The 72,089-nt window shown below is 38.5% G+C and overlaps 1 long non-coding RNA gene and 1 pseudogene across 1 annotated transcript; one reads left to right on the forward strand and one right to left on the reverse strand.

Moving 5' to 3' along the window:
• Nucleotides 1-25,818: 25,818 nt before the first annotated feature.
• On the forward strand, nucleotides 25,819-36,847 carry LOC142521480 (uncharacterized). Its single transcript, XR_012814205.1, has 3 exons — nucleotides 25,819-25,931; nucleotides 26,463-26,732; nucleotides 36,474-36,847. It is a non-coding gene; the product is annotated as an uncharacterized LOC142521480 (long non-coding RNA).
• Nucleotides 36,848-39,618: 2,771 nt separating this feature from the next.
• LOC142520278 (transcription initiation factor TFIID subunit 11-like) lies at nucleotides 39,619-40,156 on the reverse strand (annotated as a pseudogene).
• Between the last annotated feature and the right edge of the window lie 31,933 nt (nucleotides 40,157-72,089).

Here is a 72,089-nt window from a genome sequence, read left to right on the forward strand (position 1 = left end):
CTCGGTTTGAGCTTTGTGTTGTCCTAGGTGTTTGGGTGGATTGTGGTTGGCCTATTGCCCTTAGCCACGGTTTAAGACACTCTTTAGGATGTTGGTAAGAGGCTCTGGTCAGTGGTTCAAGCCCCAATGACAGATAGCCTTGTTAATGAAGCGATGCAAGCACAAGTGCTGCTGCTGCATTTTTTTGACAGCAACTTGAGCTTCGGTTTAGGAGGCTTGTTTGAGTTCTTGGTTGGCTTCTAGCCCTTAGCCATGGTTCAAGCCACACTTTAGGATGTTGGTAAGAGGTTTTGGTCGGTGGTTCAAGCCCCAATGACCATTAGCCTTGTAATCAAAGCGAAGCAAGCACAGCTGCTGCCGCTGGAATTTTACAGCAGCTTTGCTGCTGTTCAGAGGTCACGTACGAGTTCTTGGTTGGCTTTTAGCCAATGGAATTGGATTAGACAGTACCTTATGGAGTTAGGAAAGTCAGGTTTTTGGCCGTTTGTTATTTGGTAAAGTTTAGAGGTCGTACGAGAATTTACGGTGCAATGTGCCAAAGTGACTCTCGAAAGAGCGTTTCATGATTTTGGCCTCCATGCACAATTTTCGTGTATTACAGCCCTTGGTATATATTTTTCAGTATTTTAGGTGTATTTTAATCATGACTAAACGATGGTTTGATGTTGGTTCGGGTTGGTACGGAGTCATGGTTAGATACTAAGTTTGTTGGGCGTAATTGTCTCGTTTTTTTTTCGATTATGAGATGTTGGTCAAGTTGAGATTATTTGCATGTGTCTCATGTTAGAATTAGGTTGCAGCGAGCCTGAGAATGATCCAACTCAATTGGTAAATTAAAACAGGATAATAATTATATTACGTGCATAAAAATATAAATTGTTTATTTTTGAGATATATGCGATATGTCTTATGGCCACCTTACGCTTATGAGATTGCTTAACCCGGTGACTTATGACCGGTTTACGTTTATGTATGGGTACGGATATCCAGTCCAAGGGCTGTGATGATCACTACCGCCCAGTATATTGTGGTTTAGTCTGATCAGACGTGCATGTTATGTTATGGGCCACTTGCGTAGATCTCTACCAAAAATTACGATATGATATGTTATGACAGAGCTTTATCGAGCAAAGCTTTTACGTATGATTTTCAGATATGCACGTATTTATAATTACTCACGATACGATTTTCACGTTACGCTTTACGATACGATATTTTTACGTTGCATGCGATTTTATGATATATTTACTTGTTATTCACGATATATGCATGCTGGGTCTTTAGACTCACTAGGCTTGATTTATGTGGGTACTGACGATGCAGAGGCTGAGGGCGGGGACCAGTGAGTTAGCTCGGATTAGCGGTAGTACGAACCCGAGGACCTCACGTTTAATTATTCAGTTTTATGTTCAAACTCTTGTTATAACTTTAATATATTTTAAGTTATTGTCTAAAATATTATTCAGTTTCCGCTGCTATGTTTATGTTAAACCATTGGGTTATTTTACGAAAGTTTTTATATGTTGCAAGTTTATTTATTTAAAGGGAAAATTTTTAATAAATCCGAAAAATTATGAATACGAAATACGGGCACTCACAGTTGGTATCAGAGCGATGTTTCTTGTAAAGGGTTGTACTTACTACTGATCTAGAGAAGCTCATGAAGTCACGTCTTCAGTCTGTAAGTCCTACTTTCACGTATTACATTTTTTTGAGCATGAAATAGTTTACCAGCATGTTCTCATGAAATATTTTATCAGCATGTTCTCATGAAAAATATTTTATGTTAAGATTATGTTTTAGCAATTATATATTTAAATTTCAAGAAAAATAGTAGAAATATTGCATGTTGGTTACGTAAGGACTTTCCATGGTACAGTATGCCTTCTACACGAGCTATTGACCGCCCGAGGGGTGCTGAAAACGAGGCTGATGAGACTCAGAACTGTTATGAGGATAGAGGTCCACCACCACCTCCTCCACCACCTGATATGCATACCCAGATGATGATGGGTATGACTCAGTTCATCGCACAATTCGCGGGGAACAATGCTGCAGCGGTAGCTAGGCTGCCTAGACCCGAGGTTATATGTGAGCGGTTCATGAGGATGAACCCAAAGGAGTTCACTGGGACGTCTGATCCCATGGTTGCTGAAGGATGGATTAAGTCCCTAGAGGTTACTTTCAGATTTATGGAGCTGGAGGACGTGGACAGGGTCCGCTGTGCGACCTATCTTTTTGGAGGAGACGCCCGTCTATGGTGGGAGGGCGCATCTATAGCTCTGGATCTAGCTACTCTCAGTTGGACGCACTTTAGAGAGGTATTCTTCTCTAAGTATTTTACTGACGACGTGCGTTCGAGATTGACCAGGGAGTTTATGACCCTGAGACAGGGTGACATGACTGTTACGGAGTTTATCCGTAACCTCGAGAGGGGTTGTCACTTTGTACCCCTGATCGCGAACGACGAGGGTGCCAGACTTAGGCACTTCATGGATGGATTGCGGTCGATCTTGCGCCGTGATGTTAGGGTTGCTGGCCCTACGACATATGAGGTCGCTGTCTCTAGAGCTCTTACTGCAGAATAGGATCAGAGAGATATCGAGAATGACCGCCAGGGTAAGCGGCCATTTCAGGTGCCCCACCGCCCTCCTCAGCAGCAGCAGCAGCATAAGAGGCCTTTCCATGACCCATCGAGGAGCAGAGAGCAGCAGCAGTAGGGACGTGTGGTCCCGAGGAGGCAGGAGTACCCGGTCTCTTCCAAGTGCACACGCCGCCATACCGGAGTTTGCATGTATGGCTCTGGGAAGTGTTTCAAGTGTGGCGGTACTGGCCATTTGCTGAAGGATTGTCCTCAAGGGACATTGCCTACTCAGGACAGAGTGTTTGCACTCCATGCAGCGGAGGCGAACCCAGGGACTATGCTCTTGACAGGTATATTAAATCTTTAAGTTTATATTTGAGAAAATTTTAGCATATTTAATTCAGCGTTTTGGGATTAATTGCTTTGAATTATTGGGTTATAAGATTTGAACTTAGAAATTGTGATAAGATTGCATGTTCTATTCGGGTCGTTTTGGGAATCTAAGTTAGAAGAACTTTGACCTTTTGCATGTCTATAAGATTAATTCTGGTAAATTATTGGGTTTAGATAGTTGTTCCAACCTTTCAGGAAGAATATTTATAGGTAGAGCTTCTACGAACGCCTTGATTGATTCAGGAGCCACTCATTCATTCATATCTGAGACCTTTGCGAATTCCATCGAGGTCAAGACGATTGGATTGGATGTGGCGTATTCTGTGGTTATTCCATCTGGCGAGGAGATGGCAGCGACTAGCGTAGTACGAGACATAGACCTCGAGCTTCATGGAAATCTTGTCTATGCGGATTTGATCGTGCTGCCAATGCCAGAGTTTGATATTATCCTTGGGATGGATTGGCTGCACAAGAACAGAGTACTTATTGATTTTCAGCGGAGATCTGTTCTAGTCCGACCGCTTGGAAGGGAGCAGTTCCTATTTGAGCCTGACAGATACTTTAATGTGCCTATCATGATATCTTGTATTCAGTCTAGGAAGCTCATGCATAGGGGTTGTCGAGCATTCATTGCGACCATTATATCTGTTCCCGAGGTCCCCAGCCAGTCAGTTGCAGATGTCCCAGTTGTCAGGGACTTTCAGACGTTTTTCCCGATGATGTCTCTGGTAGACCACCGGTACGAGAGGTTGAGTTTTCGATCGATCTTATGCCAGGTACCGCGCCTATCTCTAAGGCGCCATACAGATTAGCACCGTCAGAAATGGTTGAGCTCAAGAAACAGATTCAGGAGCTTCTTGACAAGGAGTTTATTCGCCCGAGTTTCTCTCCATGGGGCACGCCTGTCTTATTCGTGAAGAAGAAAGACGGATCTATGAGGCTTTGCATTGACTACAGGGAGTTGAACAGGGTTACAGTGAAGAATAAATACCCACTTCCGAGGATCGAGGATTTGTTTGATGAGTTGCAGGGACCCTCAGTATTCTCAAGATAGATCTGCGTTCCGGATATCACCAGTTGAGGGTGAAAGGCGTCGATACTTTTAAGATTGATTTTAGGACTCGTTATGGGCACTTCGAATTCCTAGTGATGCCGTTCGGGCTGACGAATGCGCCGAAGATCTTCATGGATCTCATGAATCGTGTATTTCAGCCGTATCTTGATCAGTTCGTTATTGTATTCATAGAAGACATTCTCATCTACTCAAAGAGTCAAGAGGATCATAACAGGCATCTGACCGCAGTATTGCAGACGTTGCAGAGGCACAAGCTGTTCGCTAAGTTCAGCAAGTGCGAGTTCTGGTTGGAGAAAGTGGCGTTCCTAGGCCACATCATATCTAGTAGTGGCATTGAGGTAGACCCAGCAAAGGTTGCGACAGTCAGAGATTGGGAGGTGCCGCAGAGTGCATCAGAGATCCGTAGTTTCCTTGGTCTAGCAGGATACTATCGGAAGTTTATTCAGGGTTTCTCCTCTATCGCAGTTCCACTCACGTCATTGACTAAGAAGAATGCTAGGTATGTTTGGAGCAATGAGTGCCAGAAGAGCTTCGATTCTTTGAAGCAAGCTCTTATTTCAGCGCCGATCTTGTCCATGCCTTCTGGGCCCGGAGATTTTGTATTGTATACCGATGCTTCGAAGCTCGGTCTAGGCACAGTGTTGATGCAGCATGGGAAAGTAATAACGTATGCTTCTCGTTAGTTGAAGAACCACGAGAAGAACTACCCTACTCATGATCTTGAGTTAGCTGCTGTAGTATTTGCCTTGAAGATTTGAAGGCATTATCTATACGGAGAGAAGTGTCAGAACTTTACCGACCACAAGAGCCTCAAGTACTTATTTACGCAGAAAGAGTTGAATATGCGTCAGAGGCGTTGGTTGGAGTTAGTCAAGGATTATGACCGTGACATTAGCTACCATCATGGTAAAGCTAATGTAGTAGCGGATGCTTTGAGCCGAAAAGTCGCAGTGATGGCTCATTTGACAGTTCAAAGGCCTCTTCAGAGTGAGATTCAGATGTTTGATCTAGAGATTTATACTCGAGATAGAGTTCCCCGTCTATCTACCTTGACGATTAAGTCTTCTTTATTAGACCGTATTCGCAGCGGTCAGTCATCTGATGAGCAGTTGGCGAAGTGGAGGCAGAGAGATGAGGCGAAGGGCAGTATTTTGTACACAGTGAGTGATGGCATTGTTCGTTATCGAGATAGGATATGGGTTCCTAGCAGCGATTCTATTCGAACAGACATATTAATAGAGGCCCATATGTCCCCGTACTCTATTCATCCTGGGAGTACGAAGATGTACAAGGATCTGCAGATGTTATATTGGTGGCCTGGTATGAAGAGAGAGATCCGGAGATTTGTATCCGAGTGTTTGACTCGTCAGCTTGTGAAAGCTGAACATCAGAGACCAGCCGGCTTACTCAAGCCACTTCCCATTCCCAAGTGGGAGTGGGAGAACATTAACATGGATTTCGTGGTTGGTTTACCGAAGTCGGCTAGAGGTTCGAATGCTATATGGGTGATTGTTGATCGTCTTACCAAGTCAGCGCATTTCTTGCCTATTAAGATGACTTTCTCCATGATTCAGTATGCCGAGTTATATATCCGTGAGATAGTCCAATTGCACGGTATCCCAGTCTCTATTGTTTCTGACAGAGATCCGAGATTCACTTCCTCATTTTGGAAGAGTCTGCATTCAGCTATGGGTACGAAGTTGTTGTTTAGCACAGCTTTTCACCCTCAGACAGATGGTCAATCAAAGAGAGTTATTCAGATCTTGGAGGATCTTCTCCGTGCTTGTGTCATTGATTTCTCAGGAAGCTGGGAATCGAAGTTGCCATTTGTAGAACCCGTAACCAGACTACGTATAAGCCATGCATAATTCCAGTATTTTAAATTAAAATGATTTTATTGCATGAGTATTTAAATGCTTTTCTTTAAAGTTAATTATTTTATGCAGTAGTTAAATTTTTATCTTTTCAGTTAATTCGGTGAGGCCGGACTGGAGTTGGAGTTTTGAGATAGAATTTAAGAATTAAGAAATCATTCCCAGAGTTTATTTTAGCTAGCTAATAAGTTGATTTAAGTTAAAAGGAGGTTTAAGGAATTATTTAAGTAACTTGAGGTAAGTAGGAAATAAGTTCAATTAGGTTCCATAATTAAGGTGTTAATTTCTTAAATTATTTAAAAGATAGGTAAGGCTCTTAAGGTTTAAAAATTTACTAACTAAACAATATTTCCCCTCCATTTAATTGTTCAATTTTCGGCCACCCCTTAGTTGAGTAAACAATTCTTTGACAACTCACCTTTGACCCTTTCTTTATTATTTCTTGGCATGATAATCCTTTCATTTATTAACCACCATTTATTTAATATAAGATCATTATCTTAGACTTGTGAGGACATGTAGAATCGGTCACACCCTATCCATTTTCCTCTCCAACAAAGCATTTTGATATCAAAAAAATTCAAATTTCAAAAAGAGGTAAACTTGGTCTTGCCATCCCTCTTATATTGCAACCCCTTCCCCTCACTCTCCTAACCACCATTTCCCCTCCCCCATCACCGAAATTGAGAGCATTTCAGAGTTTTAAATCGTGAGCCTCATAGCTAATAACAAGAGGAAAAATCGAGTAGCAAGCAAGAAAGAAAACGCCCCGTCTCCTCCGCGCCGTGTCGTTGCGTTTCGTTCGTTTTCATTTCAAAACGAAACCAGGCATGTATATGTTCTTCTTTGCTCTTCAATCAAGTCGTATTATGATTTTTAAACACTACATGATCATGATCTTTCAACCAAAACCGAAATACATGACAAAACATTTCGAAATCCAAGATGCAGATTTTCGGCCCTTCCTTGTGCTACTCACGGTTCACTTGTTTTTGGTGTTTCAGGTGGATGGCTCATGTCCAGGCTCCCTAAGCTGCATTTATACATGTACTAGGATATGTTAGGAACACATTTGTCCATTGGTTCTAGCCCCATACCCACTGGAATCCAGAAATGACAGCAACTTCCCCATGAGTGTCATATTGTGTTGATTTTCTGTCATGTTGCTGTCAAGGGGAAATGTCTGATCTTGGCTGCCATAGGGGCCTATAGCCATGGTTAGAACACCTCCCTAGCATGTCTAAGACGTGAACAAGTCGCCCTTTTGAGGCTTGGTCCATGGTTGCATCGGTTTTTAAATCAAAACACAAGAACAGCCCCTTCCCCTTACGGCCCTTCTCATTTTACAGCAAGTGTGTTTCGGGTTTTGTGGAATGGTGTGGATCTTGGTTGGCCTATGGACCTTAGCCACGGTTCACACCCTACCTCTGGATGTCTAGATCATGCCATGGTCAACCAAATGGCCACTGGAATGGTCCATGACAGCAAGAACCACGACAACATCCCACGCGCAGAATTAGTGCTCGGTTGGGACGTATGATTTGATTTCTGGTGTGATTCGAATTGTGGCTGGCCTAGGGCCCTTAGCCATGGTTCAAATCATTCCGTAGAATGTTGGTAAGAGGTTCTGGTCGGTGGTTCAAGCCCCAATGGCCATTAGCCTCGCAAACGACGCAAGGAAACCAAAGCACAACTGCTGTATTTTTGTGACAGCAACTTGCTGCTTCGTTGGGTGTAATTGTCTCGTTTTTGGATTCAATTACAAAGTTTGGTCAAGAAAATCATTTGCATATTTTTTCATGATAAATTTAGGTCGCAGCGAGCCTGGGAATGATTCAATCCATGTGGTAAAATAATACAGGATATTTCATTATGCCATTTAATTATATTACGTGCATAAAAATATAAAATATTCATTTTTGAGATTTATGCGATATTGCTTGTGGCCATTTCACTATCATGGGAGCATTGTATCCGGTCGCCAGTTATCGGTCAGTTCAGTTCAGTTCCACCCAGTATACTGTGGGATTAGTCTGATCAGACGTTCATTATTTCACCCGGTCGCTAGTTACCGGTCAGTTCAGTTCAGTTCAGTGCAGGGACCACTTGCGTAGACCATAATCTCAACAGAAAATTTATGCTATTTTATTACAGGGCTCCAAGGAGCAAACATTTTCACTGTGAGTTTCAGTTCACTTATGCACGTATTATAATTGTTCATGATAAGTTATTTTCACATTATGCCTCATGACATGATATTTTTACTACCATGCAATTTTATTATATTATTTACTCGTTATTTACGATATGTGCATGCTGAGTCTTTAGGCTCACTAGACTTGATTGTTGTAGGTACTGATGATGTCGGGGCCGAGGGCGGGGATCAGTGAGCTAGCTTGGGTCGGCAGTAGTGGAACCCGAGGACCTCATTTACAGCACTTGCCATTTTTATGCTCAAACATTTTTATCAGTTGTTGGATTACTTTACTTGTTATTTTGTGAGCAATAACTTTTTTCGCTGCTATTTTTAAACATTAAACTTGATTTATAAGTTTATTTTGTGAATGAGGCATCTTAATTATTTTAAAAAGAAAATTTTAAATTTTTTTCCGCAAATTTTCAAACATGAATTTTCGGGCCATTATAGCTGGTATCAGAGCAATGGTTCTGTAAAGGGTTGTACTACTACTGACCACGAGAAGCTCATGATGTCACGTCTTCGGTCTGTAAGTGCAGATCTTAGACCGTAAGGAGAAGAAGCTTCGGAACAAGGTGATCAAATCAGTGAAGGTCAAGTGTCTTAATCATTCCGATGAGGAAGCTACTTGGGAGTCTGAGTCAGAGATGCGGAGTCGCTTTCCAGATTTGTTCGGTGAGTTCTAATTTCGAGGACAAAATTTTATTTAAGGGGGGAGTTTTGTAAAAACCGAAAAACCAATATGCGTAGATATGTGCATGATATTATTTAATTTTAAATGGTTATTATTTTAAGAAATTGTTGATTTAATTGCATTTAAATCATTTACGTTATTTTTAAGGATTTTAAATCGCGTATTTCAAATTTTAGCTTTTTAGATATATACGCGAGACCAGACCGGAGATAGGAAATCGGAGATGAATTTTATGATCCAAAAATATTCCTAAATTATTCCGAGCTAAGAAATAATTTATTTTAATGAAATCAAGTGGATTTAAGTCTAATTTAATTAATTAATCACCAATTTAATTGTAGGCTTCTTAATTCATCAAGATTATGCTTAATTAACTTTTAATCAAGCTTATCTAGCCTAGGATTCTACTTAGCAAAACTTAAACAAATCCTACACTAATTGGCAGCTTACTCTCGGTCATATTCTATTCCACACAATCCCAACTTGACACCATTTAACTCCCCCAACAGCAAGAAAACAAATGACAACCATTCAACATGCATGTCCCCTCAACTTGACATCAATAACTCACCCATGCACCACCTTATTTGACCACAAGCCTTCACCAGCTTCTTCATTCTCCCTAGCACGAAATATTAGAGATTTAGAAGCTCCCATTCTCACCCAAGACAACAACAATAGCAAGGTGTCTTCATTTCCATTGCCGTGTCTCCCGATCCGACGTATTGTGTTGTTTATTGTAAAAACAACTTAAGGAATGATTATATGGTTTCTTTGCTCTTCAATCAAGTCATATAATGATTTTTTAACATCACATGTACATGATTTAAAGGTAAAAACCGAAATTATGACAGCAACATTTCACAAAATTCTGCACATATTTTCTCGGCTACCTTCATGCTTCACGTTTGGTATTGTTTTGTGATTTCAGGGGGTTGGTTCGATTCCAGGCACCCAAGGCTGCATCTAGGAATGTACTAGGGTGAGTTAGGATCATGTTGGTCCATTATTTTAAGCCCCCAACACGCTGGATTCAAGATTTGACAGCAACTCCTCCATAGTTGCAAGTTGAGTCTCGAAATTCTGGTTTTTGGTTGTTCAAGGAGGTTCGAATCTTGGTTGGCTTTTGGGTTTGTAACCACGGTTAGGACCCTTACTTAGCCTGTCTAGGACATGACCAAGATGACCTTTAATGGCTTGGTTTATGGCCCCATTGGTTTTTAAAGCAAAACAACACAAGTGTCCCTCGGTTTCTATTTCTAATTTTTTGTGAATGAGTTTCGGCTCTTGAAGTTTTGGATGGATCTTGGTTGGCTTTTAGCCCTTAACCTTGGTTCATACAACACTTCATCATGTCTAGATCGAGCCATGGTCAATCATATGACCACTGGAATGACACATGACAGCAAGCGATCCAAACAATCGCATGGTACAGAATTTTTCTTTGTGTTCTCGGTTTGAGCTTTGTGTTGTCCTAGGTGTTTGGGTGGATTGTGGTTGGCCTATTGCCCTTAGCCACGGTTTAAGACACTCTTTAGGATGTTGGTAAGAGGCTCTGGTCAGTGGTTCAAGCCCCAATGACAGATAGCCTTGTTAATGAAGCGATGCAAGCACAAGTGCTGCTGCTGCATTTTTTTGACAACAACTTGAGCTTCGGTTTAGGAGGCTTGTTTGAGTTCTTGGTTGGCTTCTAGCCCTTAGCCATGGTTCAAGCCACACTTTAGGATGTTGGTAAGAGGTTTTGGTCGGTGGTTCAAGCCCCAATGACCATTAGCCTTGTAATCAAAGCGAAGCAAGCACAGCTGCTGCCGCTGGAATTTTACAGCAGCTTTGCTGCAGTTCAGAGGTCACGTACGAGTTCTCGGTTGGCTTTTAGCCAATGGAATTGGATTAGACAGTACCTTATGGAGTTAGGAAAGTCAGGTTTTTGGCCGTTTGTTATTTGGTAAAGTTTAGAGGTCGTACGAGAATTTACGGTGCAATGTGCCAAAGTGACTCTCGAAAGAGCGTTTCATGATTTTGGCCTCCATGCACAATTTTCGTGTATTACAGCCCTTGGTATATATTTTTCAGTATTTTAGGTGTATTTTAATCATGACTAAACGATGGTTTGATGTTGGTTCGGGTTGGTACGGAGTCATGGTTAGATACTAAGTTTGTTGGGCGTAATTGTCTCGTTTTTTTTTTCGATTATGAGATGTTGGTCAAGTTGAGATTATTTGCATGTGTCTCATGTTAGAATTAGGTTGCAGCGAGCCTGAGAATGATCCAACTCAATTGGTAAATTAAAACAGGATAATAATTATATTACGTGCATAAAAATATAAATTGTTTATTTTTGAGATATATGCGATATGTCTTATGGCCACCTTACGCTTATGAGATTGCTTAACCCGGTGACTTATGACCGGTTTACGTTTATGTATGGGTACGGATATCCAGTCCAAGGGCTGTGATGATCACTACCGCCCAGTATACTGTGGTTTAGTCTGATCAGACGTGCATGTTATGTTATGGACCACTTGCGTAGAAACATTATCTCTACCAAAAATTACGATATGATATGTTATGACAGAGCTTTATCGAGCAAAGCTTTTACGTATGATTTTCAGATATGCACGTATTTATAATTACTCACGATACGATTTTCACGTTACGCTTTACGATACAATATTTTTACGTTGCATGCGATTTTATGATATATTTACTTGTTATTCACGATATATGCATGCTGGGTCTTTAGACTCACTAGACTTGATTTATGTAGGTACTAACGATGTAGAGGCTGAGGGCGGGGACCAGTGAGTTAGCTCGGATCAGCGGTAGTACGAACCCGAGGACCTCACGTTTAATTACTCAGTTTTATGTTCAAACTCTTGTTATAACTTTTATATATTTTAAGTTATTGTTTAAAACATTATTCAGTTTCCGCTGCTATGTTTATGTTAAACCGTTGGGTTATTTTACGAAAGTTTTTATACGTTGCAAGTTAATTTATTTAAAGGGAAAATTTTTAATAAATCCGAAAAATTATGAATACGAAATACGGGCCCTCACAGAAATACTTGGAGTAGAATACCTCCTTAAAGCCATCCCAAGAAAGGGTCTGCAGATTCGCTGCTACGGACATAGTCTGGCGTCCTCGGTCAGTAGAAATGTGGCACACCTGACCCTATCTGCATCTTGCAACTTTATAAAGGCGAAAATCACCTCGATGGATTTAATCCATCCCTCGGCTATCATCGGGACAGTAGTCCCCGAAAAATCCTTTAGATTCATTCTCCTGAACCTCTCATATACCGCCTCTGGTCTGGGCCTAGCCCCCGCATCGACTGCAGCCTGGTTCCCTGCAAACTGTGCGAAGAACTGAGTCATTCCTGCAAGCATCTGTGCCTGCAAATCTGGTGGTGGAGGAGGAGGAGCGTCTCTCCCCTCCTCTCGAGCCTCTCTATCCTCATCCCTTGCTTCCCGATAAATTATGCATCTAGGAGGCATACTGTTCCAACAATTATCCAACACGTAAACAACCATATGCAAGAACATGATATAAATAATATAGGATGCACGTAAATTGAACTTAAAACATGGGCATGCTGAAATCATGACTTAATGCTTAGTGCATAACATAACTCAAAACTTTAAAACTTACAGACTTGAGGTGTGGTTTCGTGAGCTTCTCGCAACTGGCAGTAGGCATAACCCTTTACAAGAACACCTCTCTGATACCAACTGTAACGTACCGTAATTTTTACTACTTAAAATTTACGAAAAAATAAAAATTTTCTTGATTATAAGATAACTTTCAATTTTGATTTAAAATAAACTGTACATCTCCAAAAGTGGTTGCAACAAAAGATCTAAAAATAAAGTTCACCAAAAGCATCTGATTAAAATCTCATAACCAGTAACATAAATCAGATTATTTTGATCAATTCAAAAAGCTTAAAACAAGGCGGTCCTCGGATTTAGCCTCCTGCTCGGTCCAAGCCAGCTCCTTGGTCCCCATCCCTAGTCTCCTCCAAGTCATCCTCACCTGCATCTATCAAGTCTAGTGAGTCTAAAGACTCAACACATATAAACTGGAAGTAACGAGTAATACGTAATAAAACCACATGCAACTTTTAATATAGAACGTACTTACTGGAACTTGAACTTGCATAAATAAACTGGAACATACGTACATACATACATAGACGTGCCATAACATGAAACTTTTCTTAAACGTGCTTGCATACTTGTACATACATAAACTTCATCATTTTGCGTAGAAGCATGTTTCAAAGCAAATGACCCATAACATAAATCGCCTGATCAGACTAAACCATAGTACTGTGCTGACAGGGAAAAATCCACTGCCACATACATGAGATCCCCGTTCATGCTTTAACACTTTCCAATCCTGATCTAAACCCGTTCATGATTTAACGGGGTGGATTGGTCCCTGGTCATACTTCACCGCTTTCCAATCCCATACATAAATTGGTCACAAGACATTTAGCATACCTCAAAAAATTTGAAATATTTTCTTTGCACGTCAAACATACTTACTTGGCGTTGAGGGATTCGTTGGATCTCGTATGGGGCCGCTGCTTCAACATACTAACAAGAGTTCAAGCACTTAATTTCCATACTTAGACGTAATGATCGTGCTCACCAACCAAAATGGCAATTTTCTTACGACGTTCTAAATTGCTCAGTACTTGACCTCCTTTAATCATTGTACTAAGCCATGACATCAACTCCTTAAAAAAATCCTAACATGATGTGTGAACATTTTCCAAACATAGAAGACATGAGCCTAAAATAGTGTTTTAAAAAGTCATGGACGAGCGCCTAGGCACTGGACAGTACTGTGTTGCGGCACTGCCTAGCGCCGCGGTGCTAGCATTGCCGTAGGCCAAGAGCTGTGGCGCCACAAGGGCAGCGCCGCGGCGCTTGGCTTGCGCAGAACGGGCGCTGCGGCGCTCCCTGGCGAGCGCTACGACGCTAATCCTGCGCACAACCAACACAAAAATGACACATTTTGATGCAATTTTAAACGTCACACTTAAACGACTCGAACCGATGCAACGAGACTCATCTTAGGACGCTATGACAAGGATTCAATTCAAAAAAATGTCCCCAAAACAACGACGCACAACAACTATGCAACATAATCCGTAAACATGAATTTTGACACCAAAATACTTTCTATGACTTCTAATTTAACCAAGTGCCTATCGACCCAAGACGAAACACCAAACATCAACCCCACATCATACTCACCATGCTTAAACGCAGCACCAGTCACCCAACGTCCCCAACGAAGTCTGCAATAATTAAACTTCAAGAATACATCAATAACAAAATTTTTCTAGAAAACGCAGTTTGAGCAGTCCCACGAAAAACACCATAACTCACTCACGTTTTATCCAAATATTTCGAGTTTACTGTCAAATCGAAGGTATTAAAAAGTTCTACGTTTTATATGTTGAAAGTTTTTCCAAAAAGTCGTAATATTTAATTTGACATCAAAATTCGAGTTTTAGATCTAAAAATTATTTCAAAATCAATCCAACCATGTTTGCTCAAACTTCTTCATAACATCCACATATTTTTCATACAATAAACATAAAAATCATTACTATGACAAGATCGATGAAGAAAGGAAAGAATATACGTGCCTTTGATGTGAAAAACTCACGATACGGCAATACCGAAGCGGAGACGGAGCTAAGGTTGATCCAGGACGATGGTGGCTCGATTTTCTTGCAACAGAAACGACGAAATCTCGCTGGAAATTATAGAGGGAAGGGGCGGCTGCTCTCTAGGCTAAGAACCCTAATATTTTCTCCTCTCAAAATATTAAGAATCTGAAAATAGAGTGTGTGTGTGTGTAATAAAACCTGTGTGTGTACTCGGTGTGTGTGTGTGTTTAGCTAAATTAGGGGATTAGAATATTGCTTAATTAGTGTTTAGTAACTAATTAAAGTATTAACTCTCCCCTAATTAATATAAAAATCTCTAAATTTAAAATAAAGTGCACACTTGCTAAACTTTAAAAGTTTTTAAAATTCTAAAATCACCCAATTAATAATTTAGCTTTAAAATGCTAAACTAAATAAATTATCTAAAATGCCCCATCCTCAACTAAAAAAAAAAAAAATACCAGATTTAAAATTGTAAAAATCGTCACCGGTCTCCTTTCCTCAATCCCACATCAAGTAATCGCCTAAAATACAACATTTTAACGTGCATCACATAAACATGAATAATTTAAAATAATGCATCATTAAAATAACTTTTAAATTTTAAATAATGATTTAACCATTAAATAAATGCATGGAATTTACGTGTACTGATTTTGGGCACTACAATTACAGTTTCTATAATCAATCAAAGTCTTTTAGTAAAAACATATCCTTGTGATGAAAGGGGTGACGTAGAAGCGATAAAAGTCTCCGAACATCCATAAAACTTTTTGTGCTCAGCATCTCATTTATTCCTCAAGTATTCAATCTATCAATTAGTTTATTTCCGCATTTCAACTAGCTAACTGACTGATATTGACATCAAGATTCTTGAATTTAGTTTATCACTAAACTGATTCATCATTTCAAAAAGAGCTAAAAACCTTAAAGTGTTTATTCAACCCCTTTCTAAACACTTTAACCCTTCAAACCCATCCTAAAAAGTGGTATCAGAGCCAGGTTTCAATCTTGTTTCTGAATATTTTCTGTCTATACGCTTGATCACCATGTCTTCATTCAATAAAATCCATATGTTCTCAAGAGATGAATTTGATGATTGGAAAATCAGAATGCAGGCTCATTTAGCAGCACAAGACGATGATATGTGGTACATTATAACTGATGGACCTATGAAAATCATGAAAGCTAACACAACTATTGCTATAACTGATGGAGCACCTCATCGTATTGAAAAATCACGTGAGGAATGGACAGCTGAAGACAAGAGAAAAGTAAATTTGGACAATGTAGCCAAAGATATTCTGTACAAAAAATTGGAAAAATTACATTAAGCAAAATATAGATGTGCAAAACACCCAAATAAATTTAGGAAAAACTGATTCAGTTGTATGAGGGCAACGAGCAAACAAAGGAAAACAAACTCTCAGTCGCAGTACAAAAGTTTGATAATATCAAGATGAAGACTGGAGAATCAATGAATGAGTTTGACGAACGAGTTAACAGTATCATTAATGAAATGAATGCACTAGGGAAGGTATATTCAAATAAAGAAATTGCATTGAGGGTTGTTCGTGGTCTTACCAAAGAATGGGATGTGAAATGTAAACTCCAAAATACGATGACGTAATCCAAATGCACGTAAATTTAGGAAAAATGAAAAATGACTAATTAAATGATTTTAATATCATGAATTAATTGTGATGTGCATGATTACATGTTTAAAATAGGGTTTCCAGTTAGAATGCATAAAATTGGGTTTTAAAGATTATTCGAGACGCGATCGAGGAACGGAGACCGGAGATCATATGAGAGAAAATATTTTATAAAATAATTATTTTTAATTGTTTAATATGTGGTATATTTTAAATGGAATTTTTGAAAATGAGGTGTTTTGAAATATTTTTATACGCCGAGTTGTATTTTAAACCGACAATCTACTTTCAATAAACATAGAGACATTTTGAGAACTCGGCTAATATTTTCACAAACTTTCCTAAACAAAATATTTTAAATAATAACTAATGGGCTTAATGAGCCTATTATACTAGGTTAATGGACCAAAGCTTGCACCATGTGTTTTAATTAAAATAAAAATCCATCAAACCCTCCCCAAAACCCTCACAACCCATGCCCCCTCACCCTAAATCACACTAGGACTCTATCATCAGCCAAGTTTCACACACCACACGTAAATATTGAGAGAGAAGCCACGGTTTTTGAAGGAAATTCAGCATAGGGTTTTCTCTACGTTGACGTCCTCGCATCGCAAACCGTTTCCGTGCGTAATGAACGCAAAGGCACACTTTAATCTCTTTTTTCTCATTTATCACATCATATTATATGTTTGATGTATGTTAACGTGAAAAATATGTTGCCCTTGTAATTATTTTCGTTTTTATGCCATGCTATGCCAAGAAATCATGTTTCTATGATTCAAAACTCATGTTAAGGATACTTAGAGGGGCTGCCATGGTAGGGACACCAAAAGGGATGAATTTCAGAGATTTTAGAAGGCTTAAGTGAGGATGAATAATGGCTGGACGTGAGGGGTAAGGGGTTTCACGAAAATATAATCATTGTGGGCTAGGGCTCTTCGGCTAGGGCATCCTTGAGGGCCACGGTTTTTATCTGTTGTTAGGGCACGACCAGGAGACCTAAAGGGAGGATAGGATGGTCCTATGGTGGTTGCATGAGGCTTGGCTCGAGTGCTGGTGTGATCGCGTGAGGGAAGGGAACCGCGGATGGCATAAGCGATCGGATTTGGGGGATGAGGCTTCTAGGTCTTTTAGGCTCAGTCCAATAGGGTCCCTAGGGTTCGCTCATAATCCTAGTATGGTCAGCTAGGGTCTGGTTGGGCTGGTTAGTGGCTAGGGCCGAAGGGATGCATGGTTAGGAAGGCTAGGGTTTGTTTAAGTTTCGAGTTAATACGAGTCAAAATCGGGATGTACATCTAAGTTTTAAAAAAACGAATTGAGAAATTAGTCAAGAAGCTTAAGTTTACGTCTAACAAATATTTATGGGTGTATTTTAAGGTTTTAGGTTAAGTTTGGAATGATTTAGGTCATCGTTTTATGGTCTAAGGATAATTTGGGAAAGTTAGGGTTTCAGGGACAAAACGATCATTTTACACCTCAAAAACATTAGACGTCGTGACAGTGTCCTGAATGCTGAAATATATGTTAAAATGTTTATTTCAAATTTTTATGAGATTTTATGAATAAACGTTAATGCTAAAAGACGTTGCATGTTTGTTTTAAAAGATAAATGATTTATGTGTACATGAATTTTTATAAGTGATGGAAATATAAAAATTTGAAGGAAGTGAATTGATTGTGCCTAATACGATGATACGATAATATGTAAGGCCATTGCTCAGTTGACAGGTGAGAGTGTCGCCGATATCTCTGCCGTCCTGTACCGTGGTAATACGTAGATGAATCCATCGACCTACGGCTAATACGAAAGTCACAATTGAGGATCTGAATTCAATAAAAATGAAAACATATATGTATATTATGAAAAGGAAAAAATATATGATGAAAAGAAAAAAATATATGATGAAAGGAAAATGTTTGAGTTTACGCATATTCATGAAAAAATTATTTTCACTGTTATTTGTGAATGTATATGTATTACTTGATATCATGATTAAAGTTTGAAGAAAAACGAGTAGTGGACGTTTAATGAAAACAATGGCAATGAGAGAATCCAAAGATCTCAATAAAGTAGCACTACACGATCTATTTGCATATATCAAGGCATACGAGTTTGAACTGAGAACCATCAACTCCACCAGTTACAATTGCTCTCAGAGACTTAAAACTTGAACCAACTGGTTCAATTGAAAAATCTGTAGAGCAGCTGAGCAAAGATGCCACGTCATTATTCATCAAGAAGTTTGGAAGATTTATGAGAAATAACCAGGTATCCTTCCAAAGACACTCTCATAAGAATATCTCCAATGAGGAACCAAATGTTTCTACAATTGTTGCAAGACCGGACATTTCATTGCTGACTGTCCTAAGCCAAAGAAGGATAGTCGACGTTCAACAGAAAAAAAAGAAGTCATTTGAGCAGAGGAGGAGAGCTAAGGATGATATGAGATCATTCAGAAAGAAGCATGAAGCTCTATTAACTAAAGAAAGCAAGTCCAAGTGGGCAGAAACTGATAGTGATGAATCACAATCTGAGAGCTCGAGCAGCTCCAGCGATGAAGAAGAAGTAAAATGCCTAATGGCTAATGATACAGAACTGGAATCAAGCAGTGAGCAAGTATTTGATTTCATTTCAACTGATTTTACATGGGAAGAAATTATTTCCGCACTACACGACATGGTCAATGAATATCACAAACTTGCTCTCTCATTTGAGAAGGCCAAAGCAAAGCAAACAAATCCCCAAGACCATAAAACTGAAACTGATGAATCAGTTGAACTGCTGAGACTAAAAAGGGAGATTGCTGAGCTAAAAGCAGATATGAGTGAGAACCAATCTATGATTCAGTAGCTGAAACTTGAGAATTCAAGACAAACTGATCTGATTAAAACTTGGATTAAGTCATCAGTCACATTGAATGAAATGCAAGATTCACAAAAAACATTCACTGACAAAACTAGTTTAGGCTTTAATAGCCAAGATGAATATTCAACTAGTTGTACCAAGCCAGAACTGAATATGTGCAAAGAGAAATATATTCACTTTGTAAAATCAGATACGGTACCTGAACAATTAGAGCCAAGTAAACTAGTAGAACAAACGATTGACAATAAGAACAAGGCTAAGAGGTATGGAATTGGATATAGTCATTCGAGTTCAAATGATCCACGAAGCTGGTCAACTGAACGAGCTATGAAAATCAGAACTCTAGGAATGCTTATTACAATCGTAAGTCTGTTCAGAAAAGATATCGGATGAACAACCAGGTGAACAAAGAAAAAAAACATATTGTCTCATTTGAACACAACACATCAAGCACACACATATCGAGAAAAACTATCTGGAACACATCAACTGGAAAGTCAGTTAGACTAGTCCAAGTCTGGGTTCCTAAAGGACTAATCACTTTAGGATCCAAATAGATGTGGGTACCAAAATTATTCATTGTGTGTGACTGCACGTGACAGGTACATCAAATAAAGATTCAATCCGGTACCTGGACAGTGTATGCTCAAGACACATGACAGGGGATGGTGATTTGTTATCCCAACTAGTCAAATATTCTTGTCCAAAAATCAGTATTAGAGATGGCTGAAAAGGTAGAACCATGGGTAAGGGTAGGCTTATCCATGACAAAATTATTATTGATGATGTTCTACACATTCATAATTTGAAATATAATCTCATTAGCATCAGTCAGTTGTTTGATAATAATTTTTCAGTTCAAATCAACAAGCACACCTGCACAGTCAAGAACTCAATTGATAATATCGTAATTATAGGAAATCGATGTGGTAATAATTACAAAGTAAGTTGGACTAATCAACCTAATGAACCAGTTCATTTTGTAGCTTCTAATTCATCCAAGAACTGGCTATGACATAAAAGGTTGAATCACTTGAATTTCAAATCCATCGCTCATCTGAGTAGTCATGATATTGTAACTGGTCTGCCTAAGATTGTATTTTCAAAAGATAAAATATGTTCAACATGTCAGTTTCCTAAACAAGTAAGATATTCATTTAAAAACAGAATGAGCAAATCTTCCTCCAGATGCTTAGAACTGATGCATATGGATCTGTTTGGAACTATAACAGTCATGAGTTTAGGGGGAATGAAATACACCCTGGTAATTTTGAATGATTTTTCAAGATTTACTTGAGTTATTTTTCTCAAATCAAAAGATCAAATTGCTACACAAATGATTGAACTTTTCAAAAGACTTTTAAATGAAAAATCAGTGGGGATTGACATAATAAGCTCTAATTTAAGGACTGAATTTGTCAATCAAAATCTTTCTCTATTTTTAGAAAATTCTGGAATGAAGCATGCGTTCTTAGCTGCAAGAACACCTCAGCAAAATGATGTAGCTGAAAGAAGAAATCGAACTCAAAAATAGCATATAGAACAATGCTTGTTGATTCTGGTATTTCTCAAAGATTTTGGGCAGAAGCAGTAAACATTGCATATTATATTCAGAACAGATCAATTATTAATAAAAATCATTTAAAAACGCCATATGAGATTTGAAATGGAAAGAAAGTGTCGTGTCCTACTTCAAAATATTCGGTTGCAAATGCTTTATTCATAACAATGGTAAAAATCATTTAACAACATTTGACGCTAAATCAGATGAATGAATTTGTCTTGGATATTAATCAGTTAGCAAGGCTTACAGAGTCTTCAATAAGCATACTTTAAATATAAAAGAATAAATACGTGTTGTATTTGATGAATCTGCTCTAACTGATAAGCCAACTGATCCATTGGAGCTGACTGATCGCTTAACAAAAATCAGCTTGGAGGATGATAGTGAAGAAGAAGCACATCAATTTAAACATCCTTCAAACACCTGAACCTGAAGTTGTGGATCAAATAGTTGAACATGAAACTGTTCCGAACAATAAAGATGTGGAACAACGCGATGATATTCAAATACTAACTGAACCTGTTGCAACTGATGCTGAAGGAAATGTTCAGTTACAAATTGAAACAGTTAAGCAAACTGATCCAATCAGTTCCAACTACAGATGGAGTAAATCACATCTTCAAAACTTGGTGATAGGTAAACCATTTTATCCGATAAGAACTAGAAATCAAATGTTTAATTTATTTGTATACTATGCATTTGTTTCTCAATTTTAACCTAAGAAAACTGATGAAGCTCTAGCTGATCCAAACAGGATAAATGCCATCCAAGAGGAGCTAAATCAGTTTACCCATAACAATGTCTGGACTTTAGTTCCAAGTCCACTTTCAAATCAATTATTGGTACAAAATGGGTGTAAGGACCTCGTATTTTTTTTATCGTAAATCATATGTTGATTATCGATAATTCATGAAATCCTTATGTTATTCAGTGCATGAAGTATATAAGTTACACATGTTACGGCTTTCGGCATAATTATATGAGTATTAGCTCAAATGAAATGAAACCAGTTTAATTAGAAAGCTAATACATAGTACCAAAACTTTCATGTTTTGAGTTTTGTCCAGATACATTTGGAAATAGGGACAAAATCATTCCGAATTGTATCGTGTGCATTGAAGTTCCTACACTGACATATTTTGGGATTACGAGCATAATTTTTGAGTCTGATATCCAAATTGAGTGAGGTTAGTGGCAAATAAAAGCAAAGACATAGATCTACAACTTTCATGTTAACACTTTTGCTAAGTCGAAACCCAGCGTTCCGAACAGAAAATGGCGCGCTAGGGCGCTACTTCATGTGCGCCCCAGCGTGACATTATCAAGGCTTGTGGACAGAACTCGGCGCTCTAGGGCGCTACTTTATTTCTGCCCTAGCACAGGATTGGAGCACAATTTGGACAGATCCTGGTGCGCTAGTGTGCCACTTCATGACCGGCCCAGCGCGGCGTGATAAAAATCTCCTGGACAGAACTCGGCGCACTAGGGCGCAAGTTCTTGATCGCCCCAGCGCGGATGCCTCAGATTTAAGTTGATAAGAATGAGTTTTCTCTCACTTTTTTATTTTCTTTGAAAGCTTCGAGCGTCGAGAGAAAAGCGATGAATTTGAGTTCGATTGTACGAATCTACCTCGAAACATTGTTGAAACTCGAAACAAAATATATATTCGGATTTCTCGCGTCGAGAGCGTCTTTTTGAGGTAAGTTTCTTTTGGTTTCAGCACCTTTATTTATTGAATTGCTGGAATCACATGTATTTGAAGTCAAGATCACTATATGTGGTAGAATAACCGACAAGAAACTCTTATTTAGGGTCGGAATTGAATCATGTTATGATTTCAATTTGATTTGAATTTTCAAAGTTTCAAAAAAATTTGGAACTTGAATTGTTGATTTTAAATGAGTTGAGGTTATCAGGAGACCGGATAGTGTACTTCTGGAGGGAGTCACATCTAGGTTGAGGTTGAGTGGTCTATCCCAGTGTATATATGTATCTATATACCGGGACATGTCCAGAGGATATGAGTTGTTGTATGTAGTTGATTTTGATTATGTGTGGGCATATTTTATGATGCCATATGTTTATCTGAGACTTTATTATATACTTTTTTTTAGAATCATAATTAAAGTTGTCACATTTTGAGTGCTTCGACCTGATGAGGTTTAGCTTGATCCTTCACTTTCCTATATTGAACAACCGGTTCGCATTATGGATCGGAAGAAGAAAATAATGCGTAACAAATCAATTCCACTAGTTCGAGTACAATGGACACGACATGGTGTGGAAGAGTCAACGTGAGAATTGGAAAGCAAGATGCGAGAATCATATCCACAATTGTTTAATTCTATTCCACCTGTTCCATTATGTTCAATGTATAATGATCCATTTATTGATTTTAGTTTTGATATGTACTGTAACTTGTGACAGATTATATGTTTGCCGAGGTTATATATGTATTTATAGATATACTTAAGATTTCGAGGACGAAATCTTTTAAGTGGGGGAGAAATGTAAGGACCTCGTACTGTATTATCGTAAATCATATGTTGATTATCGATAATTCATGAAATTTTATGTTATTCGGTGCATGAAATATATAATTGACACATGTCATAGTTTTCAGCATAATTATCTGAGTATTAGTTCAAATGAAATGAAACCAATTTCATTAGAAAGCTAATACATAGTACTAAAACTTTCATGTTTTGAGTTTTGTCCAGATCCATTTGAAAATAGGGGCAAAATCATTCCAAAGTGTATCATGTGCATTGAAGTTCCTGCACTGACACATTATGGGAGAACGAGCATAAATTTCGAGTGCGATACCCAAATTGAGTGAGATTAGTGACAAATGGAAGCCAAGACATAGATATACAACTTTCATGTTGACCACTTTTGCTAATTCGAAACCTAGCCTTCCGGACAGAACATGGCGTGCTAGGGCGCTAGTTCTTACGCGTCCCAGCGTAGCATTATCAAGGCTTGTGGACAGAACCTGGTGTGCTAGGGAGCTATTTTATTTCCGCCCCAGCGCGGCATTGGAGCACAATTTGGACAGAGCCTGGCGCACTAGGGCGCCACTTCATTACAGCCCCAGCGCAGCACGTTAAAAATCACCCGGACAGAACTCGGCGCGCTAGGGCGCAAGTTCTTGACCACCCCAGCGTGGATGCCTCAGATTTAAGTTGATAAGAATGAGTTTTCTCTCACTTTTACATTTTCTTTGAAAGCTTCGAGTGTCGAGAGAAAAACGATGAATTTGAGTTCGATCGTACGGATCTACCTCGAAACATTGTTGAAACTCGAAACAGACTATATATTCGGAATCCTCGCGTCGAGAGCATTCTTTTGAGGTAAGTTTCTTTTGGTTTCAGCACCTTTATTTATTGAATTGCTGGAATCGCATGTATTTGAAGTCGAGATCACTATATGTGGTAGAATAACCGACAAGAAACTCTTATTCAAAGTCGGAATTGAATTATGTTATGATTTTAATTTGATATGAATTTTCAAAGTTTCAAAATATTTTGGAACTTGAATTGTTGATTTTAAATGAATTCATTGATTGGAATGAATATTTTGATGATGTAGAGAGATTTTCTATACTGAAATCTTAAAGCTACATTGACTGGAGACAAAGAATTGAGGTATGTTGCGACCGAGTAAAATATGATAGGTATCTATGTTAGATGATATATGTTTGATTGATTTAACTGAGAATATGTGTCTATATGCCTTACTTGTTTAGTCGACGTGGCATACATGACATTTATGATTGCTATATCGATGCATAAAATAAATATTTAGTTAACACACATCATTTTATTCATGCATTGATACATGACATGCACGTTGAGCCATGATCCTTGAATACCTTTATATGATTGGATTTGATTCTGGGGTTTTTGAACACGATGCTATGTTTTGCATTATGTGGCCCGTAAAAACATTGTCATTCGTGGCCCAATGATTGATTGATTGAGATTTGGGATTTGATGGCGCTTTGCCGACACTATCATACTATCATCCCTTATACTTGATTGAGGCAGTGTGCCAGATCGAGCATTGATTTGATAGCGATTTGATTGGCTTTGATACATGCTCAGTGGATCGGCATTTGACCTGATATCCCCATGACATACATGCATGACATATCATATATCATTTTATAGATACATGTATATATTATGGTTGTTCTATACGGAGCTTGTGCTCATCCCCAAGGGGTGGCTGTTGTTGTCTTTGTGTGTGGACAATGGCAGGTACTCCAGGTTATCAGGAGATCGGAGATGGTAATTCTGGAGGGAGTCACATCTGAGTTGAGGTTGAGTAGTCTATCCAAGTATATATATGTATCTATATACCAGGGCATGTCCCGAGGATATGAGTTGTTGTATGTAGTTGATTTTGATTATGTGGACATATTTTATTATGTGATATGTTTAGATGAGACTTTATTATAAACTATTTTTCGTATCATAATTAAAGTTGTCACATTTTGGGCTCATTTTCAATAAATATTTTCACTCGTTTTCCGTTGTAATTAATTAACTCTAATCAAATTGCATTGTAATAAAGATTAGGAGTTAAGGGCCCCACAATGAGTATACAGAAACAAACTGAACGAAAATGGTTCAGTTGTACACAAAAATTCAAGGTTGGTTGCACAAGGATACATACAAGAGGAAGGAATCGATTATGACGAAACCTATTCACCAATTGCTCGACTGGAAGCAATAAGAATATTCCTAGCCTAAGCCTCTTTCAAGAACTTGAAAGTATACCAAATGGATGTCAAAAGCGCATTTCTCAATGGCCAGTACGTGAAGAAGTTTATGTTGAACAACCACCAGGTTTTGTGAATTGTAATGCCTGAAGTAAATATCACAATTTTTTGATTTAGTAATGTGATATTACTAAATAATTAATGATTTTTAAAGAATGAAATATGACATAATTTTGGTCATATGAAGCCCAAATGAGTTAAAATTTTGATATAACGTAGAAAACTCAAAGATATAGAAGTTTCATGTTTTCGGTTTTGAAAAATTTGATCGTTTGACTGGTCCAAAAAGATATACCGGTTTAAAATGTTAAATATTATATATTATATTATATTATTTTATTAATATAATATAATATAATATTAAAAAATGCATTGAGTCGGTGGAATCAAATTGAATTCCACCGACCTCAGCAAGGATATTCGACAGAGAGTTGAGACAGAAGAGATGAAATAGCATTTTAAATTTTCTTTTTGATCGTGCGACTTATCGATTTATTCAATCGACGAACCGACTTCAGTTTTGGGATCGTTGACACGAGATCTTCGATTTGAGGTATAAATTGTATAGTTTTGGTGATATTTGAAATTTGTCGATTTCTGGAATAAATCTGATAAATTGTTAAATCATACTGAAATTGAAGATTGTTGAAAAATGTATGATTTTAACGAAGTAGAGAAGATTATAGTGACGTTATTTTGAATTATTCCTAATTTATTATAATTAGGGATTTTTAATCGTTGGATTGAGATTGAAGAGTTGTTTTTTTCAGTTGTTATTAATTCTGATTATATATTCGGAGTCTACGAAGTATAGGTAGGCTACACGTAGATATAAAGTTTTCGTAATTTGACGGATGTTGTAAAATATCCTATTATTTGAAGTTAATTTATTAGGGTGTATTTGATGTTAGTATTGTGAATTAAATACACTGAAATATTAATTGTTGAATGATAAGAAGTTATAATCGAGTTTTATATTTTTATTGAATTGATTATTGTTGGGCTATTTGATGTTATATATTGGGCTGTTATGATTGTGTCGATACGGTGACAGTGATCTGATAATTGATGTTGAATTATTTAGATACGTCACAAGCCTCGGGATCAAAGAAATAGTCAGATTTTATATATACTCGATTATCAGGTACGTGTTGACGTACGAGCAGATGTTGTTATTGTTTAGTATTGATGAATACTATTGTCTTGAACGATGATAAATCACTGTAATTGGGTGATTTTATATTATATTTGCTGTTGTTTATTATTGTTGATATTGTTGGCTGTCGTTGTTGGGAGACGTTACGTTGATATTGTTCGTTCAACGATATTGCTGTCGCCGGAGTTGGGGTGCGACGTATCGTTGATGTTATTCGTTCGGCGATATTGCTGTCGCCGGTGTTAGGGTGCGATGTATCGTCGATGTTGTAGTTCGTTCGACGATATTGCTGTCGCCGGTGTTGGGATGCGACGTATCGTCGATGTTGTTGTTCGTTCCACGATATTGCTGTCGCCGGAGTTGGGGTGCGACGTATCATCGATGTTATTGTTGCAGTGTGATGTTATTGAGGTTGTTGATGGCTGATTGTCCAGAAATGGCAAAGGGGGTATTTCTGTTATGTTTTCAGTTATATTTTATGTTGTTAATATTACTGTTATGTATTACGATGATGATTGTTGTGTATGCTCATTCTTTGGGGGCTGTTTCTGTTGGACAGATTACAGGACTATCCTGTGAGACATGATAGAGGTGAATGGCTAGGTGTGTTTAGTTAAATAGTCATGTAGTTGATAGAAGATAGAGATAATATAGTTTATTGTCTAATTTGAGTTGTGTGTATGTATTTATTATACTATTTCTGCAGGACTGATGTAGATAGTGTGATGATTGCACTATTTTGTCGTGTAGAGGCCCTTGTTCCGTATTTGAAAATTTGGGGAATAATTTAAAATTTTATTTTTAAATAAATAAAATATCTCATTCATAGCAGCGGAAGTAAATATCTGTATCAAAACAACAAGTTAAAATAGTTCAGCGTGATAAAAATGAGTTTGCATAAAAATGGTAAATAAACTGATAAATGAGGTCCTCGGGTTCCTACTACTGCCGAACCAAGATGGCTCACTGGTCCTCGCCCTCGGCCCCGACCTCATCAGTACCTACAACAATCAAGTCTAGTTAGTCTAAAGACTCAGCATGCATATATCGTATATAACAAGTAAATATATCATAAAATTTCATGTCGTGTAAAGATATTATATCGTAAAGCGTAACGTGAAAATATCTTGTCATAAGTAATTATAAATACGTGCATAACTGAACTGAAAATCGTAAGTGAAATGTTTGCTCGATAGAGGCCTGTCATGAAATAGCATATAATAATTTTCTCTTGAGAATATGTTCTACGCAAGTGGCCCATAACATAACATAACGTGAGCGTCTGATCAGACTAAACCACAGTATATTGGGCGGTAGAGATCACCACAGCCCTTGGACTGGATGTCCGTAACCATACATAAACATAAACCGGTCGTAAGTCACCGGATGAAGCAATCCCATAAGCGTAAGGTGGCCACAAGACATATCGCATATATCTCAAAAATAACATTTTTATACAATGCACGTAATATAATTAAAATCCTTTTTTACCAAATGGGTTGGATCGTTTCCAGGCTGGCTGCGACCTAATTCTAACATGAAAAACATGCAAATAACTTGACTTTACCAACATATCAAAAATCGAACTAAAAATGAGACTATTACGCCCAACAAACTTAATATTTAACCATGACTCCGTACCAACCCGAACCAACATCGAACCATCATTTAGTCATGATTAAAATACACCTAAAATGATGAAAAATATATACCAAGGGCTGTAATATACGAAAATGGTGCATGGAGGCCAAAATCATGAAACGCTCTTTCGAGAGTCACTTTGGCACATTGCACCGTAAATTATCGTACGACCTCTAAACTTAACCAAATCACAAACGGCCAAAAACATGACCTTCCTAACTCAATAAATCTCTATCCAGTCCAATTCCATAGGCTAAAAGCCAACCAAGAACTCAAATGAGCCTCTGAACCGAAGCACAAAGTTGCTGTCAAGAAAATTACAGCAGCAGCTGTTGCGCTTTCTTGCGTCGTTTGCAAGGCTAATGACCATTGGGGCTTGAACCACCGACCAGAGCCTCTTGCCAACAACATAAGGTATGGTTTGAACCATGGCTAAGGGCCCTAGGACAACCATAATCCAACCCAACACCTACGACTAATCTGAAGTTCCACCCGAGACGCCATTGAGCACGCGTGGGGGTGTTGCTTGTTTTGCTGTCAAATGAAGGATCCAATGGCTATGAGGTTAACCATGGTCCATGCTAGACATTCTAAGGTGTTGCATGAGTCATGGCTATGGGCTAGAAGCCAACCATAACCCACTTAACACCATAAGTTCGAAACTCAACACACACACCCGAAACCAAAATTTTAAAACCGAGGGGCGCTGTTCTTGTTTTTTTAAAAATCGAGGGGGATTTGCTATCAAAACGTGTTGCAAAGGGGGAAAGGGGCTGCAACTAATGGACTATCACCTTCCTAGCACACCCTATAACATGACCATTAGCAGCCTTTAGCCCCTGGAAATCGAGCTAACCCTAAAACCACAAAAACATCAAAACCGTGAAGAACAATTGGGGACCAAAATTCTGTGCAGATTTTTCTTTGAAAGTTACTGTCCAAATTCGGTTTTGCCATGGAAATAATGATCATGTAATGTTTTAAAATACTTATATAACTTGATTGAAGAGCAAAGAAATAATTTAAACATGCCTGAAATTTTGTTTTGAAGAAAACAAAACAATACGACGAACACGGCGCTGCGGAGTCGGAGTTGTGTTTCTTTGTTTCCTATTTTCTTTCTACTGCCACTCACGATTTCAGCTGTGTTTCTTCTAATAATTTCGAAGCTATGGGTGGAGGTATGCTAGGTAATGAAGGTGAAGGTTACAAGGGGGTGTTAAATGGGTCATGAAATGCATTTAGATGGGTGTTACAAATGAGGAGTTTGAATGGAATTTGAAATGCTTCTCATTCCCTTGCTAGCCGATACTCTTGTTCTCATTCTTGCTGCACGATCAGCTCATTTTCTAGACTCATAGGTTGATAGGAAATGAAGTGGAATTGTAGTATTTGAATTACTAATAATTAGTGAATTAAAAATGAGTAATTGAATACACTATGAAGTCCATTTAGAGGTGACTTGAATGGGGAGTTACCAAACTTTTGAAATGGTTTATGGGTTGACTAAATTGTTACTAATATTGCATGTACAATGTTGTTAAAATCTAATATTTTAAATGTTTAAGGTTTTAAACACCTCTTTATATATTTTAGTGAATTAACACATTAATTTAGGATAAAATCTTGCATGACATGCTTGACCTAAAATTTAAGTATTAAAATGCTAGGTTTTTAAATTTCTTGAATATATTAAACCTGGAATAATTTATCCCCATTTGTTTACATATTCTAATTTAAGCTTTTATTAAATATTGAATCTAAGAGAACTTATTTAATAACTTAGCTCCAATTAATTTAATAAATCCTAAGACATTCTTTTTCTTTGAAAATAAATTATTCATTGGCTTAAATTAAATTTAGGAATATTTTTCTTATTATTAATCTTATCCCTAATCTCCAAACTCCGGTCCGGCCTCGCGTATTTATCCTGAAAAGATAAAACTAAACATCTGCTTCTAAAATAAATAATCATGACTTAACAGTTATAAAAATGAATTAGACACTTTATATATGTCTAAAAATTCAATTTTAATTTAAATAATAGCAATTATGCATGGCTTATACGTAATCTGATTTTCGGGTTCTACATGTCGTATATGCATTATATTATTACGTCGTTGAAAAGAAATTTTTATGCATATGACATCACATGTTGTATGATTACGTGGCGAGATTTAGGGCGCCACATTTGATGGTATCAGAGCATATGTTAGATGTCTGAGATGGTTAGGAGTTGGGTTTGTGATGAGGGAGTTGGATGACGATATTATCTGCATGTGTCTGTGCATTTGACTTGTTATTGATGATTTCTCGATATGATTGATTGTTCTTTAGTTACGTGTGCTTTCGGGCGAAAGGTGTGATGATGATTACTGGATTGTAATTGTTAAATGTTATGATTAACAATTTTATTTCCAGTTATGGCAGCTAGAGAACAGGTACATCCACACGAGGAAACAGACGAGGTTGACAGTGGGTTTGGACAGATGAATCCATTGCCACCTCCTCCTATGGGACAGGCACCTGCAGATCAGTCTTTATTGCCTGGTGAGTTGACTTTGGCACAGTTTAGCAGTTATCTTCCATCGAGATTTGATAGTTATGAGACTGGTGAGCGAGCAGAGGAGTGGATTGAAAGGATATAGCAAATCTTTGTGACCGCTCCGTGTGCTAGGTCTGCTTGGTTACAATTGGCTATATTTCAACTTTCGAGGAACGTATTATTGTGGTGGCAGACGACTGAGGCCGGATTGAGAGCCCAAGGTCGTACTGTTGATTGGGATGTGGTTCGCTCTCGTTTTCTTGATAAGTATTTTTCTATAACAGCCAGACAGAAGAAAGAGATAGACTTCGAGGATTTGAGACATGGCAGTATTTCTGTTGCTGAGTATGAGTCTCGGTATTCTGCATTGCTGAAATATGTGCCACATGTTGCTACGAATGTTCATGCTAAGATGAGGTACTTTTTGAGAGGGTTGAAGTTAGAGTTATTTGATCGTGTGCAATCAAATAACCCAGTATAATTTGAGGATGCAGTGACGAGGGCTGAGATGGCTGAGTTGGTTATGCAGGAGTATGGGGCTCAGGGACGATTATCAGAGCCGACTAGGGAGTCATTGCGACCACATGGACAATCTTTTAAATATCAGAAGGGTTCATCTTCTACTTCAGCAACATCTGGGAAGCGTCGATTTGATTCACGACGTGTTGAGAGTCGTGGAGGTAGTTCTCAGTCTGTTCAGGGGCAGAGAGGAGAGTCCAGAGCAGTGAGATGTTTTCGTTGTGGGGGACCTCATTTGATTAGAGAGTGTACACAGACCGAGATCACCTGTTTTGAGTGTGGCGGTGTGGGTCTTATAGCGAGATAGTGTCCTAGTTGTGACGGACAGTGACAGCCCAGGAGTGATAGAGGTAGATCCTCAGAGAGAGGAGGACGACAGCCTCAGCAGTTTACATCATGACCTTCTGGAGGACAACCAAGTATGCAGGGATCTGGTCCGCCTCAGGCACAAGTGTATACTTCGTCATGAGAGCAGGCAGAGGAGGCACGAGAGGAGATGATAGCGGGTAAGTGTTATTTGTGTTCTTATTCTGCTTATATTCTTGTTGATACAGGTGCCTCACATACATTTATATCGAAGAGGTTTGTGGTTGAGCATCATATGCGCCCGTCTCCATTGTCTATGCCTCTTTCAGTTTCGACACCCTCTGGAGTTGGTATATCAATTGTATCTATGATATCAGATGGTATTATTTCTTATGAGGGCTACGAGCTGAGATCTGATATGATTATTTTGGAGATGACTGAATTTGATTGTATCGTGGGAATTAATGTGCTAAGGAGATATTGTGCAACTGTTGATTTTTATCAGTGGGTAGTATATTTGTATACAGATGAGAAAGAGCGTTGGAAATTTTATGGAAAAGGTTCTCGTCCCTGTGTTCCGTTGGTATCTGCTATCCGGATGTCTCGGTTATTGGAGCATGGACATGAGGGTTATCTTATTTATGTTGTAGATGTGACAGAAAAGAAGAAGGAGGTGAGAATAGAGGAGATACCTGTAGTTGCTGAGTTTGCCGATGTATTTCCTGATGAGATTCCAGGCTTCCCACCAGCTCGTGAGGTGGAGTTTGGGATTGAGTTGATGCCAGGTACTTCCCCTATTTCTCGTACTCGTTACAGAATGGCACCAACAGAGTTGAGAGAGTTAAAAGCCCAGTTACAGGACTTGTTGGACAAGGGATACATTCGTCCTAGTGTATCGCCTTAGGGTGCACCATTCTTATTTGTGAGAAAGAAAGATGGAACGATGCGGCATTGTATCGACTATCGACAACTGAATAAGGTAACGATTAAGAATAATTATCCCCTCCCTCGTATTGATGATTTGTTTGATTAGTTGCAGGGAACCTCAGTATATTCGAAGATTGATTTGAGATCAGGATATCATCAGATACGAGTTAGAGAGGAGGATATTCAGAAGACGGCATTCAAGACCAGATATGGGCATTATGAGTTTTTAGTTATGTCGTTTGGGTTGACGAATGCTCTAGCTGTCTTTATGAGTTTGATGAATAGGGAATTTCAGCCTTATCTCGATCGGTTTGTTATTGTGTTTATTGATGATATATTGATATATTCCAGGAGTGAGGCGGAGCATGCAGGGCATTTACGTTCAGTGTTAAAGGTACTGCGAGATAGACAGTTGTATGCCAAACTCAGTAAGTGTGAGTTTTGGTTGGATCGAGTGGTCTTCTTGGGTCGTGTTATCTCGAGAGATGGGATTTCTGTTGATCCAACGAAGGTCAAAGCCGTGTTACAGTGGTCTGCACCTACATCTGTACCAGAGATCCGTAGTTTCTTGGGTTTAGCATGTTATTATCGTCGATTTATCGAGGTATTTTCAATGATTTCTAGACCTTTGACACAATTGACGCAGAAAGGTGTGCGATTTCAATGGTCTGAAGCATGTGAGAGGAGTTTTCAGGAGTTGAAACACCGACTGCCGACTGCACCGGTGTTGTCAATCCCTACAGAAAACGAGAGGTTTGTTGTTTATATTGATGATCATTGCATGGTTTGGGATGTGTTTTAATGCAGGATCGACATGTTGTGGCATATGCCTCGAGACAGCTGAAACCACACGAAACAAAGTACCATGTGCATGACTTGGAGTTGGCAGCCATTATCTTTGCCTTGAAGATATGACGACACTATTTATATGGTACCTCGTTTTTGATTTATATTGATCATAAGAGCTTGAGATTTCTGTTTACACAGACAGATTTGAATATGAGACAGAGACGATGGCTAGATTTGCTGAAGGATTATGATTGTGAGATTGAATATCATCCTGGTTGAGCCAATCTTACAGCTGATGCATTGAGCCGTAAAGTGTGTTGTACTGCAGAGGATGTGAGTCGTTTATCAGCTATGATGATGTCTTGTTGTTCCTTGGGATATGATTTTGATATCTCGACCTATTCATGTATCTACCTTATTAGCTGAACCTGATATATATGGTTGTATTCGTGATGCACAGATGACAGACGAGAGAGTTTAGCGATGGAAGGAATTAGTTTCTCAGAAACATGATACTCGTTTTAGAGTGGCTGATGATGGGAGTTTGAGGATGAACGATAGATGGGTAGTTCCTGATGCATCTGAGTTGCGCCAGGGCCTGTTGCGGCATGCACATTGTAGTTGATATTCTATCCACCCTTGTTGCAAGAAGATGTATAAGGATCTACGTTCTCAGTTTTGGTGGAAGGGAATGAAACGTGATGTGATTGATTTGTACGTCGATGTCTTAATTGTCAACAGATCAAAGCTGAGAGGAGAAGGCCAGGAGGTGAATTGAGGAGTTTAGAAGTACCGACTTGGAAATGGGAGCACATATCGATAGATTTTCTGACTCATTTGCCAAGAAGCACTAGAACTATTGACTCTATTTGGGTGATTGTTGATCGATTGACGAAATTTGCACATTTTATATCCTATAGCATGAATAGTACGTAGTTGACGATGGCACAGTTGTAAATACGAGAGATTGTACGGCTGCATGGGATTCTAGTGTCTATTATTTTTGATAGAGATCCTCGATTTACTTCTCATTTTTGGGAAGGATTGCAGATTGCGATGGGGACAGAGTTGAGATTGAGTACAACTTATCATCCCCAGACAGATGGTCAGACTGAGCGTACTATTCAGACGCTGGAGGATATGATGCGTGCTTATGTTATGGATTTTAAATCTGTTTGGCAGTCATCTATTCCATTGGTGGAGTTTGCGTATAACAATAGTTATTAGAGTGGTATTCAGATGGCTCCATTTGAGGCATTGTATGGGAGGCGTTGTAGATCTACTTTATACTGGGATGATGTTGATCGAGCTGCGGTTACCGGTCCTGATATGATTCATGAGATGAAACAGAAATTAAAGTTGATACAGCAGCAATTGAAAGCAGCTCAAGATAGACTGGCCGCCTATGCCAATAAAAGACGAAGACCCTTAGAGTTTCAGCAGGGCGATCGAGTATTTTTTGAAAGTTTTTCCTTTTCGTGGCACAATACGATTTGGTGTGAAAGGAAAGTTAGCACCTAGATGTGTTGGCCCGTATGAGATATTGCAGCGGATAGGCACTTTGGCTTATCGATTGGCTCTACCTCCATCTTTATCTGGTATTAATGACGTGTTTCATGTGTCGATGTTGCGAAAGTATGAGCCAGATCCTTCACATGTGTTGGATATTTCTGAGGTTCAGTTAGATCATGATGTGCCTTATGTTGAGAGACCAATTTGTAATTTGGATCGATCTGAACGGAAGCTTCGTAGTAAGCTTATACCGATGGTGAAGGTCCAGTGGGAGCATAGAGGTGTCGAAGAGGCCACTTGGGAGACAGAGCGTCATATGAGGGAGCTCTACCCCTACTTATTCTGATGGTATGATGTATCTTTAATTACACATGTTATTTTTGTTTTTACTTAATTTCGGGGTCGAAATTAATTTAAGTGGGATAGAAATGTAATGCCTAAAATAAATATCACAATTTGTTGATTTAGTAATGTGATATTACTAAATAATTAATGATTTTTAAAGAATGAAATATGACATATTTTGGTTATATGAAGCCTAATTGAGTTGAAATTTGGATATAACATAGAAAACTCAAAGATATAGAAGTTTCATGTTTTGAGTTTTGGAAAATTTGATCGTTTGACTGGTCCAAAAAGATATACCGGTTTAAAATGTTAAATATTATATATTATATTATATTATTTTACTAATATAATATAATATAATATAATATTAAAAAAATGCATTGAGTCGGTGGAATTCATTCAAAATGAATTGAACCGAACTCAGCAAGGATATTCGACAGAGAGTTGAGACAGAAGAGATGAAATAGCATTTTAATTTTTCTTTTTGATCGTACGACTTATCGGTTTATCCAATCGACGAACCGACTTCAATTTTGGGATCATTGACACGAGATCTTCGATTTGAGGTATAAATTGTACAATTTTGGTGATATTTGAACTTTGTCGATTTCTTGAATAAATCTGATAAATTCTTAAATCATACTGAAATTGAAGATTGTTGAATATTGTATGATTTTAACGAAGTAGAGAAGATTATAGTGACGTTATTTTGAATTATTCCTAATTTATTATAATTAGGGATTTTTAATCGTTGGATTGAGATTGGAGAGTTGTTTTTTTCAGTTGTTATTAATTCTGATTATATATTCGGAGTCTACGAAGTATAGGCTACACGTAGATATAAAGTTTTCGTAATTTGACGGATGTTGTAAAAATATCCTATTACTTGAAGTTAATTTATTCGGGTGTATTTGATGTTAGTATTGTGAATTAAATACACTGTAATATTAATTGTTGAACGATAAGAAGTTATAATCGAGTTTTATATTTTTATTGAATTGATGGTTGTTGGGCTATTTGATGTTATATATTGGGCTGTTATGATTGTGTCGATACGGTAACAGTGATCTGATAATTGTTGTTGAATTATTTAGATACGTCACAAGCCTCGGGATCAAAGAAATAGCCAGATTTTATATATATTCGATTATCAGGTACGTGTTGACGTACGAGCATATGTTGTTATTGTTTAGTATTGATGAATACTATTGTCTTGAACGATGATAAATCACTGTAATTGGGTGATTTGATATTATATTTGTTGTTGTTTATTATTGTTGATGTTGTTGGCTGTCGTTGTTGGGAAACGTTACGTTGATGTTGTTCGTTCAACGATATTGCTGTCGCCGGAGCTGGGGTGCGATGTATTGTTGATGTTATTCGTTCGACGATATTGCTGTCTCCGGTGTTGGGGTACGACGTATCGTCGATGTTGTTGTTCGTTCGACAATATTGCTGTCGCCGGAGTTGGGGTGCGACGTATCGTCGATGTTATTGTTGCATTGTGATGTTGTTGAGGTTGTTGATGGCTGATTGTCCAGAAACGGCAAACGGGTATTTCTGTTATGATTTCAGTTATATTTTATGTTGTTAATATAACTGTTATGTATTACGATGATGATTGTTGTGTATGCTCATTCTTTGGGGGCTGTTTCTGTTGGACAGATTACAGGACTATGCTGTGAGACATGATAGAAGTGAAGGACTAGGTGTGTCTCGTCAAACAGACCTGTAGTTGATAGTAGATAGAGACAGTATAGTTTATTGTCTTATTTGAGTTGTGTGTATGTATTTATTATACTATATATGCTGCACTGATGTAGATAGTATGATGATTGCACTATTTTGTCGTATATACATTATATTATTATGTCGTTGAACAAAAAAAATTTATGCATATGACATCACATGTTGTATGATTACGTGGCGAGGTTTAGGGCGCCACATGAATCATTCATTTCTTGATTATGTTTATCATCTCAACAAAGCATTATATGGTCTCAAACAAGCTCCCCGAGCTTGGTATGAAACATTTTCAAAATTCTTAACTGATCCTGATTTTATTGTTGGAACTTTATAAAACACTATTCAAATTTACAAAGAAAGATTATACTTTACTCGTACAAATTTATGTTGTTGATATTATTTTTGGGTTAACTAACCCCTAATTATGCGAAACATTTGCTAAGTTGATGCATGATAAATTCGAAATAAGTATGACGGGTGAACTGACATTCTTTCTTGGTCTGCAACTGAAGCAAATGGAAACTGACACATTTATCAGTCAAACTAAATATACGAAGGAACTGCTTAAGAAGTTTGACATGGAAACATGTTCAGCTGCAATACTCCCATGATTTCATCAATTAAATTAGATAAAGATGAATGGGGAATATCAATCGAGATGGAACTCTACATAGGTTTAATAGCTTCCTTACTTTAATTAACTGCTAACCGTCCTGATATTGTGTTTGCTATCTGCATGTGTGCTAAATTTCAAGCAAATATTAAAAAATCGCATTTTTCAGTTGCCAAACAAATATTCAAATATATTCAATGCACACAAAATGTGGTCTTATGGTATGCTAAAGACTCATCTTTCAATTTAGTTGGCTATTCAAATGCAGATTATGCAGGATGTAATCTTGATCGGAACAGTACTAGTGGATCATGTAAGTTTCTGGGAGACAGACTGATCTCCTAGTTCAGCGAGAAGCAAACATCCATCGCAACTTCTACAACAGAAGCATAATATCTAGCTACTTGAAGTTGTTGCGCTCAACTACTCTGGATTCAGCAACAACTGATAGATTATTGTGTTATCGTAGAGGATTCACCAATCTTTTGTGACAACACTAGCAAAATTGCGATTACATATATTCCAGCTCTTCACTTTAGAACAAAGATTATTGACATCAGAAATAACTTCATCAAATATCATGCTCTTAAGAAGGACATCGGACTAGAATACATCTCACTGAACAACAAGCATCAGATATATTCACAAAGCCACTACCAAAGACTAATTTTTCTTACTTTACAAATATTTTAGGGCTTATTGATTTATCTAAATGCTTAATTTCGGGGGAACATTCAGTTATAGTTAGTTAACTGATAAGACAGTTATCAGTTACTCCCGAACTGAACTGACTCAGTTTCCAACTGATCTGTCAGTTCTCGATCAAACTTATCTTACCATATATGTTAGCTGATTATCGATTCAATTAAGATTCCATAACAAATTTTGTGACTTTTAAGATTACTTTATTAATTATACCATTCATTGAATATTATTGGAAATTCGGTTACAAGTAGCTCAATTGATTTACTTTCTATATTTACATGCGAAGTAAATGTCGTATATTGGAATTAACTTTGGACTACCACGTGTCCAAAAGTTTGAACAATCACAAACATATATATATTTTTGCCGCCCTCTCTCAGTTTACTTTATCCATTCTCTAAACTCTCAAGCACTCAAAACTCAAAGCAATCTGTTTGCACAATATTGATATTTGTGGGCATGCCAAGTGCGAAGTTGCATCAACTTGTACGAAGAACAAAAAAATCTAACTATTCAAGCGACGTGAATTATAAATTCGACCGTCAGTTCTAATATCTTAAAACAAATGCAATGCCAAAATGAAGAAAACTATTGAAAATTGATGGAAATAAATCTCTAACATAATTTTGAACTTTCAAAACTGTAGGAATTCATCAAAAATAGAAAATATAATAAATTATTGCTGAAATAAAAAGCGAGAAAGCCTAGAATGCTAGAACAACTACTGGAAAGCTTGAAAACTAATATTTGAAGCCTAGAATTCTAAATTTATCCGTCAGTTCTAATCTCTTAGCAGATAACTTTTTGCAGATTTTTGTGCGTTGAATTGTGTGTGTTATGTTCTGTGTTGGCCGATGACCCTTTTCTTCCTATTAGCTGTGCGGTTATTCTCCACTCTCCCATAATCCACGTTCTCCAGCTTTTCATTCCACGATCTCTCCCTTTCATGCCACGTTCTTCTCATTTTTCCTGCGCTTCGTGACTGGTTCAAATTGATGGGGCTTGATCTGCTACATTTGATGGGCTTGCGTAATTTAATTGGGCCTCCCTAATTTCATTTGAGCTTTCACATTTAAATTGGGCTTCAGAATTAAATTGGCCTTTCATAATTTAAATATTTTAGCCCAAACAATTACCCCCGCAAGCATTGGCCCATTGGGTCCATATGATTGTATATTATTCTTTGCTCTATTTCTTACCAGTATGGCCCATAAGCAGAAAAAGCCCAAGACAAATTACAGCCTTCAGTGAAGCCAAATTCAAAATTTCAAAAGCCCGCTTATTCTTCTTCTTCACATAATAGCCTCTAAAATCTTGTCGGAAATTTCATTTTTCTGAATCCATACTCTGAAATCTCCGAATTCCATTTTATGCAAAAGCCAAATCTCAAAGTTTCCAAGTTACTTTATCACCCAACTCACAAGAACTCTACATCATCGTCTGTGCTCCTTTCTCTTTGACTTTACCATTCTTGCTATATCAATAAGGTCCCAACAAACATTTTTCCTATTCTAGATACAATAATGGTCATGGGTACTGAAATTTTTGCACTTCCAGTTATGATTGTTAGTAGCCTTCTCATATTAGATTTCTAAAATCCAAATCCTCTACATGACTCATACCGACTCATTTGCTCATCCGCAAACTTAGCTAAAAGAGTCTGCATCATAGCCACTTTATCAGGATCGCCACTAGATTGCAGATTTCCCAGCTCAAAGTCCATGTTCTCTTCTTCCTCATCATCATCGTCTTCTTAGGTTGGCCAACTGGACCATCCGTGCCTATGGGTACAGTTACCGCTGAAGATGTTGAAGGCTGTGAGGTATGAACATTAGCACTGGCATCAGCATCTCCACAAATGTGACCCAATGAAGTTTGTGCTTCGTTCTCAACAAGACCAATAGGGGAATCTGGTGGTGATTCCTCTTGTTCCTCAAAAGCAATCTCAAATGGATCCTTTGATTTGTTCATTCCAATGGCCTTGTATTGCATGTTTTCCTCTGTGGCTTCCATTCTCACATACCTACTAAGATATGTATGTCATTGGCAATCAACTCCTCACTCTCTTTCTTGGGCATCAACTCCCCACTCTCATTTTTTTTGTATATAGTGTTGGCATGTTTGCTCATAACAGGTATCAATGGATTGAGATTTTGCCATGAGTTGGCCTCAGTCCTTCAGTACGTTCGATGCTCAAGCTTTGACGTCTTTTGGGGCTTTTTGAAACATAGGTACCTCTCAACTCTTATGGGCTCTTATGTGCTGTTACATGCTGCATCCACTCAAGACGACTCCCTCGTCCCTAACATTATGCATTGCACTTCAGTCGGGCCCCTTTCCTGCATACACGTATACGCATTTGCACTTCAGTCGGACCCCTTCCCCACATACACGTATAAGAATTTGCACTTCAGTCGGACCCATTTCCCACGTACACGTTTACTTGTTGTTCTTGCATGCGGTGGCTCCGCTTTATGTTTGTTGACTGTTGGTTTGATGTTGTGATTGTTGGATGAAAATGAGTTGAATTTTATGTTGGATGTTGATTGGGGAGAAGTTTTCCATTGATTCTTATACTCAGATCCAAATAATCCCACTCATTTAACCAATTTCAATCAAACAAATGTTGACTTAAAAAATCCCTACTCGTGATTATTTCCCCAATTGATTCCCTAGCGAAGTAAAATGAATCCAATAAGAGTGGCCTACTGGCCAACTTTATTTGATCATAACCAACAGATATTTACATTGGTGGCCCTAAGGCCTACTTCAAATAAAGTCTTACACAAGATAACTAAACACATACAGAAATGGCTAGTTAGCATATTTTTATACCAACATCAACTCATGGGTCTTCTTGTGGTTCGCGTAGCGCTCTCACTCTCATTTTCCTTCTTTATACTTTGTTGTCTCGCCTCGTGTGCCCATCTCTCCACTCTTTGTAGTTCTTTCTCACCATATTTTAAGTGGCCTCACGAACATGTGACTGCACATGCAAGCAACCATTTATACAATGGCTGTATAGACTACCTTATCAATGATTTCTTGTAACATAAGAATAATAAAAAAATCAACCAAATGTACGTGCAAGTGGCCATAAGGCCAACTGCCCACATACTTAACTTCCTTTCAAGTAGCACAAAAGCTACCGTGGACTCGAATTATCACCGTTCAAACAAAATTTGGTCCCTGAAAGTGGCTATAGAGTCCACTTTTTAGAGCCCAAAATCAGTACACGTAAACCCTTGCATTTATTAAATGGTTAAATTTATTTATTTAATTTTTAAAATGATTTTAACCATGCATGTAAGGTCCAAAATTAAGACGACGTAATCCAACTGCATACGAATCTAGGAAAATATAAAAAATGGGTAATTAATTGATTTTAATTGCTAATTAATTATGCGACATACTTGTTTATATGCTAAATGAGATTTTATTGCCATCATGCATAAAATTGTATTTTTAGGATTATTCAGTGACGATCGAGGAACGGAGACCGATGGCTGAAAAATAGAAAATGTTTTTAATAAATAATTGTTTTTAATTATTTAAAATAAGGATGAGGCTTTTTAGTATTTTTTGAAAATAAAGGGTTTTGAGGTGATTTTATACGCGGGGACGTAAATTTTATCGGGGTTGGTTTTTCAACTAAAATACGAACTTTTTTGCAACCCGGCTAATAAATTCACATGTTTAATTAAACAAAACTTTGGTTAAATTTTATTAAATCCTAATGAGTACTAGTTGGCTTAATTTAGGGGCTTAATAGGCCTAAATCCCATTTAGTTGTTTAATTAGTATTTAAAAAGGCTAGAAACCCTCTTCCTGGCACCCACTTGCACGCCGCACAATAAAAAAAAATTCAGAAACTCTCCACCACCACTCTCAACCTCACGGCACTGCACACACAAATTTCAGAAGGGTTTATTCGAAGGTTCAAGAGAGTACAAGCCTTGGTTTCGATCCGTTCTTCGACGTCAACGATATTTCGTGCGTATATTACGCAAAGGCACGCCTAAATCTTCCTTTTCTCATCCATCATATCATATTATGGTTTGAATTATTGTATGCATGAAAAACATGAAAAAAAACAAGTGACACCTTGATGTATTTTCATTTTTGAGTATTGCATGAATGTTTAAACAAAGTTTTTGATTCCTAAATCATGTTTATGTATTGTGTAAAGGGCTTTCATGATTAGGAGTCAATCCAGTAGTGTTTTTCACACATATTAGAGTCCTATATAATCACCTAAACACCACCCGTGATCACGAATGCACGCTGCATGTAAGTTGCTGTCACAGGATCATAGTTGCGGTTTTGGGCAGGAGGGCTGGGTTCGATCATGGCTTGAGTCAGGGCTTAGCTAGGGTCTGTGAGGGGTCAGATTGGAGTCCTAGCCATGCTAGGACTCGAGTCATGAGGGCTGGGAGGAGTCCTTGTGAAGAAGGACTCTTACCCGAGAGCCCTTTTGCAATCGCGCGCAGGTTCCAGCGCAGGCAGGAGATGGGCGGGGCTCGGCCTGGGGTTCCATGGCTGGGTCAGGGTGCATCCTAGGGTCCTAGGCGAGTGCTGGAGAGGCTGGTTAGAGAGCCAAGCCATGGGTTAGAGTTCTAGGCACCAAAAACGTGAGGGTCATGCACATGAAGCTCTCGGCCAGTACATGGTGGGACTTGGGGGACTTGGGTTGTTATGTTCAGGTGTTTTCCATGGGTTATGTTGGTCCAGTAGGGTACTCTAGCATGTTGGGCAGGTTCTGGTTCGTTATGGTCCGAGGGTAACTTGATAAAATTAAGAGATGGCTCGGGGTCGAAGTTTAGGTGTCAAATATGGTGTTTTAAATAATGAAAAAATGGAAAACAGCTCACGGGGGTCGAGTCATGGTCCATAAGGGCTAAAATAATATAAAAAGACTAAATTTAGAATTTAGGAATTTTATATTAAAGTTTGGGATTTTTCGGGGTTAAAACACCGTTAAAACAATTAATTGAAGATAAATGAAAAAGTCTAACATTTAAGCTAAATAAAATTATGAAAAAATTTATGTAAGCTTAAATAATTATTTGGGACATGTTAGAGTCATGAAATCAAGAAAAAAGTCGAAAACGTGAAATGTCGAGTCTAGGGGTAAAACGGTCTTTTACACCTTGAAATTAGTTAAGGTCATGGCAGTGCCCTAGATGCTGTTATATGGAAATATGATTATTTTTAAATATTTATGAATTGTTCATGATTAAATTATGATTTTTAAATATCTAAGGGATTTTTATGATTTTAAGAAGACATTTAAAATACACGTTGCATGCTTGGTTTCGAAAATGAAAAATGTAAATATTATTCATGATTTTTCTAAGTGATGTGAATGAAAAATGTTGAAGATGTGAAGTGATTGTGACAAATTCGTTAATGGTGGCGATGTCGTGAGGGTTATGGTCCCAGTGGGAGCCCGACGATCATGTTTCCATCATAGCGAATATGTGGTAACGGTTTTGTGGTAACGGTAAGAATGGGAATATCGTGAGGGGAAAAGGCCCCCGAGGAAACCCCGACGATCGTATTTCTATTCGATCATGATAGGCCAAGGCTCAGTTGACCGGTGAGAGTGTCGCTGATGTCCCCGCCGCCCAGTACTGTGGTTATATGTAGATGGATCCATCGATTTCCATGTCATGTTGAGGAAAGTCAAAATTAACGATCTGAATTCAACAAAAGAAAAAGGAAAAATGTTTTATGTCATGTCATGTTGAGGAAAAAGGAAAAAGGTTAAGGTTTATGAAGTGCATCATGAAAATATTTATGAAAATGTTTATGTTCAAGTTTATGCATCTTCATGAAAACGATATTTTATGTATAATTATTTTTCATTGTTACGTGTTGACTTTATTACGTATTACTTGTTATCAAGATTATGGTGTGTTGAGTCTTTAGACTCACCAGGTGTGATGGATGCAGGTGGGATTGAGGGAGGTCTTGACGGTTGATTCTACTTGACTGTCGGTGCACACAACCCGAGTACCATCGCTACATTTTCCGCATTACATTTTATGATTACTGTTAAAGATTTTTAAGACTATTTATTTATGCATTTGAGAGATTTTTGAGAGGTTTAGTATGTGCTATTCTTTTCAAATTATTGCTTTTAGGTTTGGTAAACAGTAGACGATTTCAGTTTTATGACTATTTCATTGATTTCTAAAAATTCTAGCTGGTTGATGTCTTATTTTAAAGGGCAAATATTTTTAAAAAAAAATTTTCTAGTACTTTTAAAGAAATAAAAAGGGCAGACGTTTCAGTTGGTATCAGAGCAGAGGTCCTGTAAAGGGTTGTGCCACCATCAGCGCCAAGAAGATCAGTCTTCAAGCCTCCATTGTAAGTTTTACATGCTTTATATGTTTCAGTATGTTATTACCTGCATGACGTTATGAATATTATGTTTTGCTACATGTCTACTAGCTTTCCTAGTATTTTGCTATGCATGCTTGAATTTCTAATTAAAGTTAGGATTTGTCACATGATTAGAGAACTTAGATTTAAATGCATGTTGGTTACGTTAGAATTTGAAAAATGTTCAGATAAAATGCCTCCTAGACGTGCCCCTGTCATTGAGAATTAAGCCGAGAATAGTGTTAATCGTCGAGGAAATAGTCAAGCGAATGGACCGCCACCACAACCCCCACATGGGGATCCTGCTACTCGTGCATTAGAGGGTATGGCTCGTCTCTTCGAGCAACAATTACAGCAGCAGCAGTTGCAACAGCAACAGTTACAACAACAGTTACAGCAGATGCAGCAGCAGCAGACGACTAGGCCACATCATGACATTTATGATCAGTTCCGGAGGCTAGGGACGAAGGAATTTTCTGGCACTACCGATCCTTTTGCTGCAGAGGGTTGGATTCGTTCACTTGAGGTACATTTTCGCTATCTTGATATGGGAGATGCGGACCAAGTGAGATGTACCACCTATCTGTTTAGAGATGACGCTTCTTTGTGGTGGGAAGGAGCCGAGCATGGTGTTGACCTTGCCACACTCACTTGGGCACAGTTCAAGACGAAGTTCTATGAGAAATATTTCACTCCGGATGCTAGGAGCCGAATAAAGAGGGAATTTATGGCTCTTCGCCGGGGAGATGTCACTGTTGCTGAATTTGTGAAGAAGTTTGATAGGGGTTGCCATTTTGTGCCCCTTATTGCCAGGGATGCAGAAGAAAAGCTTAGACATTTCATGGATGGCCTACGACCTACCATTCGGGATAAGGTCATGATGATGCGTCCTGGGGATTATGCTACATCAGTTACTTATGCATATCAGGCTGAGCAATCCTTGAGGGACATTGACTTTGACTTATAGTGTAAGAGGCAACAGCATCAGATTAATAATCAGCCTAACAAGAAGCCATATACGGGACCTTCTAGACCTCAAGGGCCTCAAAAGCCCCAAGGTCAAGTCAAGAAGCCAGCGCCACCAAAGCCACAGAATCCGGGAGCACCAAAGCCCGCTGAGAGGCAACCATGCAAACACTGCAATCGTACACATCATGGCAAATGTGAATGGGGATCATATAAATGTTTCTACTGCAAGGAGGATGGTCACAAAGCCATTGATTTCCCGAAGAGGAAAGCAGCTACTACGGGCCGAGCTTATGTTATGACTGCCGAGGAAGCTGAGGAAGAGGCAGACACTACACTCATCACAGGTAACCTAGTTATTTAACATTTTTATATTGCTCATTATTGCATGAAATGTTAAATTGGTTATTAGAATTGATTTGGGATCAAGTTTCAACATAGAATAAATTAGGTTGCATGTTCTACTTAGTTGGACTTGAGTGATGATTTTAGAAACCATAGAAAATGATTTGAATTTTGTGCCTTATTTTATGTGAAGGATGAATTGATTCCAAATAAAAAGTTTTAGGGCCAAAATTAAAGAAAATCATAATTAAGGGGGATTTCGAATTTTTGGAGGGGTTAACATGCAATTCCGAAAATTAAAGGGACTATTATGCAATAATTCGAAAATAAGAGACCTAAGTACAATTTCTGAAATCTTAAAGATCAAAATGCAATTCTCGAAACATGAAGGACTAAATCAGAATTTCGAATAATATAGGGACTTAATTGCAACAATACGGAAATTTTGGGGTCAATATTGCAAATCTCATAAGTTGAAGGACTAAAGTGCCATTTATCAAAAAAAAATGTTTAAGTTCAACGCGCAATCTTCTTATAACTTTGGGAATTAATGATAGTAAATCCTTAAGATTCAACACGAAAAGATATGTAAGACAATTTTCATCGCAGGGAGGATCATTATTCTAGGTGTAGCTACCTATGCATTGCTAGATTCAGGAGCTACACACTCTTTCATATCTGAAACCTTCATAAAAAGACTGAAAATTACTCCTCAAGATATGGGTTTGGGTTTCAAAGTTTCTATTCCATCCGACGATCAGATGCTCACGCCTAAGATTGTTAAGAATCTGGAGCTTCGGTTATTCAGAGATGTTGTTCGGGCAGATCTTATTGTGCTTCCTATGCCCGAATTTGATATTATACTTGGGATGGATTGGCTATCAGCAAATGGAGCATCGATTGATTTTCGACAGCGATCAGTATCTATTAGGCCACCTAGTGGTAAATCTTTTGTCATTGAGGCGGCAAGAAACAAGCAAATGCCGCACATTATCTCTTGTCTATGTGCGAGGAAGCTTATTAAGCATGGATGTCAATCTTATCTAGCATGTGTCACTACTACACATTAATCCATCAGTCAGAAGTTAGAAGATGTTGATATTGTGAGAGATTTTCCTAGCGTCTTTCCTGACGACGTTTCTGGCATTCCACCCGATCGTGAAGTGGAGTTCTCTATTGATCTTATGCCGGGCACTGTTCCTATATCAAAAGCACCATATCGTCTAGCGCCTGCAGAAATGAAAGAATTGAAGGATCAAATTCAAGAATAGCTAGCCTTGTTTCATTCGCCCTAGTTACTCTCCATGGGGCGCTCCGGTATTGTTTGTGAAAAAGAAAGATGGCAGCATGCGTCTTTGCATTGATTATCGAGAGCTTAATCGGGTCACTATCAAAAATAAGTATCCACTGCCAAGAATTGAAGATTTATTTGATCAGTTGCAAGGAGCATCGATATTTTCTAAGATTGATCTGCGATCTGGATACCATCAATTGAAAGTCAAAGAATCTGATGTGCACAAGACAGCGTTTCGCACGAGATATGGGCACTATGAGTTTATGGTCATGCCAATCGAGTTGACCAATGCGCCAGCGATCTTCATGGATCTCATGAATCGCGTATTTCAGCCGTATCTGGATCAGTTTATTATTGTCTTCATTGATGACATATTGATCTATTCCAAGAGCAGAGAGGAGCATAGCCGTCATTTGAAGATCGCACTGCAGGTATTACAATACAGAAATCTATATGCAAAGTTTAGCAAGTGCGAGTTTTGGCTTGACAGAGTGGCGTTCTTAGGCCACATCATTTCTAGTGATGGCGTGGAAGTTGATCCGAGTAAAGTTGAGGCAGTAAAAGAGTGGCCAGTACCGAAGAGTGTCACCGAGATTCGCAGTTTCTTGGGAATAGCTGGCTATTATCGCAAATTCATCAAGGGGTTCTCATCTATTGCAGTGCCTTTGACATCTTTGACGAAGAAAAATGCTAAGTTTATTTGGGGATCCGAGTGTCAAGACAGTTTTGATAAGCTGAAGCTGGCCTTGATTACCGCGCCAGTGTTATCTATGCCATCGGGGCAAAGGGAGTATGTTCTATATACCGACGCTTCTAAACTTGGTTTGGGCGCAGTTCTGATGCAAAACGACCGAGTTATCGCCTATGCGTCAAGACAGTTGAAAATTCATGAAAAGAACTACCCTACTCATGATCTTGAGCTTGCAGCAGTAGTCTTTGCACTAAAAATTTGGAGACACTACCTTTATGGGGAGAAGTGCAAGATATTTACCGATCATAAAAGTTTGAAATACTTCTTCACCCAAAAGGAGTTGAATATGAGACAGCGCAGATGGCTTGAATTGGTAAAGGACTATGATTGTGACATTAGCTACCATCCGGGGAAGGCTAACGTAGTGGCAGACGCATTTAGTAGAAAAGCAGCAGTTATCACTCATTTATCACTCCAAAGACCGTTGCAGTCCGAGATACAGCGGTTTGAGCTTATAGTGTATGCTAGGGACGAGGCCCCTAATCTCGGCACATTATCAGTACAGTCGACTTTGAGAGACAGAATTCGTGATGGGCAGTCTACCGATGAGCAGTTGCAAAAGTGGAGAGCTAGAGATGAAGCCAAGGGCCGGAATTTATATTAAGTAGTGGATGGCTTGGTCCGTTATCGAGACCGTCTATGGGTTCCTAGTGACGATTCCTTGAGAAATCTTATTATGAAGGAAGCCCATGACACACCATATTCCATTCATCCGGGCAGCACAAAAATGTATAGAGATCTGCAGTTGTTATATTGGTGGCCAGGCATGAAGATAGACATTCTGAGATATGTATCCGAGTGTTTGACTTGTCAGCAAGTCAAAGCAGAGCATCAAAGACCAGCGGAAAAATTGAAGACACTCCCTATTCCCGAGTGGAAATGGGAGAACATCACTATGGACTTTGTAGTGGGATTGCCAAAAACAGTTAAAGGATTCAATGCCATTTGGGTGATAGTGGATCGTCTTACGAAATCAGCGCATTTTCTACCTATTAAGACGACATTCACCATGGTTCAGTATGCCGACTTGAATATCCGGGAGATAGTTCGGCTGCATGGGATTCCTGTATCCATCGTTTCTGACAGGGATCCGAGGTTCACTTCGTCTTTTTGGAAAAGTCTGCATGCAGCGATGGGGACCAAGTTATTGTTCAGTACAGCGTTCCACCCTCAAACCGATGGTCAGTCAGAAAGAGTTATACAGATTTTGGAAGTTCTACTGCGAACATGTGTTATTGATTTCCAAGGCAGTTGGGAACCAAAATTACCTCTAGTTGAGTTCACTTACAATAACAGCTATCAATCATCAATAGGAATGTCTCTTTTTGAGGCACTCTATGGAAGGAAGTGTAGATCTCCTGTTCATTGGGACGAGGTTGGGAAAAGAAGAGATATTGGTCCAGACATGATTGAAGAGACAGCTGCACTTGTAGTCAAAATTTGTGATAGAATGAAGACTGCTCAAAGCCGACAAAAGAGTTATGCGGATAAAAGACGAAGGGACTTGGAGTTTGCAGTAGGCGACCATGTGTTTGTGAAAATAGCACCTATGAAGGGCGTCATGCGCTTTGGAAAGAAAGGCAAGCTTAGTCCAAGATTTATAGGCCCGTTCGAGATTTTGGAGAGGATTGAGACACTAGCTTATAGAGTAGCATTGCCACCCGCACTATCTGGAGTTCACAATGTGTTCCACATTTCGATGCTGCGAAAGTACATGTCTAATCCGTCACATGTGCTTAATTATGAACCTCTTCAACTAACTCCAAATATGACATATGAAGAAAGACCTGTCCAGATCTTAGCAAGGCAAGAAAGACGATTGAGGAACAAAGTCATTCCAATGGTCAAGGTCAAGTGGCTAAATCACTCGGAAGAGGAAGCTACTTGGGAAACCGAGAGAGACTTGAGGAGTCGCTATCCAGATCTATTCGGTAAGTTCTAATTTCGAGAACGAAATTTCATTTAAGAGGGGGAGGAATTGTAAGGTCCAAAATTAAGACGACATAATCCAACTGCATGCGAATCTAGGAAAATATGAAAAATGGGTAATTAATTGATTTTAATTGCTAATTAATTATGCGACATACTTGTTTATATGCTAAATGAGATTTTATTGCCATCATGCATAAAATTGTATTTTTAGGATTATTCAGTGACGATCGAGGAACGGAGACCGATGGCTGAAAAATAGAAAATGTTTTTAATAAATAATTGTTTTTAATTATTTAAAATAAGGGTGAGGCTTTTTAGTATTTTTTGAAAATAAAGGGTTTTGAGGTTATTTTATACACCGGGACGTAAATTTTATCGGGGTTGGTTTTTCAACTAAAATACGAACTTTTTGGCAACCCGGCTAATAAATTCACATGTTTAATTAAACAAAACTTTGGATAAATTTTATTAAAAACTAATGAGTACTAGTGGGCTTAATTTAGGAGCTTAATAGGCCTAAAGCCTGTTTAGTTGTTTAATTAGTATTTAAAAAGGCTAGAAACCCTTTTCCTGGCACCCACTTGCACGCCGCACAATAAAAAAAAAAATTCAGAAACTCTCCACCACCACTCTCAACCTCACGGCACTGCACACACAAATTTCAAAAGGGTTTATTCGAAGGTTCAAGAGAGTACAAGCCTTGGTTTCGATTCGTTCTTCGACGTCAACGATATTTCGTGCGTATATTACGCAAAGGCACGCCTAAATCTTCCTTTTCTCATCCATCATATCATATTATGGTTTGAATTATTGTATGCATGAAAAATATGAAAAAAAAACAAGTGACACCTTGATGTATTTTCGTTTTCTAGTATTGCATGAATGTTTAAACAAGGTTTTTGATTCCTAAATCATGTTTATGTATTGTGTAAAGGGCTGCCATGATTAGGAGTCAATCTAGTAGTGTTTTTCACACATATTAAAGTCCTAGATAATCACCTAAACACCACCCGTGATCAGGAATGCACGCTGCATGTAAGTTGCTGTCACAGGATCATAGCTGCGGTTTTGGGCAGGAGGGCAGGGTTCGATCATGGCTTGAGTCAGGGCTTAGCCAGGGTCTGTAAGGGGTCAGAGTGGAGTCCTAGCCATGCAAGGACTCGAGTCATGAGGGCTGGGAGGAGTCCTTGTGAAGAAGGACTCCTACCCGAGAGCCCTTTTGCAATCGCGCGCAGGTTCCAGCGCAGGCAGGAGATGGGCGGGGCTTGGCCTGTTCCATGGCTGGGTCAGGGTGCGTCCTAGGGTCCTATGCGAGTTCTGGAGAGGCTGGTTAGAGAGCCAAGCCATGGGTTAGAGTTCTAGGCACCAAAAACATGAGGGTCATGCACATGAAGCTCTCGGCCAGTACATGGTGGGACTTGGGTTGTTATGTTTGTGTGTTTTCCGTGGGTTCTGTTGGTCCAGTAGGGTACTCTAGCATGTTGGGCAGGTTCTGGTTCGTTATGGTCTGAGGGTAACTTGATAAAATTAAGAGATGGCTCGGGGTCGAAGTTTAGGTGTCAAATAGGGTGTTTTAAATAATGAAAAATTCTAAACGGCTCACGGGGGTCGAGTCGTGGTCCATAAGGGCTAAAATAATATAAAAAGACTAAATTTAGAATTTAGGAATTTTATATTAAAGTTTGGGATTTTTCGGGGTTAAAACACCGATAAAACAATTAATTGAAGATAAATAAAAAAGTCTAACATTTAAGTTAAATAAAATTATGAAAAAATTTATGTAAGCTTAAATAATTATTTGGGACATGTTAGAGTCATGAAATCAAGAAAAAGTCGAAAACGTGAAATGTCGAGTAAAGGGGTAAAACGGTCTTTTTACACCTAGAAATTAGTTAAGGTCATGGCAGTGCCCTAGATGCTGTTTTATGGAAATATGATTATTATTAAATGTTTATGAATTGTTCATGATTAAATTATGATTTTTAAATATCTAAGGGATTTTTATGTTTTTAAGAAGACATTTAAAATACACGTTGCATGCTTGGTTTCGAAAATGAAAAATGTAAATATTATTCATGATTTTTCTAAGTGATGTGAATGAAAAATGTTGAAGGATGTGAAGTGATTGTGACTAATTCGTTAATGGTGGCGATGTCGTGAGGGTTATGGTCCCAGTGGGAGCCCGACGATCGTGTTTCAATCATAGCGAATATGTGGTAACGGTTATGTGGTAACGGTAAGAATGGGAATATCGTGAGGGGAAAAGGCCCTAGAGGGAACCCATTTATGGGAAAAGGCCCCCGAGGGAACCCCGACGATCGTATTTCTATTTGATCATGATAGGCCAAGGCTCAGTTGACCGGTGAGAGTGTCGCTGATGTCCCCGCCGCCCAGTACTGTGGTTATATGTAGATGGATCCATCGATTTTCATGTCATGTTGAGGAAATTCACAATTAACGATCTGAATTCAACAAAAGAAAAAGGAAAAATGTTTTATGTCATGTCATGTTGAGGAAAAAGGAAAAATGTGAAGGTTTATGAAGTGCATCATGAAAATATTTATGAAAATATTTATGTTCAAGTTTATGCATCTTCATGAAAACGATATTTTAAGTATAAGTATTTTTCACTGTTACGTGTTGACTGTATTACATATGACTTGTTTTCAAGATTATGATGTGTTGAGTCTTTAGACTCACTAGGTGTGATGGATGCAGGTGGGATTGAGGGAGGTCTTGACGGTTGATTCTACTGGACTGTCGGTGCACACAACCCGAAGACCAGCGCTACATTTTCCGCATTACGTTTTATGATTACAGTTAAAGATTTTTAAGACTATTTATTTATGCATTTGAGAGATTTTTGAGAGGTTTAGTATGTGCTATTCTTTTCAAATTGATAAGGAATGGAAAGCGGTAAAGTATGATCATGGACCAATCCACCCGATAAAGTATGACCGCTGATCTTATGTATGTGGCAGTGGACATCCCTGTCAGCCCAATTTAAGTATATACGATGCAAGCACGTTTATGAAAATTTTTATGAATTGATGGCACGTCTATGTTTATGTAAGTATGTTCAAAGTTTTAATATGTATGTCCTACTTTAAAACGCATGTGTCTTTATTATGTACTACTTGCTATTCTCAGTTTATGCATGTTTAGTCTTTAGACTCACTAGACTTGATCGATACAGGTGAGGACGAGTTTGAGGAGACGAGAGGCGGAGACCACTGAGATGGCTCGGACTGGGCGGGAGACTAACCCGAGGACCGATTAAGTTTTAAGGATTTTTATGCATGTTGAACTCATTTACTCTTATTTTTATGAAACTACTTTATGTCGTCGTTTAAACAAATATTTTTTCAATCTAGTTGGTTGTGACTTGATGTCACGAAAATAGTTTGAAATCTTTTATAATTCAAATATTTAGACAAATATTTTATTTGTATTTCATTTTCAAGAGTTTATTATTTATTTAAGAAAATTTTTTATTTTCCACAAATTTTAAGCATTTTAAAGTACGGTACGTTATAGTTTGTATCAGAGCCGTGTTCTTGTAAAGGGTTATGCATACTGCCAGTTGCGAGAAGCTCACGAAGTCATGCCTCAAGTCAGTAAGTTTTAAAGTTTTAAAAATTCTTTCATTTAGTAAGCATCAAAGTCATGATTTCAGCATGTACACGCTTAAGTTCGATTAACGTTCATCTTATGATGATATGGATATTATGTTCATGCATGTTGGTTTACGTGTTGGTTAAATATGGAACAATATGCCTCCTAGACGTATGATTGCACATGGGGAAGGTGAAGAGGATAGAGAGGCTCGGGATGAGGAGAGGGCCACTCCTCCTCGCCCACAGCCAGATATGTAGGCACGGATGCTTGCAGGGATGACTCAGTTCTTCGCACAATTTACGAGGAACAATGCTGTAGGAGATACTGGAGCGAGGCCGCCCAGGCCAGATGCAGTGTATGAGAGATTCAGGAGGGTGGATCCAAAGTAGTTCTCGTGGACTACTGATCCGATGATAGCAAAGGGATGGATTAAGTCCATCGAGGTGATATTCACATTTATGGAGCTGCAGGATGCAGACAGGGTCAGATGTGCTACTTACTTGTTATCAAGAGATGTCAGACTGTGGTGGGAGAGTGCATCAGTGGCGGTAAATCTACAGAACCTTACATGGGAGGGTTTCAAAGATGTGTTTTACTCCAAGTACTTCACTGAGGAAGTACGCTCCCGCCTGACTAGGGAGTTCATGACTTTAAGACCGGGAGACAGCAGCATGGAAGAGTTCGTAAGAAAGTTTGAGAGGGGATGTCACTTCGTGCCCCTAATTGCGAATGATGCCAGGGAAAAGTTGAGGCACTTCCTTGATGGGTTACGGCCAATCTTGCGCTGTGATGTTCGAGTGGCTGGTCCTACTACTTATGCGGTTGCTGTATCTAGAGCTTTGGCGGCTGAATAGGACGAGAAAGACATCGAGAATGACAAGCAGGGCAAGAGGCCCTATCAGGCGCCCCAACAGCAGCAGCAGTAGCAGCAATTCAAGAGGCCTTTCCAGGGACAGCAGCGAAAGAGGCTGTTTCAAGGACCGCAGAAAGGCAAAGGTCCTATACCGCAAAGGAAGGCTCCTCAGAAGCCTGGTTAGTATCCACTGTGCCCGAAATGCAATCTCCAACATATGGTACAGTGTTTTTGGGGATCGGGCAAATGCTTCAAGTGTGGAGCCAGTGATCGCATGCTGAAGGACTTCCCGCAGTGGAGGCAGCCGACTCAGGGAAGAGTGTTCGCCATGCATGCTGAGGAGGCGAACCCAGACACCACTCTACTGACTGGTAACCTATTTATTCAGCGCAATATTTATTTTGGTCTTACAAGCTTCGAATTATTTTTACTTGGGTATAATAGTAGGTTGTTTTCGTATTTTTGGGGACTTTGGATAGAAATTTCCAACTAGGCAAGATGTTAAGATTAATACTTTGGGGTATAAGTTTATGTGTTGTGCTAACGTCCCTCAGGAAATATCTTGATAAAGAGAGTAGCCACAAAGGCCTTGTTAGATTCCGGGGCCACTCGTTCTTTTATCTCAGAGACGTTCGTTAATCATTTGGGTGTCAAGTTGTAATGCCCCATATTTGACGACTGTCCTCACTGTACCAAGACGAGTCTTTCCAGCGTGCTTATGTCCTAACTCACACGCACCCTAGGAAACTTCCCAGGAGGTCACCCATCCCAAAATTGCCCCAAGTCAAGCACGGTTAACTTTGGAACAGAGTTCTAATTGAATTTCAACAAAGATCAGTGTTGGTAAGACCGTTGGGCATGTAGCAATTTCTTTTTGAGCCAGACAGGTGGAGAAGTTTTCCTCGCATGATCTCTTGCATGCAGGCACGAAAACTTATACACAAGGGGTGTCAGGCATTCTTGGCCAGTATTATTTCAACACCTGACGCACCCACCCCGTCGATATTTGATGTACCAGTTGTCAGAGATTTTCTTGACGTTTTTCCAGACGACGTTACAGGCCTTCCACCAGAGAGAGAAGTGGAATTCTCCAATGACCTTGTTTCAGGCACTGTGCCAATTTCTAAGGCACCATACCGTTTAGCTTTAGCAGAGATGTTAAAGCTCAAATAACAAATTCAGGAGCTCCTAGACAAAGAATTCATCCTCCCTAGTTTCTCACAAAGGGGCGCACCAGTGCTCTTTGTAAAGAAGAAATATGGGAGCATGAGGTTGTGTATCGATTAACGAGAATTGAACAAGGTAACGATCAAGAACAAATACCCATTACCAAGGCTTGAGGACTTATTAGATCAGTTGCAGGGAGCTACTGTGTTCTTTAAGATATATCTACGTTCTGGGTATCATCAACTGAAGGTAAAGGATACAGATTGTAACGCCCCGAAAATTTTAAAGTCCACGCGAACCACATGACTGAGTTATTAAATTTCCTTTGTATTTTAAATTAAATATTTTAATTGCATGAACTAATTATGTTGTGCATATTTAGTTGTTTAAAATATATTTTTTTACATGATTGCATTAAAATGTATTTTTAAATATTATTCGAGTTGCGATCGAGGAACGGAGACCGATGACTGAAAAATAGAAATAATTTTATTAAATAATTGTTTTTAATTATTTAAAATATGGGTGATGCTTTTTAATATTTTTGAAAATAAGGGATTTTGACATGATTTTATACGCCGGGACGTAAATTTTATCGGTATGGGTTTTTCAGTAAAAATGCGAGCTTTTTGGCAACCCGGCTAATAAATTCACAAATTTATTTAAACAAAAGCTTTGATAATATTTTATTAAATCCTAATTAAGACTAACGGGCTTAATTTAGTGGCTTAATAGGCCTAAGCCTAGTTAGTAATTTAATTAGCTATTTAAAATGTTAATCACCTAAAACCCTACTCATATTCACGCCTCCAACTTTTAAAAATTCAGATACTCTCCCCAAAACTCACAGCACACATGGCAACACAAACACCACAAAGTTGAAGGAATTTTCGAAGGGTCAAGGTAGAAGCTAGCCAAGATTTTGCTCCGTTCTTTGACGTCAACATTTATTCATGCGTTTAAAACGCAAAGGCACGCCATATATCTCTTTTTCTCATCTATCACATCATATTAATGTTTTTTTATGATTGTATGAAAAACATGGTGTTCTATGGTTATTTTCGGATTTATTCTTGTGCTTGGTAAAAACCATCGGTCTTATGCTATGATTCACGTTTTTCAAATACTAAGGGGCTGCCATGATGTTAATACATAACTAGGTGTTGTTTTTTTTACATTAAAAGAGGTCCTAATCACCCACAACCTTGCTGCACCACAAGCACGCTGGAAGTCGGTTTCTGTCATGGGATTAGGGGCGATCGGGTTTCATGGTGTAGGGGGCTGGAGGGTCTTGGCTTGGGGCCTGGGCTCGGTCAGGGGGTGGTTTAGTCTAGGAAGGGGTCATAACCACGTAAGGGTTCGAGTAGGAGGGCTGGGAAGGAGTCCTTGTCATCAAGGACTCCAACCCGAGAACGTTGCATGCCCTGCGCAGAATTGCGCAGGCACCTAAGGGTCGAGGGGTTTGGTCCAAGGCTCAAGGGCTAGGCTAGGGTGAGTCTTAAGGATCCTAGGAAGGTGTTTGAGGGGTTGACTCAGGGGCTAGGCTCGCTGGTAGAGGCCTGGACGCGAAATCATAGAGTCCTATCACTATAGGAGTTCTCGGCCAGCTTTTGCTTGGGGTTGGGGACTTCGGGTTGTTGACTTGGGCTGGGTTCTAAGTGATCTAAGGGTCCACTAGTGTACTCTAGTGGGTTGGTCAGAGTTTAGTTCAACATGGTTCGAGGGCGGCTCGAGAAAATTGAAAGATAACTCGGGGTCGAAGGTTATAGGTCAAAATAGGGTTTTCAAAACTAAAATAAATCGTAACACCGCTCACGGGGGTTGAGCCATGGTTCACGAGGGCTAAAATAATATAAAAAGTCTAAGTTTAAAGTTTAGGAATTTTATATTAAAGTTCGAGATTTTTTCGTGATTAAAACACCGTCAAAACGATTAATTAAAGATAAAATAAAAAGTTTAATGTTTAAGCTAGATAAAATAATGTGAAAATTAATTTAGGCTTAAATAATTATTAGAGACATGTTAGACTCATTGAATTCTAGAAAAAGTCATAATCGAGGAATTTTACGTCAATGGGTAAAACGGTCTTTTTACACCTAAAAATTAGTAAACGTCATGGAAGTGCTCTAAATGCTGTTTTTATGATATTATGATTATTTTTAAATGTTTATGAAATGTTCATGATTATTTCAACTACTCTAATGTTGTTTTTATGATATTATGATTATTTTTAAATGTTTATAAAATGTTAATGATTAAATTATGATTTTTTAAATGTCTGTGAGATTTTTATGATTTAAGAAAAACATTTAAAAGACATGTTGTATGCTTGGTTTCAAAAAACAAAATGTTACGTTATGCATGATTTTATAAAGTGATGAGAATGTATAAAGTTGAAGAAAGTGAAGTAATTGTGACTAATTCGATAATGTTGGAGATATCGTGAGGGCGACGGTCCCAATGGGAGCCCGACGATCGTATTTCTGTTATTACGAATATGAGGATATGAGGATATGAGGTTAAGATAAGAATGGGAATATCGTGAGGGGAAAAGGCCCCAGAGGGAGCCCATTTATGGGAAAAAGCCCTAGAGGGAGCTCCGACGATGGTATTCTATTCGAAAGAGGATAGGCCAGGGCCCAGTTGACCGGTGAGAGTGTTGCTGGTATCCCCCACCACCCAGTACTGCGGTTTCATGTAGATGGATCCATCGAATTTTGAGGTTTGAGGAAAGTCATAATTAACGATCTGAATTCAACAAATGATAAAAGGTTTTATGTTATGTCATATTGAGGGAAAATGAAAAAGTTAAGGTTTATTTATGCATGTCATGAAATATTATTTTTACGTAAAAGTATTTTCACTGTTGTATGTGGTTTTATACGTATTATTTGTTATAAAGATTATGGTGTGTTGAGTCTTTAGACTATCTATGTGTGATGATTGCAGGTGAATTTGAGGGAGGTTTTGATGGATGATTTGACTGGACTGAAGGTGCACACAACCCGAGGACCAGCGCATCCACTTTTTTCGCATTTATGATTCATGATTTAGTTAAAGATTTTAAGACTATTTATTTATGCTTTTGAGAGATTTTTGAGAGGTTTAGTATGAGCTATACTTTTCAAATTTATTGTTTTTAGGTTTGGTAAAACATGCAACGATTTCATTTTTATGACTATTTCACTTGATTTTTAAAATAATAGTTGGTTGATGTTTTATTTTAAGGGGCAAAATATTTTATAAAAATATTTTGATATGTTATATGTATATGGCCTGAAATTGAGTGTTTTAAAAAAAATAAAAAAATTTAGTACTTTTTAAGCAACAAAAAGGGCAGACGTTTCAGTTGGTATCAGAGCAAATGTCCTGTAAAGGGTTATCCCACCATCAGCGACGGAAAGATCAGTCATCAAACCTCAACTTGTAAATTTTACATGCTTTATATGATTTTATGATGTTACCTGCATAAGTACATGAATTATATGTTCACGTCACATGTTTAATAGCTTTATGATAATTTATGATTTATATGCTTCATGATTTTTATACGTGTTACGATATGTAATAAGAAATTATTTGATTTTAACGCATGTTGGCTTTGTGGTGGAATTGGACTATGTTGATTTTTGGGTTTTAGTATTGACGTTCTACTTTTTGGGTCATACGTTAATCGTAAATATTATGAATTCTTTTGGGACACGTAGATCTTTCTAAGAAAATACTGATGACTCTTAAGTACTAGTTGAATTAATTTTTGGGAATTACTCATAAGTAATAATGATTCGAGGATTTGTAACGATTTTGGGAGTAAAGAAATGTATAAAATGGGATTTTAAGTTTTGATGAAATGTAATATTGGTAATGAGAATTGATTTTTGGGTTAATAAGTTTAAATTATAAAAATTTATGTTATGGGAAACCCGTAGAAGAGAATTAAGAATGCCAAAAATTTATGGGTTAATAGTAGGATTTTTGAAATTTGGGACCAATTAGGATGATTTTGAGGAAATTAAGAAATAATTTTGCAGTTATTAAGGAATTTGGGAACTAGTTTAGTAATAAGTGAGAATTGAAAGGGATAAATGATAAGAATTTTCGAGGATTTAGACTTTTAAGAATATTTGGAACCTTAGGATAATTTGATTATAATGTTATAAGGAATGTTAATCAAGGGTTTTTAAGGATGAATCAATACTAAGCTTGAAAAATCTAAACGTTAGCAATTGCGTTTGGGATTTTAAGTTTGAAATATGATAAGTTAATGAATATTTTGGGTATAAAATAAGTAAAGTAATATATGATAAGTATGGTCATCCATATTTTAATTTTGGGAATTTTAAAGAAAGTTGAAATTCGAGGTTATAATAGTAATAGCACTAAGCCATTATTGGTCTTTTTAAGTTGCGATTTGAAAATAAGGATTTAGAAGGTAAAATTAATTGGGATCAAGGAGACGTAAGGACATTTAGAATTTAAGTTTTATCAGAGTAGCGCAACGGAAGCGTGGATTTTTGGGATACTAGAATTGAATCTAAACTTTGGTTATTAAAGATAAGCGAATTTCGAGGACGAAATTCAATTTAAGGGTTGGAGATTGTAATGCCCCGAAAATTTTAAAGTCCACGCGAACCACATGCACAAGTTATTAAATTTCCTTTGTATTTTAAATTAAATGTTTTAATTGCATGAATTAATTATGTTGTGCATATTTACATGTTTAAAATATATTTTTCTACATGATTGCATTAAAATGTATTTTTAAATGTTATTCGAGTTGCGATCGAGGAACGAGGACCGAGGGCTGAAAAATGAAAAATAATTTTATTAAATAATTTTTTTAAATTATTTAAAATATGGGTGATGCTTTTTATTATTTTTGAAAATAAGGGGTTTTAAGGTGATTTTATATGCTGGGACGTAAATTTTATCGGTATGGGTTTTTCAATAAAATGCGAGTTTTTTAGCAACCCGGCTAATAAAATCACAAATTTATTTAAACAAAAACTTTGATAATATTTTATTAAATCCTAATTAAGACTAATGGGCTTAATTTAGTGTCTTAATAGGGCTAAGCCTAGTTAGTAATTTAATTAGCTATTTAAAATGTTAATCACCTAAAACCCTACTCATATTCACGCCTCCCACTTTTAAAAATTCAGAAACTCTCCCCAAACTCACAGCACACACGGCAACACACACACCACAAAGTTGAAGGAATTTTCGAACGGTCAAGGTAGAAGCTAGCCAAGGTTTTGCTCCGTTCTTAGAAATCAACGTTTATTCATGCGTTTAAAACGCAAAGACATGCCATATATCTCATTTTCTTATCTATCACATCGTATTAACGTTTTGTTTATGATTGTATGAAAAACATGGTGTTCTATGGTTTTTTTCGGATTTATTCTTGTGCTTGATATAAACCATCGGTCTTATGCTATGATTCACAATTTTCAAATACTAAGGGGCTGCCATGATGTTAATACATAACCAGGTGTTGTATTTTTTTATGTTAAAAGAGGTCCTAATCACCCACAACCTTGCTGCACCACAAGCACGCTGGAAGTCGGTTTCTGTCATGGGATTAGGGGCGATCGGGTTGCATGGTGTAAGGGGCTGGAGGGTCTTGGCTTGGGGCCAGGGCTCGGTCAGGGGGTGGTTTAGCCTGGGAAGGGGTCCTAACCATGTAAGGGTTCGAGTAGGAGGGCTGGGAAGGAGTCCTTGTCATCAAGGACTCCAACCCGAGAACATTGCATGCCCTGCGTAGAATTGCGCAGGCACCTAGGGGTCGAGGGGTTTGGTCCAAGGCTCAGGGGCTAGGCTAGGGTTAGTCTTAAGGATCCTAGGAAGGTGTGTGAGGGGTTGGCTCAGGGGCTAGGCTCGTTTGTAGAGGCCTGGACGCGAAATCGTAGTGTCCTATCACTATAGGAGTTCTCAGCCAGCTTTTTCTTGGGGTTGGGGAGTTCGGGTTGTGGACTTGGACTGGGTTCTAAGTAATCTAAGGGTCCAGTAGGGTACTCTAGTGGGTTGGTCAGATTTTGGTTCAACATGGTTCGAGGGCGGCTCGAGAAAATCGAAAGATGACTCGAGGTCAAAGGTTATAGGTCACAATAGGGTTTTCCAAACTAAAATAAATCTAAACATGGTTCACGGGGGTCGAGTCGTGGTTTACAAGGGCTAAAATAATATAAAAAATCTAATTTTAAAGGTTAGGAAATTTATATTAAAGTTTGGGATTTTTTCGGGATTAAAACACCGTCAAAACGATTAATTAAAGATGAATTAAAAAGTTTAATGTTTAAGCAAAATAAATTTATGGGAAAATTCATTTAGGCTTAAATAATTATTTGGGACATGTTAGAGTCATTGAATTCAAGAAAAAGTCATAATCGAGTAAATTTACATCCACGGGTAAAACCGTCTTTTTACACCTAAAAATTAGTAAACGTTATGACAGTGCTCTAAATGTTGTTTTTATGATATTATGATTATTTTTAAATTTTTATAAAATGTTAATGATTAAATTATGATTTTTAAATGTCTATCGGATTTTTATGATTTAAGGAAGATATTTAAAAGATATGTTGCATGCTTGGTTTCAAAAAACAAAATGTTAAGTTATCCATGATTTTATAAAGTGATGAGAATGTATAACGTTGAAGGAAGTGAAGTAATTGTGACTAATTCGATAATGTTGGAGATATCGTGAGGGCGACCGTAAGGCCCGAGAATTTTATCCTATTAATCTGAAATGATTTGGGGATAATTGATATGATTATAGACGGAAAGGATCGGACCGGGAAAGACGAGATAATGCATGAAAATGTGCGAGGAACAGTAGCCCTCGCGCATATGCGCGGCACAGATGCTCGCATATGCGCGACGGGGGCAGAGGACCTCGCGCTTATGCGCGAAGTGAGTCGCGCATATGCGCGAGCCTGTACAAGCGACGTCCAGAGGACCTCGCGCATATGCGCGGAGATGAGTCGCGCATATGCGCGAGCTGCCGAGAAGCTTATCCACGAGACCAGTAGGTCTCGCGCATATGCGCCGATATTAGTCGCGCATATGCGCGAGACGTGCAGTAGGCACACCGAGCCACTTGGCTTATTGCATGTACGAGATGTGTATATATATATACCTTGCAATTCTTCAAAAACAAGAAAACGAAGGAAAGAATCCTATAGAAAGCTTCAGAGAAAGATTGAAAAATCCTTACGCCTTTTGTGAGAAATCCGTCTATCTGATTTTGAATCCGACTTCGATATTGAGTTTCTATCGACGTAGGCTACAACTGGACGTAAGTTTTGCTACGTTTTGATATGATTTGAAATTATGGTATTGTCAGAATCTGATATGATTCATATATGATGTTCTTGGCATGTTAGACACGGAGTGTTGGAAGATTTTATTTGATATTCCAAAATGTCTATTTCATGTAGTTCAGATATTTACGCTTCAACTACTCTGTATACCTAAGCCGAGAGCTTATTCAATTCGAAATTCAATTTTCCAAAATAAAGGTTGTCCATAAAGTCTTACTTTATTAAATAGTAGTGTCCCTCTACGGTTCGTTTTGTACTTATACTGGGATTTATTCTCACCGGAGTTATCCGGCTGTTGTCTTGTTTTGTATGTGTACATGACAACAGGTGGGGCTGGATCAGGGTCAAGAAGAGGATGAGAGAAGACAGTTAGCGTGGAGATCCGAACTTAGGAGTATATCTGTTATATCACCTGAGATGTAGTGAAGAAACGGTAGTTATTATGATTTATGGTTGTACAGGACTTGTACTTAGATCTGAATAGTGATCTTGTAAATGAGATAAGACTTATTTCATATGCTGCGTACTCTCGTATTTTAAAAAAAAAAAATTAGACCCTATTTATTTTAATTGAATAATTATTCCCAGAAAGTGATTAAGAATTGAATTAAGTTCGGGTCCCCAACTCAACATTAATTTATACCTTTCTTTCTGATACTCTGACTCTGTCGAAGTCTCGAACTCAAAGCCTGTCAATACTCAATCTGACAATAACAATATTGAGGGTACGTCATCAATACACCACTCAATCTATACTGGATATAATCAGAATTCAATCAAATTCTGTTTCAACAATATAATGTCATAATTTTAATATATCCAGCACTACCATATAAGTCAGATATCAATTCCAACCCTCATACTCGATACTACTTCAATCCTGATATCAATTCTCAATCAACTCAACTCTAAAATCATAACAATTTCATATGGTATCTGTTTCTCAATCCAGTTTCAATTATATGATGTCTAACATGCCAAGAACATCATATATGAATCATATCAGATTCTGACAATACCATAATTTCAAATCATATCAAAACGTAGCAAAACTTACGTCCAGTTGTGGCCTACGTCGATAGAAACTCAATATCGAAGTCGGATTCAAAATCAGATAGACGGATTTCTCACAAAAGACGTAAGGATTTTTCACTCTTTCTCTGAAGCTTTCTATACGATTCTTTCCTTCGTTTTCTTGTTTTTGAAGAATTCCAAGGTATATATATATATACACATCTCGTACATGAAATAAGCCAAGTGGCTCGGTGTGCCTGTTGCACGTCTCGCGCATATGCGCGACTAATATCGGCGCATATGCGCGAGACCTACTGGTCTCGGGGATAAGCTTCTCGGCAGCTCGCGCATATGCGCGACTCATCTCCGCGCATACGCGTGAGGTCCTCTGGACTTTGCTTGTACAGGCTCGCGCACATGCGCGACTCACTTCGCGCATCTGCGCGAGGTCCTCTGCCCACGTCGCACATATGCGCGCATCTGTGCCGCGCATATGTGCGAGGGCTACTGTTCCTCGCACATTTTCATGCATTATCTCGTCTTTCCCGGTCCGATCCTTTTCGTCTATAATCATATCAATTAACCCCAAATCATTTCAGATTAATAGGATAAAATTCTCGAGCCTTACATTTCTCCCCCCTAAGATATGATTTCGTCCTCGAAATCACAGGCAATCAATCATATCATAAGGAGGTATATAGAAGAAGCTAAATAAACAACTCACCTTAGTGAAATAAAACTGGGAACCTCTGTCTCATATTAGACTCAGTCTCCCAAGTAGCTTTTTCAATGCCTTGTTAACTCCACCGAACTTTCACAAGTGGAATAGTCTTCGTTCTGAGCTACTTTTCTTTCCGATCAAGAATCTGAATCGGCTTTTCGAAATAACTCAATGTCTCATCCAACTCGGCCTCATTTGGTTGGATGACATGTGAAGCATCAGACAGGTATTTTCGCAGGAACAAACATGAAAAACGTCCTGTATCCCATATAATGAAGGCGATTAAAGCGAGTCGATCGGCACGATCTCCTATCTTCTCAAAAATCTCGTACGGCCCAATATATCATGGAGATAGTTTCCCTTTCTTGCCAAATCTGACAACTCCTCTGAAAGGTGAACAACTCCTCTGAAAGGTGAAATTTTCAAAAATACTCGGTCACCAGCCTCAAATACCAACGGTCGTCGTCGGACATTGGCATAATTGGCTTGTCTGTCTTGGGCTGCCTTCATTCTCTTTTGAATTAGCTTCACTTTTTCAATCATATCTCTAGTCATCCTACATCCGATCTCAGGAACCTCAGAGATATCATTCTAATAAAGAGGGGATCGACACCTCTTTCCGTACAAAGCTTCGAAAGAAGCCATCTCAATACTCGTCTGATAGCTGTTGTTGTACGAAACTCACCAACTGGCAATATATCTTGCCAGCTAGTGCTAAAATCAAGCACTGCTGCTCTCAGCATATCTTCCAATGTTTGGATCGTCTGCTCAGACTATCCATCGGTCTATAGATGATATGCAGTACTAAAATATAACTTCGTATCCAAAATCTGCTGTAAATTCTGCCAGAAGTACGATGTAAACCGAGGATCATGGTCTGCTACAATCGACTTCGGCACTCTATGCAGTCTGAATACCTCCCTGACATAAATCTCAGCCATCTGGTCATGTCTGTACGTAATCTTGTACGGAATAAAGCATGCGGATGTGGTCAATCTGTCAATCACAACCCAAATCGCATCGCAACCTCTGGAGGAACATGGTAATTGCGTCACAAAATCAATGGAAATGTGATCCTATTTCCATTCAGGAATGGACAAACTCTGTAACAATCCTCCGGGTTTCTTTCTCTCAGCCTTCACCTGTTGAAAATTCAGACATTTGGCTACAAATTTAGCAATATCAGCTTTCATTTGTTTCCACCAAAACTGTCTTTTCAAATCATTATACATTTTCTTGCCATCAGGATGAATACTGAATCGAATGTTGTGCGCTTCTGATAGTATCTATCGTTTCAACTCCGAAACATTTGGCACAACAATACAATTATTTACATACAGAACATTGTCACGAACCTGATACTCGGATCGATGTCTTGCTCTAACCCTCACTATCTAGTTCTGTACATTCTGATCAACTTTTTGAGCTGCTTATATTTCAAAATCAGCTCTGGTTCGGACTGTACAATATAAATTCCCCACTGTCTACTATCTGATTCAAACACGGATTCAAAATAACAGAAATATTCAATCAGATTCAAAACATCACTCATCGGTACTGATCTGCTAACTCATAAAACAGCAAATATCTGACACTGATATCCATCTCGGCCAACTAATTACGGTTTAATTCTGCTAAAATCAATAGATACATCATCTTCAGATATAACACACCCTGAATGCAATCTGTCTTAATCAGGATTCACCAATTCAGTAGTTTCTAATATTAAATCAAGGCTAAAATCAATCTCTCTGACTGAAATCAGATCTGAAGTCTCATCGGGGAAAAAAAAACATCTATAACTTTCATATCATTGGTAAATCAGCCAAGGATAGACTCAACTTCAGTAAATCAACTGAATACATAAGGAGTCTCTCTGCTCCTCTCTGTAATAATCAAATCATAGATAGTACGAATTATCAAAGGAATTCTCAATCTAGAATCCTTATCGTACAATATTCATCCTTTGGCCATCTCAGGTCCGATTCTCACCATCTTCTGGAACTAATCTAGGGTAGCTCTGTACTTGGTCAGCATATCAATATCAGTAATGCAGTCCCAAAATCAGACAACACTAGTACAATACCAGCTACCAGACGATCTAACTCAATCTCATTCTGATCCTATTGTAGTATACGATATTTTACAGAATTCACTGCTATAAAAACTCTCCCCAACCAGTAAAGAGATATACTACAGTAGATAAAAACTCAACAGGTAATGCATGACTCAATGCAAATCGTTCAAAGATAAACGTATGGGAAGCATCCGTATTCATCAATACAAAAGCAGGATAACTACATCAAGAACAGTTACCTGCAACATCATCATCTGGTGCTTCCTAAGCCTACTCCTCAGTCAAAGCAAATACTCTGGCATGCTGTCTAGGAGGCTGGCCAACTGTTTGCCTTCCTCCTGGCCTCTGCTGTGACTGAGATGGTGCTGGCTGAAATGAATGAACATCAGCTGATCGTCTACTCCACTGTGCCGCTGATCCAGATGATTCGGCTCCCTGGGATCTTTGAGAACCCTTCTGTGGACACACTCTGGCAAAATGTCCCTGTTGTTTGTAGAAGTGGCAACTACCAAGTATTCCTTGGCATTGCTCAGTGGAATGTCTCCCTTCACAATTTCCGCAGTAAGCTCCGGTATAACTTTGTTTGGAACCACTGGAGCTAGAAGAACTGCCGCCAAACTTCTTAAACTGCTTTCCTCTAGCCTTCAGAAAATCTTTCTTTCCACCACTGCTACTATCACTCTCGAATCGGGGAGATGGTTGCTGTGGTCTCGGTGCGGGAAGAACATCTGCAGCTCCTCTCTGCCTTATCAGGCCCGCTTCAGCGCCTTTTGCTCTATTCATGGCATCAGCAAAGTTATTCGGTCGCCCTTTGTTCACCAATGTAAATATATCGGGATTCAATCCATTGATAAATTGATCAGCAACGGCTTCGTCATTTCCAGCCACATGTGGAGCAAACTTCAACAAGGTAGAGAACTTGGTCACATATTCTTCAATGTTCAGCTGACCCTGTCTCAAATTGGCAAACTCCGCCCCCTTGTCTTTCCTGTACGACACTGGGAAAAATCTTTGATAAAACTCAGTTTTAAATACATCCCAAGTAATAGTCGTACCTCGATGCTCCAAGGCCCTCTTCATCGTAATCCACAAGTTCTTTGCAACATCAAGCAACTGGTGCCGAATCAATTTAATTCGGCGCTCATCACTGTAATCCAGTGAATCAAACAGCATCTCAATGTTATCTAACCAACTCTCACATTCAACTGATGTCTCAGTACCCTTCAGAGTCGGTGGTTTGAATGACTGAAACCTTTTCAATAACGTTTCCATCGGAGTTGCTGTCACATCCATTGGAGGATTCGATGTGCTACCCTGTTCTGGTATTCTTAGAGGAGGCATATATGATAATCAAATGGATTAGTACCCCAATCCAATAAACCTGTTTCACTTCAGTTCCCTCCTCCGATCATCTTACTGTTGATCGAGAATCGGTTCAAATTCTTTCCCAATAATACATATTACACAATCAAATCAGATAAGTCAAGTAACATATATTATATAAAGCAGTAAAGCATGCTAGCAATCACAAGCAAAGAAGGAAAACTCAATCTACCCCGCTCACTAGCTTCTATCTAAGTCTAAATGATCTATCGCTCTGATACCACCTGTTGTGGGGACCCGAACTTAATTCAATTCTTAATCACTTTTTGGGAATAATTATTCAATTAAAATAAACAGGGTCTAAATTTTGTTTTTAAATACGAGAGTACGCAGCAAATGAGATAAGACTTATTTCATATGCTGCGTACTCTCGTATTTTAAAAAAAAATTTAGACCCTGTTTATTTTAATTGAATAATTATTCCCAGAAAGTGATTAAGAATTGAATTAAGTTCGGGTCCCCACAGCGACGGTCCCAATGGGAGCCCAACGATCGTATTTCCATTATTACAAATACGAGGATATGAGGTTGAGGTAAGAATGGGAATATCATGAGGGAAAAAGGCCCCAGAGGGAGCCCATTTATGGGAAAAGGCCCCAGAGAGAGCCCCAACGATCGTATTCTATTCGAAAGTGGATAGGCCAGGGCCCAGTTGACCGGTGAGAGTCTTGCTGGTGTCCCCCGCCGCCCAGTAGTGCGGTTTCATGTAGATGGATCCATCGAATTTTGAGGTTTTAGGAAAGTCACAATGAACGATCTGAATTCAACAAAGGAAAAGGAAAAGGAAAATGTTTATGATCATGATAAAAGGTTTTATGTTATATCATGTTGAGGGAAAAGGAAAAAGTTAAGGTTTATTTATGCATGTCATGAAATATTAATTTTACGTAAAAGTATTTTCACTATTGCATGTGGTTATATACTAATTATTTGTTATAAAGATTATGGTGTGTTGAGTCTTTAGACTAATTAGGTATGATGGATGCAGGTGAATTTGAGGGAGATCTTGATGGATGATTTGACTGGACTGAAGGTGCACACAACCCGAGGACCAGCGCATCCACTTTTTTCGCATTTACGATTTATGATTCATGATTTACGTTAAAGATTTTAAGACTATTTATTTATGCTTTTGAGAGATTATTGAGAGGTTTAGTATGGGCTATACTTTTCAAATTTATTGTTTTTAGGTTTGGTAAAACATGCGACGATTTTATTTTTATGAATATTTCACTTGATTTTTAAAATACTAGTTGGTTGAAGTTTTATTTTAAGGGGAAAAATATTTTATAAAAAGGGCAGACGTTTCACAGATATTCATAAGACAGCCTTCAGAACTAGATATGGGTACTACAAGTTTAGTGATGTCTTTTGGACTGACGAATGCCCCGGATATTTTAATGGACCTAATGAATCGAGTATTTCAGCCATACCTAGATCAGTTTGTCATAGTATTCATTGACAACATTCTCATATACTCGAAGATCCATGAGGAGCACAGTCAACATTTGGGTACAGTTTTACAAGTCTTGCAGAGACCCAAGCTGTTTGCAAAAATTCAGTAAGAGTGAATTCTGGTTGGAGAAGATAGCATTTTTGGGACATATTATATTTAGCAGTGGCATTGAGGTGGATCCAGCTAAAGTAGCCGCAGTAAAAGAATGGGTTGAGCCGAGCAACGCGTTTGTGATCCGTAGTTTCCTAGGCTTGGGAGGCTACTACAGGAAATTTATTCAGGGGTTTTCCTCGATTGCAGTGGAACTCACGTCATTGACTAAGAAAAATTCCAAATTTTTATGGAGTGACGAGTGTCAGAAGAGCTTCGATACTTTGAAGTAAGCTCTTATCACAGCGCCAGTTTTAGCCATGCCATCAGGGCAAGGTGATTTTGTGTTATACACTGATGCTTCTAAGCTCGGTTTAGGCGTAGTATTGATGCAATATGGTCAGGTTATAGCATATGCCTCCAGACAGTTGAAAGTGCAGGAGAAGAACTAACCGACTCATTATCTCGAGTTAGCTGTCGTTGTCTTTGCGTTGAAGATATGAAGACATTATTTGTATGGCGAGAAATACCAAATATTCACTGGTCACAAGAGTCTCAAGTACTTATTCACACAGAAAGAGCTGAACATGAGACAAAGACGGTGGTTGGAGTTAGTAAAAGGCGATGATTGTGAAATTAGCTACCACCCGGGGAAAGCTAATGTTGGGGCAGATTCTTTGAGTCGGAAAGGCAGTCGTGGCACAGCTGTCAGCGCAGAGATCTCTTGAGTCAGAGATTTAGAGGATTGGCCTAGACTTTTAACCTAAGGACAGAGCTACCAAGTTGTCTAATCTGACTGTCCAATCTCCTTTGCTAGATCGAATCCGTAGAGGTCAGCCTTCAGATGAACAGTTACAGAAATGGAGACTGAAGGATGAAGCCAAGGGCAGTGCACTCTACACAGGGTCCGAAGGTATTGTTAGGTACAGAGGAAGGATGTGGGCACCTAGTGTTGATTCGATCAGAGAAGATATTTTGACAGAGGCACATACATCCCTGTATTCATCCATCTAGGAGGTACCAAAATTTACAAGGACTTACAGATATTGTATTGGTGGTCAGAGATGAAGCGGGATATCCGCTGATTTGTATCTGAATGTCTCACTTGTCAATAAGTGAAAGCAGAACATCAGAGGCCATCAGAGATGCTTAAGCCACTCCTAATTCCCGAGTGAAAATGGGAGAATATCACCATGAATTTTGTTGTTGGATTGCCAAGGTCAATCAGGGGATCTAAAGCCATTTGGGTTATAGTGGATGAACTTACTAAATCGGCACATTTTTTACCGATGAAGACGACTTTCTCCATGACTCAATATGCAGAGCTTTATATCGGGACATAGTCCGATTGCACGGGATCCCAGTTTCTGTTGTGTCTGACTGGGACCCGAGATTCACATCGTCTTTTTGGAAGAGTTTACATGTAGCCATAAGGATGAAGTTGCTATTCAGTACGGCATTTCACCCTCAGATAGATAGCCAGTCTGAGAGAGTGATCAGATATTGGAAGATTTGTTGCGAGATTTTGTGTTTGATTTCAATTGGAATTGGCAATCGAAGCTACCTCTAGTGTAGTTTACCTACAACAGTAGTTTCCAATCATCTATAAGTATGGATCCCTACAAAGCACTATATGGAAGGAAGTGCAGATTGCCGATTTATTGGGATGAAGTCGGTGAGAGATCATAACTTGGCCCAGAGATTGTTCAGCAGACTGCAGACATGGTGGTCATGAAGATCCGAGACAGGATGAAGATCGCCTAGAGTCGCCAAAAGAGTTATGCTGACAAAAGGAGAAGGGATCTCAAATTCGGCGTAGGAGATCATGTTTTCGTGAAGATAGCACCTATGAAGGGTGTTATGAGGTTTGGAAAGAGAGGCAAGTTGAGTCCGAGATTCATTGGACCATCGAAATTCTCGACAGATTGGGACACTTGCTTATCGTGTAGCTCTACCGCCTAATCTGACCAGAGTACACAATGTGTTCCATGTCTTGATGCTGAGGAAGTATATGGCAAATCCTTCGTATGTTTTGAGCTATGAGGCGTTACAGCTTGCTCCAGATATGTCATTTTAGAAATAGAAAGACCTGTCCGAATTCTAGACAGACAGGAGCGGAGACTTCGGAACAATGTGACCAGGTTGGTCAAAGTCCAGTGGCTAAATCAATCAGTGGAGGAGGCCACTTGGGAGGCCGAAGCAGATATGATAAGTTGCTACCCGGAGATGTTTAGTAAGATTTAATTTCGCTAACGAAATTTATTTATGTGTGGGAGAAATTGTAGAGTTCAAAATCAGTACATGTAAACCCTTGCATTTATTAAATGGTTAAATTATTTATTTAATTTTTAAAATGATTTTTAACCATGCATGATTTACGATTCGCATTGTTTTAAATTGTTAACTGTTTATTGTGATACACATTAAAATGTTTTCTTGAGTTATATGTTTCAGGAGAATATTCGATGCGGGATCAGAAAGAGAACCATGACGATTTAGGCAATTTTGAAATGTGGTATTTTATT

This window comes from Primulina tabacum, chromosome 12 (assembly GCF_025594145.1).
Source record: "Primulina tabacum isolate GXHZ01 chromosome 12, ASM2559414v2, whole genome shotgun sequence".
Lineage (NCBI taxonomy): Eukaryota > Viridiplantae > Streptophyta > Magnoliopsida > Lamiales > Gesneriaceae > Primulina > Primulina tabacum.